The sequence below is a fragment of the Eupeodes corollae genome, chromosome 1, assembly GCF_945859685.1.
Source record: "Eupeodes corollae chromosome 1, idEupCoro1.1, whole genome shotgun sequence".
Taxonomy (NCBI): domain Eukaryota; kingdom Metazoa; phylum Arthropoda; class Insecta; order Diptera; family Syrphidae; genus Eupeodes; species Eupeodes corollae.
The window spans coordinates 122,701,097-122,773,185 of record NC_079147.1 but is presented as its reverse complement, the minus strand read 5'-3'; the positions used below and the strand labels follow the sequence as shown (position 1 = coordinate 122,773,185).

General features: G+C 34.2%; 1 long non-coding RNA gene and 1 pseudogene across 1 annotated transcript; one reads left to right on the top strand and one right to left on the bottom strand.

Moving 5' to 3' along the window:
* Positions 1–26,892: 26,892 nt before the first annotated feature.
* Positions 26,893–27,891, top strand: LOC129943154 (viral IAP-associated factor homolog; annotated as a pseudogene).
* A 5,684-nt stretch (positions 27,892–33,575) lies between these two features.
* On the bottom strand, positions 33,576–40,164 carry LOC129954009 (uncharacterized). Its single transcript, XR_008782625.1, has 3 exons — positions 34,395–40,164; positions 33,813–34,329; positions 33,576–33,749 (listed from the first exon to the last, which is right to left on the bottom strand). It is a non-coding gene; the product is annotated as an uncharacterized LOC129954009 (long non-coding RNA).
* Positions 40,165–72,089: the final 31,925 nt, after the last annotated feature.

Here is a 72,089-nt window from a genome sequence, read left to right as displayed (position 1 = left end):
AAAATGACTGCATATTCGTTGCCATTCTTTGATCGAGGTAAAGGACCAATTGTATCAACTATTACCTTGTCAAAAGCATATGCGGGTGTATCTGTTTTTATCAGGGGTGTTTTCGTATGTTTCGTTGTTTTCGACGTCAGGCATTTGTGGCATCTTTTATGTGTTCTTTAATATGACGTGTCATATTTTTCAAATAAAAGTGTCTTTTTATTTTTGCTAGCGCTTTAGTTATGCCTGTATGACCTCCTGTAATTGGATCGTCATGGTACGTAAACAATATTGCTTCTTGATCTTTTTTATTTGGGTTACCGGCTTGAGTAGTGCTTCTCGTAATGATTTTAATATTTTGTTGCCCATGTTTTTGAGAGATTCAATTAAAATTATTTTAAATATCTTTTCGCACGGTGCCACTTTTATCTTTTTGATTTTTAATATACCGGCTTCTGTTTCGAGCCTTTGGAAGAACTGACCTGAATCGAGTGTTCCATTTGTATATAGATCTCTAACTACAATTCTTGCTTTAATTTTGTTCCCACGTTTAAATAAACATAAGGAATCCGTTATTCGTAAGGTCACTACTTTTTGTACTAAGTCATTAAAAATTACTTCAAATACTTTGGGCTTAGAAGCAATGTCAAGCGATTGCTTATGCAGATCTACTTGTTTTTTTCCTGCGCAGGATTTTTTCTGTTTACTTTGGTGCCTGGTAGTGACTTTCAGGAATTTAGCTTGTAAGTCTTTGAGCTCAGATATTTATATCCTAGACAGGGCACATACATATATATATGGTCGAAAATGTGATATTGCCTCTATCCGTGCCTTTATGACCCAGAAAAGTCACTTCATGCATAAAAAATGATAAATTTTGTGTATGCAATTTCAAATTGTATTTTATACATATGTTGAAAACATTGGTTAGATTTTAAGCATATGTTTTTCGGAACAGCCTATAACCATAAGGTCGTCCATGTTGAGAAATTCTTGTGAAGGTTCAAGTCCAGAGAATGCTATGGTCATCATTCTTTGGAATGAATTTGGCGCTATTTTCAAACCAAAAGGTAGTCACGTGAAACGATATGAGCCATTGCTCGTTGAAACAGACGGTTAATTTCTGGAACTTTCTTCTAGTATGATTTGGTGAAAACCTGACATTAGATCGAGGCATGAAAAATATGTTGCTCGACCCAATTGATCAAATAAAATTTTTGTATTCAATAGTCGATTACTAATCGCCATTTTTCTCTTCGGAACCCGGCAGGGCTTTCTTTGGAACTAGTAAAAGCGGTGTATTATATTCACATACAGACGGTTCGATTATTTTGTCAATTATTAATTTTTTAACTTGTTTTTGAATTTCTTCAACATGACTGTGAGGACTTCGGTAGTTCTTAATATATACTGGTTCGCTATCTTTCAATCTCAAGTTTTGATTATAAAAACTATTTGTAGTTATGGATTCGTTTTCCAATCCAAATCCATCACTGTATTCGGTGCATACTTCTGTTATTTGATTTTGAATTGAGCGGAAAATTTTTCTTTAGTTGATTTAGGGCTGATTATGTTCTACTATTTTGATTAGTGTGGACCACATCATATTTTGAGAGTGGTTCATATTTTAAGTTACTTTAACTGGCCAGTTGGTCAGTATCGGACGAACTAATGCAAATTGTGATGTTGCTATTGCATTTGCATCATAAATGCCATGGTTTATTTCTCGGTTGGGAATAAAAATGAAGTCTTCTGTTGTTTTTATTTCAATTTTTCTTATTACTTGTAATCTTGCTGGTAGTAGTTAATTATTACCAAAACTATAAGTTATTGCAACATAAATCGGAAAATTTAAATTGTTGGGTCTGATTATAAACCAATCTTAAGTTGGTTAGAAGTCTAATTTGCAGTTAAAATCTATACTTATGATTCCATCACATGGTATTGTAAAATTTGAATCAACTATATGGACATTTTGTGGAATGATGTATTTATCTGTTTTAAGCTCTATTGGGACTAGACCTTGGGATTTTATTCCTTGGATACTTATAATCTTGTCGTTTTAGATGTATTGATAAACATCATAATCTTCTTTTAGGAGTGAAATATCTGCACCTTTGTCTATAAAGAATGTGAGGTTATGTTTGATAAATACATACATAAATGACACGAAAATATTGAGATTAAAATTGATAGCATGGACCTTTGTATTTATGCATTGTTTCCTACAGGGTCTTGGAAGACAACATTATTGCGGTTGTTATTATTATTATGGCCATGGTACGAGTTACCACGGCCTCTACAGTTACCTCTAGATCGGCTATTTCCCTAGTAATTGTTTTGGTTATTGCGGTAGCGATTATTGTGATGATTACTCTTCCGTGGTAATTTCCACGATAGCCTCTATTATTGGTTTGACTGTGAAACAAAACAGTATTAGAATATCCGGTTGCATCTGTGCAACTATTTACGAATTTGGACATGGCCTCATTCATATCGCTGAATGTGCCAGCCTGCATTACAAGTTTTACCTTATCAATTGAACAATTTAGTGTCATAGCCTTGATAGCGAGCGTTGTACTGTACTTAGCAGCTAAATCAGGAGCTAACCATCGTTGATATAGGTTCCTTCTAAACACTTCGTCAATTTTTCTATTTCTTGGACAAATTAATTTGCTGTCCTATTTTATTGTTGTAGATTTAGTAATTTCGCAGAAATTACATCTACTGAAACTCCTTTTACTTTTGCATTTAGCTTTTCAACTATCTAAACTATTGTTTGTTCATTACTTATTAGATTTCTAGCATGTCAATTTAGTTTGGTCTTTATGAGACTAATTGCTGATACTTCGTGTGCTCCTTTTAAGGAAACAATAAGGAGAAGGGCGTCTTTGAAGCTTTGTAAATTTTCTGCCTTTCCATCAAACTCAGGTAAGAGTGATGAGGCCAATTTAAGAAATTCTACTAAAGTTTGGCCATGTTTTCTTTGATTTTTATAATTGGTTGTGGAAATTCATCCAGTGTTTCAATTTCACTGTCAGATTCTGTATTTACTACTGGTTTTGATACGTATACTTTCTATTTGATTTCGTTAAACTCAGCGTGAAGTTCTAATTCATCTGGGACATGTATTTTAATTTCCCATTTAATGCTGATATTTTTTAACTTAGTGTTAAGTGTTTTTAAAAGATTCCTACAATCTTTTTCGTGATCAGCTGTCAATTCATTTTTAAATAGGATGAGTAACTTTTAAAATCTTTTTTTTTTTTTATTTAATACAAACAATTAAGTTTATAAAGTAGGTAGTTACAACTTCCGGTAAAAAAATTGTTTCAACGATAAATTTTGAGATATAGTTTTACTAAAGTTTTTATGATATTATGCCATATGTAAGTTTTTATTATAATCTATCTACTATCTACAGTAGTAAGTTTTCAAGAATGTAAGGAAATGCTTTCTTTTATTTTAGTAAACCCATCCTGCCCCATTCTTAAAATTACATAAACATTGTTTGGATCTTTATTTTTAGAGAAATATTACACTTTGTAATTGTATAGGTACTTACCTAAATAAATTTAATGACTTTGTCTCAGTCTTAAGATATCTAAATTTTAGCAAATGCAATCTTTCTCTGTCAGAACAAAAGGTTTTAAATTTTGGGTGATTTTGCTATAAATGTGGAATAATCATAAAGTTTTACTACTGTTTTATAAAAATTTAACAGTAGATACTAATAACAAAATTAAATTCCAAGAAGAATTTATGAAAAAAAAAAAACAAACTTATAATGATGCTGGAAATATTGAAAAAGCTGTTTTAAGCTTTAAGGGTCAAAGACTATAACAGAATGTACCCATTAGCTTGGATCGCTTGGCCGCCACGATTTGCGTGCACTTTTGAGATTTTTTAGCCGAAACCCAATTGTTACCAATTTTAATAGGATTTCTTAAAAGTTTTTATTTCTTATAAAGGGTGTCCCAAAATTAACGCAAGATTTGAATTTGCCGCCATTTGTGCAGTGAAGTGTTGGCAACCCTGAAAAAAGTAATTTGACAGCTAACATTATATGGTTATTAAAATGGAGCGTTACACGATAGAACAACGTGTCTTCATTATTAAAGAATATTTCAAAAATAGTGAAAGCTTGGCGGCTGCAGTTCCAAAATTTCATACAAAATATGGTCGGAATAGTGTTTTAACTTCGTCAACTGTGAAGAGATTAATTGAAAAATTCATGGAGACTGGATCCGTTGGAGACGCCAAACACACTGGTCGTCCAAAAACAAGCCGTTAAAATGTGAATGTCGAAGCAGTGCGTGAGAGTGTTGCTGACAATCCAGGAACCTCAATTCACCAAAGATCTGTGTCTTCATGCTTACAAAATTCAATTAACACAACAATTGAAGCCTAATGACCATGGACAGAGAAGAGAGTTCGTTAAATGGATTATTGAACATCAACAAATGGACCCTGATTTTTCGAGCAAAATCATCCTAAGCGATGAAGCACATTTTCATCTTGATGGCTTCGTCAATCGCCAAAATTGCCGCATTTGGGCTTCGGAGAACCCACATGTGATTATCGAAAATCAAATGCATCCACAACGCGTGACTGTATGGTGTGGATTTTGGGCTGAAGGCATAATTGGGCCATATTTTTTTGAAAATGATGCTGATCAAGCAGTGACTGTTACTGGTGCTCGATATCGCGACATGATTACACAGTTCTTTCTACCAAAATTGGATGATATTGATGTGTCCAATATGTGGTTTCAACAAGACGGTGCCACATGTCATACAGCCCGTGAAACAATTCAATTACTGCATGAGACATTTCCAGGTCGTGTACTCTCTCGTTTCGATGATCAAAATTGGCCTCCTAGATCGTGTGATTTAACACCATTGGACTTCTTTTATGGGGGTATTTGAAATCACAAGTCTATGTCAACAAGCCCACAACCACCCGTGCATTAAAGGAGGAGATTCAACGCTGCATCAACGATATTCAGCCACATTTATGCAGAATGATCATGGAAAATTTCAACAAAAGAGTGCGCATGTGCATGCAAAGCCGTGGAGGCCATTTGTCCGATGTGTTATTCCATACATCTATCCTATGTACTTACGAGTCAATAAAAATATAACTATGAAAAGACTAAAAACGGCGTTTTCTATTTAATTTAAATCTTGCGTTAATTTTGGGACACCCTTTATGAACTAATACAAATTGGATGAATGAAATTACTTTTAAGTCAATATCTTCTACTGCTCACGAGATATCGAGAACCGAACATCAATTTTGACCAAATGTGCGTAGCGTACTATTTTTTGTAGATTTTATTTTGTTATGAAAAAACGCATTGTTGGATTTTTATGAAAAATTAACTATATCAATCAATCGAAAATCAATTCTTACCAGCTTTTAATAATATTTTTTCTTACGTTTTATAAAAAACCTTTAATTGGATTTTTTTCCAAATATATTCTTTTTTGGTATCACGTTACATTATATTATTTAAATTTGAATCAAATATGTTATTGATTCGTGAGACATTTTGGGTTAACCAAAATTTTAAACAACATTTTTAAATTGCTACGTTAAGAAAACCACCCACTCAATTTTTTTAAGAGTCTTTTCTCCATCTTTTTGCTTCATTATCTGTATAACAAAATTTATTAAAAGTCGATATCTCTACTGGTTCTTCAGCTATGCACTACGAAAAAAACTTCGCGAGAGTACCGACGTACCATTATGCCATTATTTTGAAAATTAAACTTGAATGCAACCTGTGCATTAACATTGTTGGTATATATCGACTGCAATTTGTTCACAAAGATATATTTCTGAGAGATATAGATGGTTTCCCGTCTAGCTGTGATGATTATTTGCTGATTTTATCGTCTTTGGGGTTCGAATCATTTGTAAATGTGCAAACGAGAGTTACAGATTACAGTAAGACCTGTATAGACCATATTTTTGTTCGTGCCAAATGCTCTGAAAATATGCGCTCGTTTTTACTCGAATCGGATGTTAGCGATCATTTTCCAAGGGGATGTCTTTCCTGAGCTTATTAAAAAAAAGTACACAAAAAAAAAATTAAAGTTCGAGTACTCAATTACTTCAAGAAATAAACTACACGTTGCTCGCCGCTGAAAGTTGGAATTCTGTCTATAGCTGTAACTGTCCTTCAGACGTTTTCGGAATTTTATTGACATTTTATCTGGTCATGTTTCTTCTAGTAAATCCATAAAACAAAAGCGCAAGTACAAAAAAATTATACCATGGATGACTGACCACTTGTGCCAAAAAATTAATGCTAAAAATGAATACTATATTAAGAACAAAGGCAAATTACATCTACCAAATATAAAGATCGCCTACAAAAGTATACAGAAAGATATCCTCGATTTAATTAATAAACAAAAGGAAGCATTCTTCAAGAAAAAATTTTGCGATAGTAGGTCTAATCCAAAACAGCAATGGAATATCATAAACAATCGTTTAGGAAAACAATGAACTTAAAGGCATAGAGTTTTCAGAAAATTCGGTTTCAGAAAGCGATGCGGATATTGCAAATAATTTTAATCTGTTTTTCAAAGATGTAGTTAAAAATAATACACCAAACATCCAAAATGTTTGTCTAAAACATCCAAATGATGCTTTAGTTTTGTCTTCCTTCTTTTTTAGTGCGGTTACCGAAAATGAAATATCTCATGTGATTGCTAACTTGAAATCAAAAACTTCCTTTGGAATAGATGGCTTACGCAGCATAGTTTAAAAAAAAATAAATGTTTTTATAACAAGGCCCTTATCATATATTGTCAACTAAAGCTTTGAAAGTGGGGTATTCCCAGTATGCCTTAAAACTGCAATTATTATCCCGATACAAAAAAAGGTGACACAACAGACCCTAATAACTACAGACCAATTTCGTTGCTATCTGTTTTCTCAAAAAATTTTGAAAAATTAATAACTAAAAGAATGCTTAAGTTTCTTTTTAAATATAGAATTCTCAGCTCTTTGCAATTTGGATTCAGGAAGGGTAAGTCTACCGAAGATGCAGTAGTGACTCTCTTGGAAAGCATCAATAATGAACTCGATAAATCAAATGAATCTGGTGCTCTGTTTCTTGATCTGACGAAAGCATTTGACTTAGTCGACCACAAACTTGTTTTAAATAAACTTTACAGATATGCATTCAGAAGAAATATTTTAAATTGGTTTTCATCCTATCTTCAAAACAGGTCCCAGCATGTGCGAATCGGTACAACTAAGAGTGATTCGATCACTAGTAAATGTGTAGGCGTCCGCCAAGGGTCAGTGCTCGGGCCTTTACTTTTTATTATTTATATAAATTCAATTTTTCAGTTGCCTTTGAAAGGAAATATGGTTGCTTTCGCTGATGACTTTGCCCTTTCATATTTTGCACCTTCTGTTGATAGAATAAAAGTCTCTATCTATTTTGGCAAACTAGTTTAAGTATCATCAGATGGTGCTGAGTAGCAAATCCAAGATTATGTACTTTTCCTTGTCAAATGAGATTTCTATTGAAAATGTCGGTCTTCATAACGCAAGCTGTGATCATTCTAGTTGAAACGTTTCTTGCATGCCACTTGAATGTGTAACAGAATTTAAATACCTTGGCATAATACTAGACTCAAAACTGAGCTGGAAGTCACACATTATGAGTGTTAAAAAATATATATATATTGTTTTGAACAAAATCTTTCTCTTGCGAAAAATAGTATACCAGAAAATCTATTTATTATGCATTAGCTAACTCTCGCTTAGAATATGATATTTCCTGATGGGGTAGTGCATTTGTCAGCAACCTAAAGCCTTTAATCATAGCCCAGAAGAAGATCATTAGAGTAATGCTTCACAAATCTAGATGGGAACCATCATTTCCGTTGTTTAAATCACTCAATATATTACCACTTCGGCATCTTTATGTTTATAAGCTATTGAGAATCTTCTATCTGCGGGGTGGTTACAATACAGTTAGAAGAAATGAAATAAATCGTTCGTTGAGATCATCAGCGTCTACTGTGACTATCCAAAGAACTAGAACAGAACATCTTAGAAGCTTCTGTACTGTCATAGATCCATTTATATATAATAAACTTCTAGCAGATATATGCAACAGCAATAGCCAATGCCACAGGTTCTTAAAAAATCTTAGAATTTGGCTCTTTTCTAAATCAGATGTGGAAGACTTAGCTTGACCTCTTATACATACCACTACAACTTAAACCATAAAAAAGATAGTTTTACTTGTTTTATTTAAATTAATTGCCATCCATAATTTTAAATTCATATCTCGTTATAAATTCATATTCTCTCTCACAAATTCCTTGCCCAATCCTTAAATCTTCATCTGACGCAAAAATATATCTCTTTTTTTTTAGTGTTCTCTCACTCTCTTACAGCAATAACTTCGACGCGGTTTTTCATCTAAATTAAAAAAAAAAGTATAATATAAACGCACTCTACACTGGTATCCGTTCCACAAACTGCATGATACCCTTTCATTTTATAATTCATGGTCAAACACTCTTTTGTCTTTTATAGTTTTCATAATTTTAATTTAATGGATAATGATTTGTTTAATACATTATGTATAATTAAATATTGTTAACCTTTAAATAACGCATTTGTTAATACTTTATGTAGAAGATATATTAAATGCTTATTGTTAACTTAACGCTATTAATCATTATAATTAAACATTATTTTGCTAAGACAATAATTGTAAACATGAAATTGAAATAAATCTTAAATCTTAAACGTACGAACGAACGTATACACACGCGCACAGACATCTCCCTTAAAACCTTTTATTTCGACTCTAGGGACCTTGAAACTTCGAGAAATGTCAACATTTTTAATTCGACAAATCGGACCGATTACAATCACTTGCTATGGAAAGTTAAAAATATCTACTTCTACACTAAATTTACGAAACTATAGTTAATAAGTAAAAAAGAACTATTAATTGAATTTTTCTTAAAGTCACACATTATAAAATAGACGAGCTGACGAAATTGTATTAAATGTACTTACAACAGCAAACAACATATACCTACGTACCTAAATATAAACTACATTTTTATGTTGTTTATGAACTCTAACGTGTATTGTTATTAATTACAAATTAGACCTACAGCAAAAGTAGGATTGGAATATAAATAAAAGACATACATTTCAACTATCAAATTATTCAAATTATCTGGGCCAACATAAAGAATTAATTTTTATTTTAAACTACAAATTTATAAATACTCTAACCTACCTTTCTAATAATCTCAAACAAAGTGCTTAGTGTACGGATAAGGGAGAGTACGATAACTTTGGCGACAAAGTTTGATGACGGATTTGTATAGAACAGTTAAAAACAAGAATTTTTTACTATGAGAGGGGGGGTCTATCTCCCCCCGTTTAGGCGTTAGGGGTAATTTAAAAAAGTATGTACATTAAATGGAAAAAAATAACGGTAATACTTACAATTAAGTATTATACCTTTTTTTAAAGCAAACATTTTTGTCTATTAGCTTGTTTTTAAATCAAGTCAAAACTATGCATAGTTTTTGAAAAAAATAGTTTTAAAGTCAAAATTGTGCAAAAAAAAGGAAAAAAAAGGTTAAACTATAATTTTTCAATACTTCAAGATTAATTACCACTGTTTTTATTTCAGAATTTATTGCTCTTATTTGTTTTTGATCAAAAAGAAAATTGAGAAAATTGAAAATTATCAAAACTAAAGATTTCAATTAAATTACTTTTTCCTTTCTTAAGTATTAACGTAGGCTTATTCTGATAGTAATAATCGAATGAGAATTAAGATATATTAATCTTGCACGCACTCCAACTTGCACCCACCCCAAATAATATAGTGTAGCCTAGCAGGGGGGTAGGCATCTCACTGTTTGCATCGTAAAGTCAAGTAAAGCAATTCATTTAGCATAACCCAGAATGCACCACGAGGAGGTAGAATTGCATTGCATTCCGCGTCCCAGTCAGTTAGTCTTTAAGTAAGTCAGGAGTGAGTAAAAAAATAGTCACGTCAATTTTCAATGAAGGTAGGTAAGTCTCGTCAGTGAATTCATCGTCCGTACTAATGTCACTGTGGAGTTCGTTAAGTTCGTCATTGATGGTCAAGAGCCAAGGATGTTTTGGCGGTAACACATCTTCTATTTGTTCACTGCGAACGTTGGGGGGGTCGCAGTGCTTTTGTTACAGACCCACACTTTCTTTTCCATCAATCAATCATCTTGCACCCACCGAACCTTTCTCCCTCCTTACCTTGCACGCACTTCAACTTGCACCCACCCCAAATCTTATAGTGTAGCCAAGCAGGGGGGTTGCAGATCCTTACAGATCCCACTGTTGCATACCACCAAACTCGCACCTACCATTGTTACTATCAAAATAAGACCAATGTCATATTCATTGACCGTGTACCGTGTTTTCGAACATAGAGGAAATATCAAAAATACTCCATTACCAAGATCGGAATCTCAGACTGACATTTCGGTTTGCCTACAAGCTAAGTACACACTAAATGTAAGAAAGTATGCGTGAAATGATGCAAAAACCAAACCTATTCTCACATTTAGTGTTCCGGCGCATCAAAATGCTTCATTATAGTCTGCAGGCACATCTAAGTGCTTTATTTTGAATGTTTTATGGTCTCGTTCAAAAACTAAACAATCCGAACCAACAGAATCTGAAGTGCTGACATGGTTATAAATTGGAAGATTTGTATAGCTTTTTAATTTCAATCCAAATAAATGTTGTTAATGTATATAAAATAAGATTGACCAAATACATATTTAATGATTTATTAGTGCTGGTTTTTATTTACTTAAATTATTTGCGAACGCAATATGAGCTGCAACTGGTTAAGTATAATTGGAAATGGATAAAAGGGTAACACAATACTTTGTAAAACAACAAAACAGACAATTTTTTCAGGTGTAGTTGGCTTAGAGCATTTTTTTGGCGACGTTAGAAGTTCAGGTGGAAACAATAGGCGGATGCCTCCGTATTTCTTTGTACAGACAATGCTACGAGAAGCATAAATGTGAAGTTCCATTGATAACTTTAGCTATTTTAGATTCCTCAATTAAATTAGAATTTTCATCATTTAAGCAGTTCGATAATTGCAAGACCAAATTTTAGTTTTGTTTATTGCAGGAATATTCCTGAAAATTTATTTTTGGGGGACTATGTAAGAGTTAGAATTTCGTTTGTAGTTAGATTTTGAAATACAAATTTGAGGTAACCATGTTTTAATAATAAGTTGCTTTGTGTAAAGCATTTTTAATATATACGTATCTCATTAATTTTTATTAGCAGCACTTTTATTAAACATACCCTTTAAACAATAATAAGTTAACTTGAACTTTGGTAACTAAACATTTTTACGGAATGAATGAAAATTATATTTTGGGTTAAAGTGTGGGAATTCACTAAAAAAACTTCTTTACGTCAACAATAATGTCGATTATTTGATCTATTGAATGAGTTGTACACGAATTTAGAACGATTTTTTCACGTTTTTATTTTGTGATATATGTCAAATTTTTCATTTTATTTGTTCTGCATTTATTCAACAGGTTCTCTAGAATCGTTCGGTTTAGTTTTTAAAACATTGGTGTTTGTTTGATGCAAAGTTTATTTATATCGCAAGAACATGTATGCATCCATCAATCAAGAATGTTATGGATAAGATATTTTTCGATTATAACTCTTTTTTTAAACTTATATCAAAATGGAATTGAAGAATAGTTGCAAGATTAAATCATTAAAAACAAACTATTAATATACTTGGATTAGTTAAATTAATACAGATTTTAATTACTTGCAAAAAAAAATATTTGTGTCGTTCATTAACGAAAATTTATTAGAATTCAATACAAAAAAATTGCACTCGCACCCTTAACTTGATTATTCTTCTAACGCATCTTTGATACAGTAATCCGAGGTTAATTATGAAATTTAAAGAATTTTGTAGTGATTACTCTAAATTAGTGAAATTATTAAAATAAGCTTATGTTGAACTTGCTTTTTTCAAAATAAAAATGTACATTGGTTCGCTATCAACAAAATTACTGGCAAATTAAAGCTTAAAACTGACTTTTTCATCGAAAAAAGTAAAAAGAAAAACCTGAAAAAAAAACATATTAACTTCCCCATTTTGTTTTTGCTTTGCAAAGTGCCGTTAGCGCACGGCATCTTTTTTTTTTTTGTTTTCACATCTATTCATGGACTAATTGTCAAAATTACAAATACAACAATGTAAACAAACGGATTTGGGAGAGTGAAACGTACGAAAGATTCCAATCTTGGTAAATGGAGTATTTTTGGAAAATATTTTATCTAGACTAGAGTCCCGACTTAACGGGTTTGCTCTCTTTCGGCCTACAATCTAAATTGAGAGTATTTTGCCCGTTAGCATAAGCATGTGTTAGTTCTCCCGTGCATTTCTTATGGGAAAATCCATATTCTAAGCAGATGGTATGGGCTTTTGGTGAAGTTTGCACAATTTGGGGGAAAACAATGTGAAGTGAACTCAGCCGTTAAAAAGAGATACGTTTAATTCAAAAATTGAAAAATGAATGCAATCTTTTTAGTGAAAACTGTGCTAAAAACAATATTTGACATACAAATATTTTGGCATAGAAATTCTATGGTTTATATGAAAAAATTTGGTAAAAACCAAAAAAATCGTGCTGAAAGTATAGGCGCACCATAGAACTGCAACGCGAACGTGGCCCAGTCTGAGGGGTATGTCTCCCGCAGAAACGAACTCAGAACTCATGTAAATGTATTTGAATGTATTAGTGAAAGATCGTTACTCTCTTCATTATCAAATTCAAAATTTGAATTTCCAATTACTCTATATTTGCCTCTTGATCTTTTTTGTCTCTCAGAGCGAGGGATATATTTCCGCACAAGCAGCCAATCAAAGAAATAAGAAATAGAACAACGTTGCATGCAAAAACACTCTAGTAAAGATATAAATCCTTCGTACGTATCACCCTCCAAAACCCATTTGTTTACATTGTTGTATTTGTAATGTGAACGAATTCAACGAGAAAAAATTGACGTGTTTTCACGCATACATACCAAATTTGCGTACTATTTTTTGTAGAGTTTATTTTTTATGTAAAAACGGACTGTTGGATTTTTATATAAAAATTACTGAATATCGAAAACAATATTTTCTGTAAAATAAAATAAGTGTGAAGCCAATATTTTTAGTTTTTGAAAAGCTATTTGAGTCGAAAGTAAATGTTTACCAAGTTTTAGTATTGTTTTTTTTAGAGTTTTATTTTTTGTAAAAAAACTGTCAATGAGATTTTCTTCAAATTTCTATCAAATGTTGAAAACAATATTCCTTATAAGATAAAATTAGTTTGAAGCCAACACCAAAAATTTTTGAAAAGATATTTGAGTCGAAAATCAATTTTTAACAACTTTTTTTAGCATGTTGAAAACAATATTTCTTATAAGATAAAATAAGTTTGAAGCCTAAATTTCAACTTTTTGAATAGATATATAAATCGATATTCAACTTTTACCAACTTTGAGTAAAGTTTTTTTTAGATTTTTATTTTTTATAAAAAAAACTGTCAATTCGATTTTTCTCAAAATTTTATCAGATGTCAAAAACATTATTCGTCGTTGCACAAAATTGTTTTGGAGATAAAATCATATTTTAGTCGTAAAATTTGGTATTTTTTTCAGTTTTTTAGATTTATAAAAAAACCGTTAAATGGATTTTTTTCAAAAAATATACTTGGTTGATATCACGTTACAATATATTATATAAAATTTAATTCAAGTCTCTAGCGTTTTTGGTTCGTAAGATATTTAGGGTTAACCAAAATTTTCACCTTTTTTTCAAACTGCTATGGGAAAAAAAACACCTACGCAATTTTCTTGAGAGCGCTTTCTGCATCTTTCTGCCAAATTATCTGTATAACAAAATCTATTTGAAGTCGATATCTCTTCTGGTTCTTGAGCTATGGACGACGAAAAAAACGTCGCGAAAGTACGGACGTACGAACGTACGTACTGTTGAAGTTATGTACTTGTAGATAATGAGTGATTTGCGAAGGCCCAGACAAAAAAAACCCAGGACACAATTTATTTTAACAAGTGTTTATTTAATATTTAGGTTGGTAGGTAAAACATATACAGTCTCTGTACTTTTGATTAATTAAATTTACTTTATGGATTTTGTTTTATAATTGTAAAACATTTGCAGATGCAGAAAAAGACTACTCAGACTAGAGACGAGACAAGACGGTTGTAAAAAAATTTTTAAAAAAATGTAAGAGACAGAACATAAAAGAGACAAACATAGAATTTTGACTTTACAAAAGAAAGGATGAACAATGTTACCAAATAAAAATAATTAATCTCAACACTCCTCCTTAATTATTTTATTTCTTAATTCTTGAAATATTTTCCAAGTCAAAGGCTTGGTCAAAACATCAGCTAGTTGTTCAGAAGATTTGACATGTTTCAAATTAACCGTCTTTCCAATATGTTCTTGGACAAATTTTCTTGAAATTTCGATGTGTTTCTTACCCTTGGTGATTTTACCCTTATGTGTATTTTTAAGCATGTGTATAGCTGACTGGTTGTCCACATACAATGTTGTTGGCTCATTTGAATTTATAAAGCCAATTTCTCTGCCAATACGTCGAATCCAGCAAATGTCATCAATTGAAGAAACTGCAGCACGATATTCTGCTTCAGCAGATGATGTTGCAACAAGACGTTGTTTTTGAGCATACCAGACAATCGGACCTCCTCTGATAATAAGAACACCACTTGTTGAGTGACGTGTAGCAGTGTCTCCTCCATAATCAGAATCAGTGTAAGCGACCAAGTTTTCATCTCGATTATACAAAATACCACAGTTTACTGTCCCTTGCAAGTATTGAAATATACGTTTAACCATCTTCCAGTGACTGTTCATTGGGTTGTTAGAGTATCGACTCAGGTAACTAACAGCAAAGCTTATATCAGGGCGAGATACTGTAGATAGATATAACAAACTTCCTATGGCTTCGCGATAAGGTGTTGATTTTTCCAGTGGCCTGTCGTTCACGAGATTTTCTTCATCAGTTATCATACCACGTTCCATTGGAGTAGAAGCAGCATTAGCAAAATTGAATTTGAATCGTTGTAAAATTTTCTCAGTGTATTTTGGTTGATTAACGAAAATACCATTTGCACTGTCTTGTATTTGCATACTCAAATATGATAATCGACCTTCACGAGCAGCATCAAATGTCAATTCAAATTCGCGATTCAATCTTTTGAGAACTTTTGTCATGTCTTCATTATTTTTACCAGCAATCAATCCATCGTCCACAAATAACGCGAGAATCATACTTCTATCTTGATTGTAGTAAACACACGGATCATCATCGGTATTTTCAAGTCCAAGTGTTTTTAAAAACTTCATTATTTTGTCATTCCAGTTTTTAGGAGCTTGCTTCAAGCCATACAGGCTTTTGTTTAACTTGCATACGTCACTGGTACCATTCTGAAAGCCTTCGGGTTGATACATAAATATTTCCTCTTGCAGATCACCATACAAAAAAGCCGTCTTAACGTCAAAAGTCATCAATTTCATGTTGCTGGATGCAGCGAAACTGAGAATTAGTCGAATGGAAACATAGCGAACAACTGGACTAAATGTGTCATTATAGTCTATTCCTTCCTTTTGTTCAAAGCCTCTAGCCACAAGTCTAGCTTTGTATCGACCATCATTTTTCTGGCGTAATATCCAACGACATGTTAAAGGCTTGATGTAATCTGGTGCTTTTACCAAATCCCAAGTTTTCATTTTGGTAAGAGATTTAAATTCTTCAGTCATAGCTTTTCTCCACTTTTCATTTTTCAATGCTTCAGACACAGGAATATCTTCTACTTCTCCAATCATAGCAACATTTGATTCGTTTTCAAAATAATTATCAAAAACATAATCATTTAATCTTTCAGGCTTCTTCAAAGTGTGACGATCACGTAGGTTTCGACGAGTTGAATTATTTTCGTTTAATGGCTGGCTAGTACTTGCATCAGGCAGGAGTGGAACGTCATCTGAAGTTTGATTTTCACGGCCTTCTTCTTCAGGAGTTTCATAATTTGAACTTTCCAATTCAGATTCATCAAATTCTCCACCTGAATTTTCATTTCTTGTGTCCAGATTCATTTCAATATTTGTTGAATTGCTGTCAGTCTTCTCGTCAAAGATCACATTCACGGAGCTCGTTACAACTCGTTCATCAGGCAAGTACACTCTATAACACGGAGAGTCCAAGTCATACCCAACAAATATTCCTTTCTTAGATTTCTTTCCAGTCTTCAATCGCTTGTGGTCATGTATCAAAACATAGCAGTCTGATCCAAACGTCTTTAGTTTAATGATGTCCATTTTTCTTCCAAACCAAAGCTCGGCAGGACTCTTGCCTTCACATGAACTTGTTCCAGTCTGATTAATGGTGAACACAGCATAATTCACTGCTTCAGCCCATAGATTTTCGTTTAAATCACGTGCGTGTATAGCTGATCTGGCTGATTCTACAACGGTCCGCATCTCTCTTTCTATCCTCCCATTTTGTTGCGGGGTGTAAACATTTGATTTTGTATGAAATACACGAAGCTCGTTCAGCAGTCGTCTCGTGTCAGCATTTTTAATTTCTGTCCCATGGTCAGACCTTAAACACTTTACTTTTCTGTCGAATTGATTTTCTACCATTTTCATGAAAGCATTTAATTTTTCAGTTGCCTCATCTTTAGTTCTCAAGAAATAAACTGTTCGATAGTGAGAAAAATCATCCTTTAGCAAAAGAAAATATTTGGCTCCTCCCAATGAGTGCATATTCATTTCACATAAGTCAACATGGATCATGTCCAAAATATTTTCAGCAACCTTTGGATTTATTGGATGTGAAATTCGATGTTGCTTTCCATACACGCAACCTGTACAAACATTGTCATTCCAATCATCAACATATTTTATTTTATGCTTTTTCAAAATATTTCGGACGTACTTAATGTTTTGATGGGCAAGTCTTTCATGCCAAGTCTTAATTGAAACTATCACCATGCACTTTTCATCTAGTTCCTGACGAAACATCATCTTAAACAAATTTCCATCACGCTCTGAAACAGCTACAATTGATGTTTGATCTGACGTTTTAAATAAAGATCCATTTGAATCAGCAGCCTGCGTATAACCTTTGTCCAGCATTTGAGTAACCGAAAAAAGGTTGAAGGTCATCCTTGGAACATAGAGAACGTTTTTGAGAATAATTTTGTACCACTCACTTCCATCAAAGGCTTCCAGCTTAACATCACCACTGCCGATGCCTTCTAATTTTGTTGCATCACCGATTATAACAACAGCAGGATCTTCAAATGCAACAAAGTCTATCAGCCAATCTCTTCGTGAAGTCATGTGTTGGGTTGCAGCACAGTCTTGATACCATAGTTCACTTCTGTCATGATTTGAATTAATTTTATCTACATTTGCAGTCGTAAGTCCAAGAGTTATGAATGCACGTCGGTTCAAATTTGTAGATACATCTTTGCTGTTACTCAGATTTTCTCTTGGACAGTCTTTGGCAAAGTGTCCTTTAGCATTACACTTGTTGCAAGAAAAATTCTTTTTACAGTAATCCAAATATTTTGAACATGGTCTGTTTCTGCAATATTTCTTGACATGCCCCTTCATACCGCACTTAAAGCATTCAACTGACGACGATGAGCAACCAGACGATTGTGTTCTCGATGATTTGGAACTTTGCTTCGACATAAGAGCATTTTGGGCAAACGACTCATCGCATACTTTGGACTCAGTTAATCTGTCTTCTTCGAGTCTCAGGCGTTCGAACATTGTTGTCAGACTTTTGTCAACACCACTGACATTATCCCAAGCAGTACGAAAATGATGGAGTTTGGGTGGCAAAATACCCAAGATTCTGGTCATAATCCAGCTCTCTTTTATTTCTTCACCTTCGGCAGCTAGATCCTCGGCATATTGTTGGATTTGAATACAGTTTTCAATCGCTGATTTATTGCTATCGTATTTAAAATTAAAAAATTGTCTTTGCAGACCCTCAATAGTAAGATCTGACTTTTTACCATTCAGTAATTCCAATTTACATAACATTTGATATGCTGTCTGACAATTAGAAATTTTAATAGCAATATTACTACTTACATTCAGTCCAATGAGAGTTTGTGCTTCAAGATCTTGTTTGACCCATGCTTGAACTGTAGCATTTGTGTCTATTCCTTCGGGTTTAACTTTCACTCCGGTTGCAACTGGAAACAGATCCTTCGATTTCAATGTTAAATACAACTTGAACTTCCATGAAACATAATTAACATTGCCTTGCGAGTTTTCAGACAGGGTTTCCAGATGAGACTTGACGGTGTCCATGACGATTTTGAGACTGGTGGCTGACGGGTACGAAATACTAATTTCTGGCAGGAAGAGTTCGGACTTCACAATCTCTCAATAATCTCTTACATTCAATACAGCGCTTCTGGGCCCATAACCTGTTGAAGTTATGTACTTGTAGATAATGAGTGATTTGCGAAGGCCCAGAAAAAAAAAACACAGGACACAATTTATTTTAACAAGTGTTTATTTAATATTTAGGTTGGTAGGTAAAACATATACAGTCTCTGTACTTTTGATTAATTAAATTTACTTTATGGATTTTGTTTTATAATTGTAAAACATTTGCAGATGCAGAAAAAGACTACTCAGACTAGAGACGAGACAAGACGGTTGTAAAAAAATTTTTAAAAAAATGTAAGAGACAGAACATAAAAGAGACAAACATAGAATTTTGACTTTACAAAAGAAAGGATGAACAATGTTACCAAATAAAAATAATTAATCTCAACACGTACACACGCACGCACAGACATCTTTCTAAAAATCTTTTATTTCGACTCTAGGGACCTGAAACGTCGAGAAATGTCAAAATTTTCAATTTGACAAATCGGACCCATTATAATAACTTCCTATGGGAAGTTATAGTACGCAAAAAAAATCAAGAAAACAAAATATATGACAGCGAATTCACGATACCTACAATACCTCTTTACCCTTTTCTATACCTACACTACAATGTGCAACCACAAAACTTGCCGAAAGTTGAACCAAAAATCAAATTCTGCGTATACGATTGACTACGTAACACCCAAATCACGAGTCCATGACCTTACATCATACCACATACTAGAAATAAAAAAATATTTCTAAGAAAAGTCTTTTTTTTTGTTGTATTTTCTGTTATTGCATACCGCAAGCAAAACAAAGAATACAAAAACTAAATGAGCCATGAGGCCAACAACAAAAAAAAAAATCTGAGAGAGGATGGGCGGGCGAAATTCTTTTGCAAAGAATTCTCTTCATGAGCGCTGAGATGCAGTGGCATTCTTGGGAACTGGAAACTTTATTGTGTGCGTTTACAAAGAAAATTGTTGTTAAAAAATGCAAAATAGACCTCTTTTATAAAAATTAAATTAAATAAACAGTAGACGCAAGAACTTTTTACTTTTTTAAATAGAATAAACAAAATGCCAAAAAAAAATATTTTGCAATTATATAAGCTCCCAATACCTCACAATTGCACCACAAATGTTGTTATATTGAAATGCATTTTTAATTATGTTGCGACAAATATTTTTTTTTTCAAAATCGATAGTAAGAGTAATATATATGGTCCTTTTTTTTTTAAAAAAAAAATTAAAACTAAAAAAAAAAAATCAGCTCGCCCCATGAATTTGCAAAAAATATTGGAAAAAAAAGAATGCATTTTGGATTTTTCGTCTAAAAACGTTACTATAACTATTTAAAAAAAAAAATTAAAAGCAAATATCTTAACATATATTTAGAATTTGAAAAAAAGTTAAATTGACTTAGCTAGCTGTTATACTTTGGAAGTCTTATCAAATTTTGCACCTATGCCACAATGCAAATTTGCCCTATTTTTCATAGTTTTCTACAATTTTTCTTGGAATAAATAAATAAATTAAAAAAAAAAAGAAATCGATGCTATTTATAAAAATGTATTGTTTTTTGGAAAAAAATATAAAAAAAATAAAAAATTATATTTTACACACTGCCCCATTGATTTTCGCAAGTAACTACCTGAATTTAATGATTTTTTAGTGATTCTAGTGCTCTTAAGGAACAAACAATTTTTTTTTATTTTTTATTCCTTTATACATATTTAGTCCAATATATTTTCAATCAAAATCCGTTTATTTCGTTTAAATATTTAAAAAAATGTGAACGCTACAAAGCTAAGCGCAAAGCACGAATCAATTTTTTTGCATGCGACATGCCCTTAAGCCCAGTCTTGACGGATTAACAGCGAGGTGAGTATTTTGACAATTCTGCGAAAATGTAAACAAAACAAAAATCAGTATCAATAATGCAAATGAAAATAAAACAAAAATATTAATTTATTGAAATAAAAATATATAATGAATTTAATTTAATCCTCAGATAAAGAAGAAACCAAGGATAATCTTGCAATAAGAAAAGTGGAATCTCCCGAGTAGGAAGCCAGCAAGTCCGACATATTTATTCTGGAGTGAAGAGGTACAAATTGAAGATAAACACTTCTCAACAAGACTTTGTTCCTGGCAAATAAATCGCTCTATTCTGATGACTTATATCCTCATATTTAACCCTGTAGGAATGAGAAGGGCCGATTACAACGAAGGGATCGATGTCGCAGAAGACTGAATAGCTTCGCTATGCAACCTATCTGACATGCTTTATTTGTCGGGATGGATATATTTACAAGTCGAGAGTTGCTTTGTTGATGATGAAAATTCTCTCGACAAATAAAACCATGCCTAGTTGTCTTTAAAACTCAGACCGTACATTTACTAACTTTTCCAAAAAGGACACCCACTGTCCGGATAGCTCCAAATTCGTTAATACAACAAAAAAGCTTACATGGGTTCTGAAAAGTTTCAAACCTTATAAATCTCCAGGTCCAGATCAAATCGTACCAGCTGAGCCACAACTTAACATTGATATAACTTTGCCCATCATTGAGTTGATCTTCAAAAGTTGTATAAAGACCTAAGACCTATTAGCCTATCATCATTCATTTTCAAAACTCTGTAACGATTGATTGATATCCATGTACGTAATAGCTGATAAGAGACTATCAATGTCTCATCATGCTTACTGCAAAAGAAAATCGGTAAAAACAACCTTGCACACTCTTGTAAGAACTATCGAATACTTCCTAGAACAAAGGAATATACTATGGTGGCCTTCCTTCATATTGAGGGCGCTTTCAACAACGTTGACACATCCACTATCACTTCTGCTATGACGAAACTAAGCGTCGAATACTCAATCTGTAAGTTGATTAATCTAATGCTAAAAAGCAGGATCATCAACTCTTAGTTGGGGGAATTTTGCACAAAAAGGTCTGTCAGTAGAGGCACTCCGCAAGGTAGTGTTCCATCCCCTCTCCAGTGGAACATAGTGGTTAACGAACTACTAATACCCCTTGAGAGGGAGGGCTACAGAGTGGTTGCATATGCCGATGATGTTGCTATCGCCGTCACAGGTTAACATCCTAATACACTGAGAGACCTCCTCCAAAACGCACTCAATATGCTCACTGGATGGGTTGATCACTGCGGACTTAGTTTTAATCCTCAAAACACAGACCTCGTCCTTTTCACACGAAAATACAAGATCCCAGTAATTGTACCTCCTTCAATAAAAGATGTACCACTAATTTTAACCAATGAAGCCAAATATCTTGGTCTGATATTGGACGAAAAATTAAGTTGGAAATCTAATATTCAGAAAAGAGTTAAGAAAGCTACAGCAGCTCTTTTCCTTTGCAAGAAAGCCATAGAAAGCAAATTAGGTTTTCAACCTAGCATAACCAACTGGCTATATACATCTGTCATCCGACCAATACTGTAATGTACGGGGTTGCAGTATGGTGGACTGCAATGGAAAAAGACACATCCTATGACAAACTCAGCAGAGTCCAAAAAATGGATAGCAAAAGTATTCTTTTTTATACGGATGGATCCAAGACAAATGAGGGAGTTGGTATTGATGTGTACTCAGAAAAGCTTAATCTAAGCATCTTATTCCACCTTCCTAATCATTGTAGCGTCTTCCAAGCGGAAACTTTAGCGATCAAAGAGGTTCTCTCCCGGCTAAGAGAAAACGTGATATCAACTTCTGATATCCGCATCTTCTCTGACAGTAAGGCTCCTATTAAATATCTTGACGGTGTCTCAACCAAATCTCAAAAGGTCCTCAAGTGTTGATCGTCTCTTATAGAGATGGGGCAGTAATTTAAAATTCACCTATGTTGCGTGGCGGGCCACAGAGACATCACGGGAAATTGTAGAGCCGATGAACTCGCCAAAAATGGAACCGTCATGCCTATTCCACCTGAAAGGGAGAAGATAGGTATACCGATAGTAATGCTAAAAAAATAAGCTTAGTACCTCCCTAATAGGTTTCCTTACGGGACACTGACTTTTAGGCAGACACACAATACTGGGCTGGATTCAACAGTGGTGGAGGTTGATCTACCTATTTGTAGCCAAAATGCTAATTGTCGGCTGTGATTCCAATGCGCACCATACTATTTATGAGTTAGTACCGATATAAATAACAGAGGTGAGTCTCTTTTTGAATATATTCTAACAAGTAAACTGGTACTAAGTAATGTAGGTAGTGAACCAACCTTCGTCACTAAAATCGACAAAAAGTTTTAGATTTGACTCTTGTCTCGTTAAATCTCTCAAATAAAGTATTGAATTGTAGAGTATCAAAGGAGTCTCGTTTCGATCATAGATGCATCCAATTCACACTTATGGAAGAGTCCCCAAAACCGATCCAATTCCGGAATTATAGGAAAACAGAATGGCCAAAATATAGGGCGACTCTGAAAAATGTGATTAAACTCTTGAATTCGATCAAAAAGTCGATGAACTTACAGCAGCCCTCAATAAAGCCATTGAAACTGCCTGCACCCTCACTATAGTGCGGGGAAAGAAGAAACCATATTGATGGGCTGCTGAACTAGAAATACTCAGGAAAGGTTGTAGAAGGCTTTTCAATCGAGTAAAAAGACTAGACAACCCCAAGATTAGGACAATTATAAAGAATCCCTCAAAAAGTATAAACAAGAATTGAGAATAGCCAAAAGATCCTCATGGAGATCCTTCTGTATTTAATAGAAGAATCCTCGGAGGCATCAAGGATAAGGAAGATTATCTTGAAAAATCCATTTTTGTCCGTCTTTTGCGTCCTGTACATCTGTTTGCCGAAAATACAATTAGATTAGCCTTAGACAAAAATGGATTGTACTCTCCGCAGTCCTATTGATATGGAGTCTAATCTTTAGGTCACCAGCGGAAAATCAGAAAAATCATATAAGAAAAAAACCACATAAGCAGAAGTAACAGTGTTACTTTCTTTCAAACTACAAATAAAAAAAGCTAAATTTATTATTTTTGTCCTATGACTCTTGTCTTTTTATTTTGCATTATATGCATTTTTACTTGCATAACGAAACCTCGGGTTCTTATTATCTTAAAAAAATAAGCTGTAAACATCAAGATAGTTATGATCATACGTAGATCTAAGTCCACCAGCTGATAGTTGTTGCGATCCAGCCATAGTTCGTTGACACATAGTGGTTCAACTTCTAAAGGTTTTTGCTTCTATATCAACTCTCACCGCACCTCTCATCTTCGTCATCACCACCGAACGATCGTCGATTGCTAACCACTGGGCTTGAATACTACAAATTAATTACTTAGGTTGCTGGGAGAAGTTTTTAAAAAGAAAAAAACAATTATTTTATTTTAATCTGATACGGCCTTCTTTAGGAACTGATGTGTTCCTGATGGGTAACGGCTAAGAACTAACTTACAAAATATTCATCTTAAAATAATTACATTATTCAATCATATAAATAGTATAATTGAGTGCATGCATGAAATTGCATGAAGTGCATGAAACTGATCTGCTTACGGTGGATGAATGGTGACTCGACGGATCGTTATCTGTACGCTGGATGCATGGTAAGATACTTTCTTGTGAAAGATATGATATATGATTAATCTTTACTTTTGGATGGCATTTTAAATGGAATGCGAGTACGTTAACTCCCCTCTGTCTTAAATGATGCGTTCCGCATCTTTTTTTTCTTCGGTGAGATCATAGATAAAATATATTATCTAGAGTTTCGACTTAATGGGTTTGTTCTCTTTTGGCCTACAAACTAAATTGAGAGAATTTTGCTCTGCTTTTGGCACACAAATTCTATGGTTTTTCTGAAAAATTCCGCTTAAAACAGAAAAAATCGTGAAAGTATAGGCGCATCCTAGACCTGCAATGCGAACGCGGTCAAATTTAAGGTAAGTCCAGTTTTGACGGATTACCAGCGAGGTGAGTATTTTGACAATTCTGCGAAAATGTAAACAAAACGAAATTCAGTATCAATAAAAAATATAGGTAAAACAAAAATATTAATTTATTGAAATAAAAATATGTTATGAATTTAAGTTAATCCTCAGATAAAGAAGAAACCAAGGAAAATGTTGCAACAAGAAAAGTGGAATCCCCCGAGTAGGAAGCCAGCAACGCCGTAATATTTATTCTGGACTGAAGAGGTACAAATTGAAGGTAAATGTGTTGACATTAATTTTATACTCAAATTATATGAATATTGTTTTTTTTGCCTTTTAGTTGAAATTACACTTCTCAACAAGACTTTGTTCCTGGCAATCAAATCGCTCTATTCTGATGGCTTATATCCTCATTTTTAACGCTGTAGGAACGAGAAGGGCCGTGTTCAGCGAAGGGATCGATGTCACAGAAGACTGAAAAGCTTCGCTATGAAATCTGTCTGACATGCTTCATTTGTCGAGATGGATATACAAGTTAAGAGTTGCTATGAAGTTAAGGAATCTCTTTACTTGGTGGTCATTCATAGCCAAGCCAACTTGAACAAGTACAAGTTGAATCAACTGCAGCGTTTTATGGCAGTAGCACATTCACGTCATGTGTCACCATCTGTGCAATGCAAAGCACTTCTTTCAGCCAGCTAAGGATAAGCGAAAGATTGCAGTTTATGCAAGTCCTTCCTCATGATGTGAACAATAGTTAATTTAATCAACAGTCAGTTTTTCAAGACAGTACCTACCACAGTGGCCAATTGATCTATTTCACTATGTTATTTTTTACAGAAATTCACATTTGAATATCTTCCTTTTACATTTTTTGGCAAACTCTCTGATGTAGTTGGTGAGGATGTGTTTATAAATAATAAAATAAGAACCATCTTAATTTTTGCTTTTTCTAAGTTAAATTGTAGGTCTCTGGAATTCAATTGAAATACCTTAATTGATTCATCTTAAATTCAATTCAAACCCGAATCTAGAATTACTCATCAAATAAGGCTCTTAAGATATTATTTTGTTTATAATTCGAAAGCAATTATATACATAAATACAAGCCTTTTCGAAGCTATCAATTTCATGAAATAGTTTTTAAAAAATGTTTGATTATTATAAAAATCTATAATATCTTCCTTCAATATTTTCTTCCTTTACAATTTTGTACTATTTTCTATAACGAATTTGTAGTCTTAAGATTATAACATCAAGTTCTTGTAATATATATTGAAAAAAATACAAAAATAAATAATATAATATAAAATAAGGTGTTCGGATTCGTAATCAGCATCAAAAATTAAACGAAGTATTTATTATTTATAACCACAAAAGAATTACAATCTAGTTTTTTTCAAAACTTCAGGTAAAGTCAAATGAAGACTTATGAGTCTTTGATAACTTATAAGAAATAACGAAAACTAAGTGAAATAGCAAAATGATTTGAACTGGTGCTAGAAGCCAAGATATGTACTTTGCAAAATCATCTTGCAATTTAAAGTTAAGAGATACGTCATGCTTTACCGGTTTTAAGAACCTGATGTAATAGAAAATTTTGAAGTAGAGGTTTGAAGTCAGAATATCTTAATCCTCTCAAAAAAGAACGAGTTTCTGACCAATGCTATTGACCACATGAAATCACAAAGAAATACATACGAACGTGATGAACCAAAACATAGGAATAGGATTAAAAATACTAAGTTTTTAATTTTGTTGAATTAAACATATATATACTACATATGTAGTACCCGTGGTATGATGGTTAGTGCGGTGCACTGTCAGTCGTTCCTTAACTTTCAAAGATAGAACAATCATAAGTGATTGCTAGTGTTAATTTCAAATTAAACAATATATAAGAAAAGTGCATTTGTAGGGTTGTGCAGTTAAGAAAGCAGTAATAAACAGTTTTCAATAAGAAATCGGTAGCCTAGTGGAGGTGGCATCCGAAGAATAGAGAAGTTTCGGGTGTTCGAGTGGCAGTGTTTACGACGCTGTACCGGCTTATATCGAACAGCCGAATCTTCTTATGTGCATTACTATTCCAACGAGGTCCTATACAACGGGGCTCTAATCAACAGAATTGACAATTGCGTGATAAAACTCGTTCGAGGTCACCTTGCAAGAGCTATGTCTTCGACCAACAATTTAATTTTCGGGGCGTTCTATCCGAACGACGAATATTTTGAAAGTGCACTCTTGAGCGGCTTCATTCCAACAGAAGCATTCCTCCTTTTAGACAGATGCAGTCAGATACAGGATAGACTGGCAGTTCCGTTAATCTACCACGTCAGACGACGACGTACCGTGGATAGGCGACTCCTGTACAATTGGGACGTCATGGCACAAGGCGGAGCAGAGCTCCTTCGGTTCAGTAGGGCTGTGTCCGAACGGGACCGAACTTCAATCGGCACTTGATAGTGGGTAGTCGGGATACTTGTGTTATAGTTTTAGGCATTGACACACCATATAAAGACCGGAATCTTTCGTACGTTTTACCTTCCAATACCCATTTGTTTACATTGTTTTATTTGTGATTTTGACATTACGTCCATTTTGAAATGTGAAATCCAACAACAATTCAATGCGGTGCATTACCTTATTTTTACAGTTTTTTTTTTTTTTTTAAATTGCTGTGGTAAGAGTTTTAGATTTGATTTTAGCTGTCAAATGAAGCATTTGTTGTTTTGTTAATTTGTTGAAAAATGCAGGACCCAAATTAAGATTCCGAATGGAATGATGTCTTCCGTGCAAAAGGTATCCTTCCACCCATGCCCAAGAATGCCATTGAGAAGTGAACTGGTGGTGAGAAGCAGAAAAATATCGAAGAAATGAACATGGACGAATCTGAAGAGTCCCAAGACGAAAGTGTTCGCGAGGAATATCGTCACAAACGATTGGCATAGATGCGAGCATTCGCAGACAAGGCTCTTTTCGGTTCAGTGTGGGAAATTTTCGGACAAGATTTCGTCAACGAAGTGACCAAAGCTGGAGAAGGTATCTGGGTTGTGTTGCATTTGTACACAAACGGTGTGCCGCTCTGTTCGGTCATACACCACCATATGCAACAGTTCCTGTGGTCGATAGCCACCACCTGCATCCCAAATTTAACAGAGAAGCATCTGCCAACAGTGTTTATTTATTTTGAAGCCCAAATGAGAAAGCAATTCATTGGTGCCTTGGAGCTTCGTGGTTAAAAATTGACGACCGATGAATTGGAGTTCATGTTCGGTCAGTGTGGTTCAATTCCAACTGAAATCAAGGAAGATTCCAAGCAACAAACTCGTGACAAAATGCTCAGCGACCTGGAATCCGTTGATTTCTATTGATTTCGCAATTAGGAAGAAATATTGTTAGATTTTTAATATTTAATTTTGTGTTCGAATGGATTTTTATATATTCAAATAATAATAATAAAAAAAAAGGAATCATAGGTTCCACGAAAAATTAAAAGCTAAATGCAAATTTTAATATTGTTTTATTAACTCCGAGTCAGCCGAAAAAAAAATTAATGAAAAAATGCTTAAACATTTTTAATAGAAAACAAAAAACATTGGAACTCACTTGGACGTGTTCTTTTAATTTGTTTTGTTTTTTACTAAAAAGTGTAAATGCAAAGTTCTTACTCACACTTTGAGGATTCCAAGAAGGTATAAACCATTCCTGTAGGTACACTATTGTTTCAAGGACACGACCAAATGAATTCCAATGTTCGTATTTTCGTATCGAAAATGTTTAAAAATGCGAACATTGGAATTCATTTGGTCGTCATCAAACTTTGTCGCTGAGTTATCGTACTCTTCCCAAAAAATGCAATAGGTAATGTCGTTGTAGCCACTAGGTGCCACCCCTTAAGAATTTCTCATCACTATTCCTTATTTTCGTGGTAAATTGACTTTAGAGGGTGGTGAATTGATGTTAGCAGTGGTGAATTGATGTTAGACCTAAGGGCGCGTGTAAGTTGACGTTTCAGCTTGTAGGCAAACCAGTTTTAATTAGAAAAGGTATGGTGGCACAAAAAGAAATAGAAAACAAATACAAAACGAAAACAGTAAAAAAGCATTAAAAAAACATGGAATAAAAAAAAATTAAACAAGACAACAAAATATGAAAAACAAATATGTTAGTTAGTTAGATTTGCTGCTGTGGTTGTTCTAGTTTTAAGTAGTTTATAGGTAGAATAGGTAGTTTAAGTTAGCTTTAAGTTTTATATTAAGGACCTTATTTTAAGTAGTTTTTAAGTAAAAATAAAAAAGGATCTTGATATAAGTTAAGTTAAGAATAAGTAAAATAGATCTTACGGCCGAAAGGCATTAGTAGTTAGTGTTATGGTTTAACTTAGAGCGTCCGTATGGTACCATTAAGTTAGTTGTAAGTTATGGATAATTAGTCTAGTTAATTTTTGTCTAGTTTTAAAATAGGTTTAAGAATGAACTAATAAAAATTAATTTAAAAAAAAAGTGGTGTCCGAAGACAAATCCAGGGGTCGTGGGTTCGAGTCCCGTGCGGAGTGCACGAAAATTATTCAAGCCTTTTTTCACAATCGAGAAATTGTGGGTATCGAAAGATAATTCTGCCAATACATCAGGCGATGTTGCGGTGGTGCCAGTAACGGAACCGCAAGCAAACGCAACCTTATTACCTTTCGAATCGTTCAATACAAGTTGTATTGGATGGATTCAAGTCTGAAAACCACAAAATAAATGCTGGTGTGCCCCAGGGCTCTGTTCTATCTCCAACACTCTTTCTCATTTTTATTAATGATCTCCTGTCTACAACATCTAATCCAATACATTGTTTCGCTGACGATAGTACTCTTAGCTTTTCATATTCGTTTTCAGATTCACACCCCTCTTCTTTGGATGTGGAACTGCAACGAAAAAATATGATAAGCTCATTAAATTCCGACCTAAACAGCATTGTACAATGGGGAATAAGAAACCGCGTGGAATTTAATGCTTCGAAAACGCAATGCTGTCTTGTATCGTTAAAGCGAAATATACCCCCCTGCCATAATTCATAAATGGCACTTGCATCGAGGAAACTGAACATCTGGATATTCTTGGTATGTGTATCACCAACCACCTTTTGTGGAACGATCACATACGCGATGTCGCCAAAAATGCCGCAAGATGTTTGGGTTTTCTAAGGCGATGCAAGAAGTTTTTCTCCCCCTCTGATCCGGCTGTTATTTACAAGACTTATATACGTCCAAAGCTTGAGTATAACTCCCATATCTGGGCCGGTGCTCCTACAACTTACTTAAGCCTCTTGGATAGTATTGAACGTAGAGCATTTAGATTGATTGGTGATATTACCATCATAAGATCATTTACGTCACTTGATCATCGTCGAAATGTCTCTTGTCTCACCCTGTTTTACCGTTATTTTAATGGTTTATGCTCTAGAGAAATAGCCAGTTGCATTCCTCCCCTTAAACAGTTCAACCGTAATACTCGCGCTTCTAGAAATGCTCATCAATATACCCTCGAGCCCATCTTCGGTCGTACTGTCAAGTACAGAGATTTGTTCTTTAGCCGTACTATGCGAATGTGGAATGCCTTGCCACACTCTATCTTTCCCAGATATTGCAATATTCAGGAATTCAAAACCAATGTGCACCGACATCTCCTTTCAACCCCTCTCTCCCTTTCCTAGTGCTCACACTGTGTCTACATAATAAGGGTAATATATCCCCTTGAGTGTGCGCTTATTATAAAAAAAAAAAACAACATTAGAAGATGAAGAAGCATAGCCCAAATAAAGTGGAGAGGGCCAACTCCGCTAAGCTGCGGGATATGAGGAAAGAAATGGAGAGTGGTAAAGGAGGAATTACCACCGAGAGTGAGTATGAACATAGTATTTATCCGGAGATGGAGAGGGGCTCTTTAGGTCTCCGAATATGGATTTAATCATATCGGAACCAGAGCCAGTCCCGCCAACAAGGAAGGCTTTGGAGGTAAGTGTTGAAAGACTATAGTCCCGATATATTTATGGCTAGCGAAATCAAGCTAAACCACAAACACAAATTGACTCATAAAAATTACAATATCGTAAGAAGAGACCGGCCCGACTCCATTCAAGGGGTGTCGCTCTCTTTATACGAAAAGGCATTAATTATAAAGTCATATAAAATAATGAATTGCGAAAGCTCAAGACGCTAGAAGTTTGCATTGTATGTATCTCTCTCAATCAAGGGAAGTGGATGTATGTATATGATTGTGGCTTATGTGGCTGGAGCTCCGCAGGTTACTTACTTTGATTCAGAACTCGAGATTCTTTTTAGGGAACTTAAACTGAGCTTGGAAGAAAACTATTTCATCTTGACCAGTCATTTGAACGCATGAACATGATGATTGGGGAAATCAACATAGTAATCCCAGAGGTAACCATCTTTTTAATTTGATGAATCATTGCAGCGTTGAATCGACCTGCAGCCTACCGACAAGCCATCGTATCCAAGAAGGGGCTCCTTTCTGGATCTTTTGCTGTACGACACTAGACTGACAGTTACAGACAAAGTGGGTAATCACCCTCGAAACTGCTTACAGACAGTCGAGTACGACAGTGATCACTGTGGACTGGCTGCTGTAATGCGGATTCCGAACGAACGCGTGGAGTTGGAGCAATACGTTGCAACGCACTCTTACAATTATAGTAAGATGCGTTGGCCTCGTTTCACCAACGCCTTAATGAGAGAACTTTGTTCTAGTGACATAGCCTTACCAAATAATAGAAATCTGACAAATACAGAAATTGACCAACATTTACAACAGATGGACGAAACAATAAAACAAACGATGGAACGGACAATTCCAAAGTTCAAAGAACGGGACCAAATGGACGCTTACAGAAACGCAACAGTTGACGCACTACGGAAGCACAAGAGTGGCTTACTGACAAGACTCAAAACCTTGTACAGACGACTTACCCACCCACACGACTTGGAAGTTAGGACACGGAAGTCATCAATAAAAAATGTCAATCAGTTGATTAAGGAGAACTACAGGCTATCAATTAACAAGTAATGGGACCGTAAGATCCGTTAAGTTAATTATAATGACCCTAGTATGTTTCCCAAAATCAACAATATATTCAGGAAAAAGAACGACATTGACCTTCTGAGTCTGAAACTCCCAAGAACCGAAGAGAACAAAAACGTACTCAGGACAGCGCAAATAGATCCAGAAGAAGCCATCTTTGACGATGACTTTTACATAATTGAAGATCCGCAGGAATAAGTGGAGGCAGTGGGAGCTGCTTTCCAGCAAGTGTACAAGGTGAATGTTAGCATTCGCCCCAACCACGACCTGGAAGACAGAGCCCTACTTAATCACTTTTACCTCCGTAATGATATCACACATTGGCGATCTGAGAACCGCGGTTTCATGCGGTTCAATGAGAATTCCTTGGCAAATGCCATAATCGCCGAGCAAACAGGAGCAAGTCCTTTGTAAGTGACGAAAGTTGAGCTTCAGCTCATCTTCAACTCAATAAAAAAGCAAAAAGTCAAAGGTGTCGATAGTATATCCAAGGTTGTACTAAGACATTTATCATTGGAGGCAATCGACATTTACACCACAGTCTTCAACAATGCACTGAATAATGCATATTATCCAGTGCATTGTCAGACCGCTGTGGATCATCCTCTCCCGAAAAAGGGAAAGGACAACTCCAACCCGTCAAATCTTCGATCGATAAGTCTTCTTCCGAGCAACAGCAAAGTTTTCGAAAAAATCATTAATAGGGCTCTGACTAAGTGGGCTGCGGACAACAAAATAATTCCGGTTAAACAGTTCGGGTTCAAGGCGGGTCATGACACAATTCATGCTGCGTCTAAACTCGTTTCTGATATCCAATGGAATAAATTAAAGCAACAATGCACAGGTGCAGTTCTGGTTGATTTGGAAAAGGCCTTTGACACCGTATGGTTAGAGGCTCTTTACCTAAAACTGAGCAGGCTTGGCATAAGCAAGCCATTGCTGTGTATACTTTATGATATGCTTAACGGTAGAAAGTTTGTTGACAAAAGTGGCAACGTAACTTCTACCACAACATTCTCAATTAAAAAAGGTCTTCAACAGGGAGCGGTGAATTCGCCGATTCTCTTCAGCATTTACACAAAAAAAAAGAAAAAAACAAAGTAATAAAAAAAAACATTTAAAAAATTAATAAAACAAAATAATAAAACAAAAAACAACAAAATATGAAAAACAAATATGGTAGATAGTTAGATTGCTGCTGGGGTTGTTCTAGTGTAGAGTAGTTTATAGATTGAATAGTTAGTTTAAGTTAGCTTTAAGTTTTATATAAAGGACATTATTTTAAGTAGTTTTTAAGTAAACATAAAAAGGATCTTGATATTAGTTTTTGTTTTCAAAATTTTCTAATAAATACAAAAATAATTAATTGAAGTAAAATAGATCTTAGGGCCGAAAGGTATTAGTAGTTAGTGTTCTAGTTTCACTTAGAGTGTCCGTATGGGATCATTTAGTTAGTTGTAAGTTATGGATAATAAGGCTATTTTTATAAATTTTTGTCTAACTTTAAGAGAGGTTTAAGAAGGAATTAATAAAAATGAATTTAAAAAAAATGTGCGTTGAACTCTTAAGCCAGAGGTCTTGGTTTCGATCCCTGCCTACGCCATGGCACGCCATCTGGAGTCTTTTTACGATACTGCCTCTTACGAGGAATCGACAAATTCTCCAAGAGTAACTCTTCTCATGTAGGTTCCCTCCATTCCTGACAACATTACTCGCACACAGGAATGGTTAAGAGTTGTAAGTCACTAGGCCCTAGTCCCAACGGACTGTCGCGCCATCCAATTTATTTTAATTAAACATATGTCTTAATAAAAAAAATAAGATCTACTTAAAACAGCTTATTTGTTTTTTTATTATTAATTGCTAAAAACGAAACAAAAAATAAAAAAGGTATAATCCACTATAATAATTAACCTGAGCAGAATAAATTTGGGAAAAGCAGAAAGAATTAATTTTCTTTGAAAAAAGTACATTTAATATTTGTTTTATTTACTCGAAAACTAAGAAGTTACATTTTAACATCCAGATATTGTTTTTTAAGTGAATATACATTATTAACGTTGAATTTAGAACAAAATTAAATTATATACATAGAATTTTGAAAAATATTACAAATGTATTTAAAAATTATTAACGGATGACATTTAAGCTTGTCGTCGACTATAATCATCTTCATTTCAGGAGTTGTTGCAATACCGTTTTGATTTGTTGCTGAAAAAAAAAACACATCGATTAGGTAGTGCTTTCAAAGTTTGTGGCTTATGTGAAGCTTACTTTGAAGTAGTCCTGCCATCATAAGCCTTCTGGTCAATGGACGCACAATTAAATTTTAGTTGATTGGTTTATAATCAAAAAACTCTGGTAATTCGATCCGTTGATTAAAAAATTGTTGCAAGTCGTTTGTGACATTCTTTTGCGAGGCAAATTCCAAAATACCAATCGGACCATGTCATAAATGCACAATTTCCGATTGTATTATTTTTGGAAATTTTCGGTAGTTGAAGGTTGCGGGTTCTCATTTCTGTGAAGTTCTTCTATGTGATTCCAGATAGCTGTGTTCAGAATGCATTTTGCTTTGGTAATTCGATAGGCATTATGCATTTATGGAATTCAGTTTCTATTTTTCAACATATCTGGAAATTCTTAAATATTATATACGAAAATAATGAGGTTTTCCATATTAAGAAGGCTTACCAATGATTTCCAAATGCCGCCGATTCCGATTCGTTTTTTGGTCGGTTGGCATCATATTTCTTGGCGGCTGATGAATAGGTGGAGGACGTTGAAAATCCTAAAGAACCATAGAATTTAAAATATTCATGTTAAGATTGCTCGCAAGTAAATTAATTAATTTACCTGATTTGCCGGCATACTCTGCCGTTGCTGTTCTGCTGTTGAGTCGTTCCAAAACTGGGTGGTCGCATATTAATGTTGATTAACCAGTTTGGTGCTAGTCAAGTATATTATTTGAATAATCCATAGCTAAAAAAAGTACCTAAAATGTACCCGTGATGGTAAGGTTCTCTACCTGATGGTTTCCAGTCAAAAGAATTGATCTCTTAATACCTCTAGATACAAGTCCTTTTGTTTAATTGCACAAAGCTCGTTCATTGTGTAGCAGATCTATTAAACATGTGTTGTTATATTTTTGTGTTTTACAATAATTATATCTAAACTCAAATTTACAATTTTGAATATTTTGGTAGACATTACCACATTTTGCTATTTCTTTATTTATTATGAATTTGCCGTCATGCTGGCTTGAGCGCTCTTGTTTCATATGAGTAACATTTTTTTTATATAAAATTGGAGTTTCTCTTTGTTTTGAGTTTTCTACATTGTTTTAGTTTGCTGCAAAAATGCTGCAGAATTAAAACAACATCAAGCAACATTTTTCTCATGAGTTACTTTATTTAAGTCTTATTTATTCATGAACAAATTAAATACAACAAGAGCTACGAAAAGTTAAAGCAAAAAAAAAAGCAGCAACTGACATCACTTAAAGAGAGAATCAAAGAGAAACACGGTTTGAAGCCAAAAAAGAAATGGTTTGTGAACAAGACAAGTACTATTCGCTTTACAGCTAATACACTCTTCAAAAGCATCGCAGACGGTGAAGACTGCATTCAAACACTCAAAAATACAGACAAAAGGGGAAAAATCCGTGGCAAATTCGAAGACATACTTAGCAATTACATCAGATAGAAATCCCACACAGAATTCGACAAATATATCAAGTATATTCTCGAGAAAACAAAACAATTTCTTCGCAAAAACAAAGAATTGACAATTGTTTCAGCGGACAAAGGTAACGTTACTTTAGCGAAGTAAAAAAAAAACTACTAAATTGAAATGCAGAACTTGATGAAAGATAGGAATGTTTATTGGCCAATAAGCAGAGATCCAACAGAAAAACTGCAAGATAAAACAAACAAATCTTCAAATATCCGTCTGAAAAAGAAATAATTTCCAACGCCAAAAACATGCAATGACTACATACAACTCAGTTGCCCCTCGAATTTATGGGCTCCCAAAAATTCATAAGGAAGGTCTTCCTCTTCGACCAATATGTTCATCGACGAAGGTACCTTGGTAAAAATTGGCGAAATATTTGATAAACATTTTAAATAACATCACCTTGAATTCGAAATATAATGTCAAGGATTCTCTCCTAATTAAATAGAAGCCAAGCGGGTTGAGTATTGACAACGATGAAATTTTAGTATCTTTTGACGTTGTATCCCTCTTCACTAACATTCCCTTGAAATGGCACTTGACCTTATAAATAAAAAGTGGGACACAATTAAAGAACACACTACAATCAAAAAATCTATATTTCTGGAGCTAGTACATTTCTGTATAATCGACAACAACTATACTTAGTTAATGGTAATGAAATATATCAACAAAGGGATAGAATTCCGATGAGAAACCCTGCATCTCCGATTATAGCAGATATGGTGTTTGAAGAACTCCTTGACAACACTCTGGAAAAACTAAACCTAAAATTCTCACAAAATATTTAAACTACATTTTTCCGATTGAGAAAGAAGAATACGTAGAAAATACCTTAGTCACCCTAAATAGTTTTCATAAAAAGCTTCAATTCACTGTTGAAAGGGAAAAATAACTGACTAGCGTATCTTCATACAATTATTATCAGAAAAGAAGACAAATTAAAAATGGATTGGTTTAAAACAACAACTTCATCAGGAAGGATCGTTAACTTTAACTAAAAACACCCAAAACAAACTATCATAAATACTGCTAACAATCTTAGAAGAAGAGTTCTCTATATAAGCCACATTGACTCAATGGCGGATACAGAAGGGGTCGTAGGGGTTATGACCCCCCCTGGGAGATAATTTGTTGTTTTTTTTTTATAGGAATTAGCTTCAATTTAAAACTAATCGGCAACGGCCTAGTCACTGATAAAGCTTCGGTTCCCATCGATCACCGAAATCAAGCATCAGTGAGCGTGGTTAGTAGAAAGATGGGGGACCGTCTCGAAACCTACTGCGTGCTGTTGTCATGTGTTCTTTCTTTCTGTTGTTCTTTCTCTTCTGTCCTTCTGTCTTGTATTAATGTCTTGTGTTGTTATCACCTTACATAGCCTTAGTTGCTCAAGGTGCTGTGTTCTCTACTCTGCACATTTATGTGCAGAGTAGTGTGAAATGTAATATAATGTTAAAACTAATCGTATTAAGTCAATGGATATGGGGATATGGACCCTATTATATTTTGAATTATTTATTTTTTGCATATGAAAACAAAATTTGTATTTTATTTTCTAAACTTTGTTGCAAAAAGTACCACTTTTAACTGAGGGCTGGACCAAGAACATAATATGATTCTGACATTCAGCCCTATTCCAAAAACTTAGCACAAATTCATCAAATGTTGTCTAATGAACGAATCAGGGGGGGAGGTCATATGAGCCATAAGGCTTATGCAGTAAGTTGTGTAAGTAAAGATTTGTTAGTAATTTAACGACATTCACCAAAAAGTGGTTGTCAAAAACATTTTAAATCTTTGTAACTTGAGTAATTATTGAAATTATTTTCATAACATTTGTTTCCAAGAAAAAGAGCAAAGATTCAGTTTTTTTTTAAGAAGAAACTTTGAATAAGAGATCTTCAATTTTATATTAAGTTTCCTTTAAATTCCTGAAACTAGTCTTCAATTCCATCTTGTTTTTTTTTATGCACAAGTGATTTTTACTTGCGACACATAGGAACTATGTGTACATTCGTACAAAATTTCGAATCAAACATGACATTACGATGTTAGAAGAGCTAAAAAAAGTGGGTCCCCCATTCCATCCGTCTGTCGGTCTGTCCTGGCCCTTAAAGCATAAACCACTGTGCCGATTGAAACTAAGCCGATTAGAATAAGGCGTTTTTTTTCATGTTTTAATACTAAAAATAACAGCTGTCCCCATACAAATTTTTTGGTGTAAATTCGAAAATTCTATTTTTTTCAGAAATGAACCAATATATTTTTTAAAACTTTTTCTAATTTTTTTCATAATTCGGCCTCTTTTTACAAGAAAAACATATTTTGGTATTTCTCCAAAAGAGTATCCCTCATATAACCTTTGTTTTTTTTTTTATTTTCTCAAGAACTTAATCAGATTCCAATAATCTGATCTTTTAATGCAAGCTCTTGTCGATGGCCAAATTTCCAAACTGATGATTATTTTTGATGAATGAAAATGTCATTATTTTTGTTTAATGGCATTTAAATTTTTGAGAAATTTTTTGTTTGCAGGTATTGCAGGCGGGCAATATGTTAATTTTAAAATTGAATTTCTGTTGAATACAATTTTTAAGGTCTTAGTAAATTAAAGGAATCTACATGTTGAAGGGAATTTGCTTTGAGTCGGAAAATCAACGTAAAAAAAACAACGAAAATTCTTGATAACAAAATCTTTCTCATTTTCTGGGTTTTGAAATGGCAACAAAAAAGAATAATTTTTTTGAAAGATAGCAAAGTTCAAAATAATTTCATACATTTCTCAATGAAAGCAATGAAAACCCTCTAAAGTATTGTTTTTTTTTGTTTTGCTCTTAAATATGACATATTTAGAAAACTGTTAGAATCTTGAAATGCTTTCATATGAAGAAAGTCTACTAAATTATATAGACTATAACCGTTGGACAATAGTTGTCACTTTAGCCCTTGAAATGTGTACATTTAAGGTAAAGATGCACACTATGTGATTTAAATTTTGTTAGAACAACAAAAACCTAAGATAAGTAAAACAGATGACGAAAAACCCATATACAAATCATTCACCTGCATAGAGACATAGCAGATCGCTTTAAAAATGCTTGACTCTTTAAAACAGACAGATCTATATCTATACTATTATATAAAAGCGAAACCATTTTAAAGTTTGTTACACACGATCTTAGAAAGTAGTCAACCGATTTATTTGAAATATATTTTATTATTTTGTATATTGTTATGAGAGTGTTTATGGCTTTAATTTTTTTTTTCATTAATTATTTGTCAAACTTAAATATTATTAATTTTACATTTGTTGTCCATTTTTTTCATTAGTTGACTTATACATCCACTCATATATTAAAACCTATACAATAATCGACAAAGATTAACATTGCTTCATAAAGTCAATATTGTTGCGCAAATTTTAAGTCTAAAACCACTTCTAAGTTAAACATACAACCTGAGAAATAAATAAAAACAAATTATAAAATTATAACCTTTTTTAATTTATTTTATCCAGGAAATTAGATTCCATCACAATCGCGAGGTCGCTGCTTTGTTTCATTTCATTATCATTCCAACATTTTTAATTTTCTTTTCTTCCCATGCTCTTTACCTACCTACCTACCTACCTACATATTCAATTTTTCTGTATTGAATAGTTCATCAACTAACCTTCACACACACATTATTTTTTTGTTTCTCTAATTCTACTGTCACATCGCTGAGCAGTGTGGGCTCTTTTTTTAAGTTACTACGGAAGTTAACACGACACCTTGCACCTTATCGCCTACCTATTCCCAATCCAATCCCAAGAATTGTTTGAAAACAAAATATTGTTTCTATTTTTGTTAATTAAGCAATTATTTCTATTTTGTTAACTTAAAATATTACTAATCAATTATTGTATTCTAATTTTGTTAATTTAGCAAATATAAAAGAAGTAAGTAAAATACTTTGCATTTCTTGGAAACCAAGAAACTATTTGTGTTTTGTTAATCAAGCAATCATTTCTCTTTTGTTAATCAAGCAATTATTAAAAATATTGTATTATTATAAATATAGAAGAGAAATAAATAAAGCTTCACTCTTTAGTCAACCACGAAGAATTGTGTTTTTTTTTTAAATCGTGTGGCAGTACCTCTTTGGATTGTTCCAAAAAAAAAACAAATGCAGCATGTGAAAAACAATACAGGCTACTAATCAACTTTAAAGGATTGAACGCAATAACCATCCCAGACGCCTATCCCATTCCTGACATAACCAACGTTTCTCAAAATAACAATATAGCTAACAACAGCAATAAGCAGTACCACTTAAATCAATATTTAAGTGAAGTAACTGATACTCTTATTGATAAATATAATAAAATAATTGACAAAATTTATGTGAATGATACCGAGAAATACGAACAAATTGTCTATAACAAACTTAGCCTTTTAAAAGATAAATTAGGAGAAATAGTTTTGGCAGCGCAATTTGCAAAAAAAGGAATTGTAAATTCGAATTTATTCAACAAAGTCGATATTGCACATATTCTTTCAAAAATAGAGACACTTCCATTTAAAAATGAGCTTCAGGCTATGCTGAACCTATGATGCTTGTTAAAAATTCTATTCTACTCTACGTTATTTGCTTGCCTCAAACTGAAGATACAATTTTTAATAACATTATTGTTAGACCAACAGTAAAAAATAATAAAAAGGTACATCTAAGCTTTTTAAATCTATTCATTTCACAACACCTTAAATATGGTATAACAGGAAAGTGCAAAGAAATCGAAGAAACCACGCTTTGCAGTAGATCTCAACTTCAAAAATTAGCTTCAGATGATTGTGCACTAAAACTCTTAAATGGTGAACAAGCAAAATGCGATGTTAACTTTAAAAATAGACCAATTAATTAATTAATGAAAGGACATTGCTTCTTACTAATTTTATTGGCAACATTACATACAGTCGACATTTTCGAAACCTCAACGGTACTTATATAATTAATTTCTTTAACGAATCTATAGAAGTAAATAATGTTAAATATATAAATAGGAAAAATAAAGTGTACTACATAATTCCTCCATTGCTTCAAGATAACCCTACGTAAGGTCAAATAAGACTCGACCTTCAATATTTGCATAATCTACAGTTAGAAAATGTAGAGAAACTTTCGTATATATCTTCAAACACTGGATTATTCTTAGGTTGGGATTTAACTATTCTTTTTATCAGTGTAGTAATTAACTTAGTTTTGTTTATTTTCATAAGACGACAATCAAAACATAAGAAAAAACTCATTATTCCTCAATTTAATCCAGTAAAACTCAATTTTGACTCACTCAATTCAATTTCCACCCAAATTCCAACGCTAGAACCAGTAACAAATTAAAACCTAAAGGCGCAGATACTTAAGAAAAGGGGGAGTTAACACGACACCTTGCACCTTATCGCCCACCTATTCTCAATCCAATTCCAAGAATTGTTTAAAAGCAAAATATTATTTCTATTTTTGTTAAATAAGCAATTATTTCTATTTTGTTAACTTAAAATATTACTAATTAATTATTGTATTCTAATTTTGTTAATTAAGCAAATATAAAAGAAGTAAGTAAAATACTTTGCATTTCTTGGAAACCAAGAAATTATTTGTGTTTTGTTAATCAAGCAATTATTAAAAATATTGTATTATTATAAATATAGGAGAGAAAAAAAATAAAGCTTCACTCTTTAGTCAACCACGAAACAAATTGTGTTTTTTTAAATCGTGTGGCAGAACACGCGATAACTTGGATATTTAATTAACTACAGTGCCGTGCACATGAAATGCAGATTTATCTAAAGAAAAATTAGATCTTTTTTATTTTTCTGGTTCGAGGAAGTGAATAGATTAAAATTCTTCCAATTTAAAAATAAAAAAGTTATGTTATAATAGCTTGAATTACCAAGTTTGTATCTCTTCCTCGAACAATAAAACTGAAATTCAGTTAAAATTTTCTTTACAAATAACTCGAAGAAGGAACTTACAATGACGTCGATAAAAATAGCACACAAATGTGGGTAGGTTAAGTCAGTTGCACTGCACCGAACATGAGCAGACGAATAAAAAATGTGTCTTTTTATATTTACACACGCATACTATATACATATAAATGAGAACATTAAAAAAACAATTTTTTTTTTTTTTTTTTACCGCAAACTATATTTTTCGGTTGCAAGAAACGTTTCTAGGTATGAATAAAAGAAAGAAAATAGACAAAAATTTTGTTCTGTTTTCAACTAAAAAATTGAAATGGGTTTGTTTTTTTTTTCCGTGCGGCTTGGCCTTTAGTACGTAATATTTAACTTAAGTTTTTTTCTAAAATGTTAATTCCGGTAGTGTAGTGTAGTGGAAGTGTTTTTTATTTTTTTTTTAATTCTCATGGTCAGCTTTATGTCGCTCTTTCCAGGGTAGGCTCAAAAAGCAACCAAAAGATACTTCTTCCTCGCAGTAATATAACGGCAAATATTGTTAATCCGGAAGCTTTAAAATAAAAAAAATATTTATAATATGCACAAACATGAACAAACTATTTTTTTTCAAGTGTGAAATCTAATTAAATACGGTACGTATATACATATAAAATAAAATTAATATTATTGTAGAAAATATGCTCAGTCCCATTGAGAAATTTGTTCATATGCTAATACCAATATTCAAAAAATGTTCGTGGTTACAATTTGCGAAGCAACGTGACCACGGGTCGGCTAGTATATAATAACCATGAAAGCAAGTAATACAACTTCACAACTTTTCACCAACCATAAGACGAAAATAGACAAATTGGAGCATTCAGATTTAATTTAAGGCAACGGCCAATTCAACACTGCCAGTGAGTGTTATGACTCCGCCTGTACGTGATCGAGTTAATGATTCTATGGGGCAAATCTTTTTTCGCACTCGCGTAGCGAGAGTCCTAAAAGATCTTAACATACATAAATCTGCTGGTCCGGATGGTATCCTAGCTATTGTTCAAATGAGGTTCTGTGTAAGCTTTTTCATCTGTCCTACTCGTCAGGTCTCGTTCCGAGCGGATGGAAAACCGCATTTGTCCAGCCTATTCCCAAAAAAGGCGAATCTTCCTCACCGTCTAATTACCGACCGATTGCACTTACGTCCCTTTTTTAAAAAGTCATGGAAACGCTCGTAAATTATCAGGTCAAGAAATATCTTGAAGAACGGAAGCTTCTTAATGACCGACAGATAAATTGTAAAGGCAACTCGGACGAAGAATGCAACCAAATTTATATTGGAACCACCAAACAAAAATTAAAAAACAGACTTTCAGACTGTATTACTCTAAACCACTATCCTGTCCTGACTTTGAAAACGTAAAAGTACTGCAAAGAGAAGATAACTACTCGTATAATAAGAGAATGATAATCGAAACGCTGCATATCATCAACACCAACAACACCATGAACCGAAAAACTGTACGAGTAGTACGAGAATAAAAACTTCTAATAATATGATCTTTTGAGACTAAATTTCCAATGCCTGTAAAAATTGTTGGAATCAAATTATTTTATTCTTAAGTGCAAAATTCATGTAACAGGTGTAAGTTTTCATGTTCATGAACATGAACGAAACGTCGTGACAATAAGAATAATTGTTTTATTCTTCATTGACCTTGAGTCCGTCATCAATATTCTCATCAGTTTTTTTTTCAGCCCAATCTCCCATTTTGCTTTTTTTTCACCAATCACATGTATTCACCGGTAGCAACTTTGAGAGAGTTCACCTCCAATGGAATTTGAGGGTGTTTCAGGTAAGACAAGTACCGGTAGGGACTCTAGATAATATATTTCCTCTATGTTACTTGGAACCATTGATTTTTTTTTCGATACCTCTAGATTTGTTGCTTCTTTGGGCTGTCAATAAAATATTTTACATCCTCAAACATATGTAGTTCTTAAAAGTTTCAACTAATGAATCATTCCACTCTTTGGTACGAAAAACTTTGATTTAAACAATTCAACTAATGAATCATTCCGCTCTTTGGTACAAAAAGCTTTGATTTAAACAATTAATGTTTGAATACTAAAAGTACTAGCGCAGCTACAGATCTTGAAAAACCTGGACTTAGTGATCTTCAATTTTTTCTTTTTGACTTTTTCGGATGATCTTAGTCGTGAATTTGTGCCATTTTTCATTCACAGTGGATATAAACTTTAAAAGATAAATGGAAATGTTGAACTTGTAATTGAATTCCTTTCTGTAAATATGTATGTTCCTGTACGAGATTTTCCGAAATTTCCTTATACAATTGATGAATGTTCAGATCCCCATCAATGTATTTCTGGTAAAAGAAGCTCTACAACAATGGGAATCAATGGTTGAAAACATGAAATGTGATCGTGGAACCCTTTAATATTTTTTGGATAAGTTACCTTCTTAACATTTTTTCCTGTTTGGAGGGCAACCATTTTCGTTCAGATGATCAAAGAAATAGTAAATTCTTCATTCACTCAGTATTATTCGTAAGAGAAAGAAAATTGAATACACGTACGACAAAACAAAGTTTCGCAAAAAATAACGGAAAAATGTATTTTAATTTTGTCGTACATATATACAGAATATTGGCGTATTTGAAAACCTATATCTGCATCATTATTACAAAATCTGTGTTCTATTTTTGAATTCGGCATAGAACTAAAAGCTCACAGTCTTTACATATATTTGGTCTCAGCAATTCATCAACAAGCTTGCGAATGTTGTGTCACACGTTTCACGGTTTTGTTTGTGTGACCAGCGACGAAAGATTGTATCATTAACAGCCATTCGCAGTTTATTTGCAAGTTGTAAATATAATTTTCATTAGCTGTGAATAAGTAGCAATTCGTGATTTTTGGCTCATCTCTAAGAACAATATCTAAGTTTGTTTTTAAATATGCATAACTAAATTACATACTTCATGTATGTAACAATGAGTGGGCTTAAAACTTTTAATTGTCAAGAAAATGTTCATGCCTAAATTAAGTGTGTGCTTAAAAAAAACAAATTGTTGTTTCCTTTTTTTATTATATTTTTTTTTTTATTCTTTGCTTATTAATTTTGTATATAATTCTAATTTGAAGCCACTGTCCAAAGAGCTTGATGAACATACTCTTACTCCAATGATTGATTTTGGGATAGATACTCGCATTTAATACATACTCGTATGCATCCTATTTAATTATAATTTATTTTCATTATGTCCTTATTTCAATTCCGTACGTCGGAAGCCGTAGGTACTAACAACAAACTTGCCTATTTTTCTTTGTCGAAAATATATAAATGCAAACTTAAAATGTATTTGCTTTAAAGGAAAATTTTAAGAGAAGTTTGAATATTTGCCATTTCAAGAGGAACATTTTTGAAAATGTATAGTTCATGTTTATAAGTAGATAGTTTATATAAGCTGCAACACTAGTTCAAATAGTTGCTATGTTCGTTGACACGAAATTTTTAAATTTCCGTATTATTGTTTATAAATATAATTAATACTTCTTTGGGCAAAAGTAGGTACGATAACTCATGCCACAAGATACTATAACGGATTTGTATAGAACAGTTAAAAACAACCATTTTTCACTATGGGAGGGGGCCCCGGGGGGCTATCATCCCCAGTTTAGGCGGGAGGGGCAATTTGAAAAAAAAAAAATATTTAAAATGAAATAAGAAATAGTTAACAAAATAACAGTAACAATTAAGTATGATACATTTTTTAAAACGAACATTCTGTTCTACTAGCCAGTCAAGATAATCTTAAAGATTTGAAAAATTACACTTTAAACCTTTTTTTTAAACTTTTTTCTACACAAATTTTGAGTTTAAAATAATTTTTTTTTTAAAACTATGCATAGTTTTGACTTGATTTTAAAACAAGCTAATAGACAAAAGTTTTGGCTTTTAAAATAATGTATAAAACTTAGTCGTAAGTAGGTACTAACAATTTTATTTAATAGTAGTTTTCCATTTAACGTAGATATTTTTTTAAATCGCCCCTACCGCCTAAACGGGGGAGATATACCCTCCTCAGGAAGTAAAAATGCTTGTTTTTAACTGTTCTATACAAATCCGTCATTAAACTTTGTCGCCCGAGTCATCGTACTTTCAACCTTGTTTGTTACTGAAAATTATTTGTACATAGCATACATTTTTTCAAAATTAATTAAATTTATTTTTGGGTTTATTTTTCTTAAGGGGGTATTCTGGTCTAGAAATAAAAAAAAATCGATTTTTTTTTCATATTTTCATAGTTTTACTATTTAAGAATATGTCTACTAGAGGACTTTCCCAAATTCTAATTATTTTCGGAGAAATAAGTATTTTGCTGAGCAGCCATCCAAATCGTTTGAAACGTGTTTTTCTCAGAACTGTCTTTTTGAATCTGATACCCACGATTTCTCAGGTTTTGCCGAACCGATTTACTTGAAATTTTAAGAGAGTCTTCTTTAAGGATATGTCTACGTCCGGAACTACGGGCATCCCCAAATTTTCATTTATACTATTCTTAACAAATCGAAGAATGTTCAAAAAAGTGGTAAAATTTTTTTTCTTTAGGCCATTTTGTAAAAAAAAAATGTTTGTAACTTTTCCGTAGTTCCAGACATTGCGACATTATTGTAGATTAATAATCTTTTTTAGTTTTTGATTTCAGATTTCTAGGAGAGTTAAAATCGTGGGTATGGTCACGCACCAAATTTTTGAGACGCACCACTCCATCACCTGATAACTAACGGAATTTTGATTTTTTTTACTTTTTTATTTTTTTTGTATGCTTCTAATGTAAATAAATAATGTATAAAAAAATTGATGGTAAAATTGTTGCTTGCTTTTTTCTACAGCACTTCAAAAATTACCTAAAATTCATGTGTCTAGACCAGAATACCCCCTTAATTCAAATAATTTTGTTTGCATTTTTTTGTAATGCACATAATTTGTACTTCATTTAAATGTACTACAAAACAAATAATTCAGCAATGCAATCCTTTCTTCTAAAATAATTTATATTTGTTCAGTAGGTGATGCTCTACTATATTTTATTTATTACATACATACATATGTATTTATGACGAGTATCAAACAAAGTCTACAATTCTATTCAATATAATTTATTCAACATTTTGTATGCGAAATGTCTGTTATTCTCAATAAATGCTTATATTAACAATTGGTTTCGATTGTTCCAGAGTAAACTTGCTGCTGCAGAAAGGAAACCAAAGCTCGATATTATGCTAGTTCCACTGTTTCCACCTATTGCAGTTCCTTCAAGACCTATTAATATTCCTTATTTTAAACGTGCTTAAGTGAAAAATAAAAAATGAATTACCTGTTATGTAATTTATGCTGTCATCAATTGAAGATGGTAACTCTGAATGTAGTTTTATTTCTGTTAAAAGTTTAATGCATGTTATATTTATACAAGTTTGTGAATAACTATTTTAGGTAGTTTACTTACCATAAAGTCTTAAAGTTCCTTCAGCCCGCCCTAGTGAATTTGTGCTGACACAGTGGTATGTACCAACATCAGCTAATGAAAAGGATCGAACTATTAAAAGCATTGTTCCTTTATAACCATCTCGTTTTTCAGTAATTCCATATTTTGGCCTAAAAAAAACCGATCGAGTCATGTAAATAAATATAATATCATTTTCTACCCATCTAAAAGCATTTCCGGTGAGGTCTGGCTTGTGTCTGTTGGATTAAAGGAAGGTAGACCCAATGCATTTGTAGCTGTTACACGGCTACCTTTCAACCAATATGACACCGGAGAGGGTGATGCTTCTACATGGCATTCTAGCTCCACATCAGATCCTAAGGGCGTTCCCAATAGTTGACTAGGTGCACGAACCATTGGTGCAACTGTAAAGAAGTATTAAATAAGGACTATAAGCAAATGCGTTTTTATTATTAATTAATTAATTGAAAAGAAATAAACCACAGTTTATGACGTGCTCACGAAATAAAATCTAAACGCCCCTTCTTCATCTATGCTAAAAAATAGAGTAATGTTTCCTTAAAGGATCTATAAGTGTTTAGATGTTTTTTTTCACGTATCCACCATAAAATTAGTATAAAATTCTTTATTGGATAACAATTTGCCATCTCGAGTTAGTTGCGACAGTTTCATATTTGTCGTGAATTGTTTTACATTGTTGTGTTTGTCTTTCTACTCCATGGATGTCAACTGAGCAAAGAAACTGACACAAAACAAGTTTAGGATATAAAGCTGTTAGTTATTCGGTAATTGCTTTTGTCGATTATAGATTAGTTCTTATTTGGTTGTTTCGATTACAAATTTGTCTATATTTTTAAGACAATTTTCGCTTGAATTGGCAACCATCTATCAAAAAACATACATTAATCTTGAAATCCTTAAAAAACCATATAACGGAAGTTCTTTGCCAAAGTTACATCCATGTAGCGAAAGTATTTAAAAACTAAAACGAAATTGAAATTATGTTTTATGCTATGCAGATCCACTTAAAATATGGAAAACATTGCTAAAAATTTTAATTCTCACTAAAACATATCCTGGAGGTGTTTTATTAAGTTGACATGAAGTTAGGTAAGTAACAAAAGACATAGAAATAATTGCATTATGAAGTAGAAATTGTCACAAATAATTCACGATATATATACAGGGTGTCCCAAAAGTAATGGTCCAAACTGTAAATGATGAATGGTCAAGTCACGACTTACCAGAATTTGGTAGCTTGTCTATACCACATCCCAACGGTTTTCGAGTAACGGTTGTTTAACTGAAATTTTCAAAAACACCTACTTATAGTCAGTTTTTTAATCACCCTGTCCACAAATAGTTTTTGTTTTTACTATACGTTAATATTTTACAATTCTAAATAAATATTCAATATTTGTGCATTTGAAAATTTAAATTTTTGGCACTATTTTGTAAAATATAAATAGCTGAAATCATATTTTTATCAAACTTAATTTTTTACATCGAACTTTAAAATAGTTTTATTAAAAAAATTATGTTACACAATAGGTACTGATTATTGTTTTCAAAAACTTGCTTGATTTTTAAGCTTTTCAAAAAAATATATAACATTACAAAGTAGACTGCCGTCATCATTCTCCTTCTTGGTATTATTCATCTTGCAATCAGTCTGGGTTGGGTCTTGGTTAGCGTGGGATTCTTATCTTTCTGTAGTGTCAGGGATGTTCGTTGTTCGTTGTTGATCGCTGTGTGGTCTCCATGGTGTGGGATGTTTGCTCCTATTATGCAAGTGTTGCAGTTTATGGGTTCGCGTTATGATAATGATTATTTTATTATGTGGTGGAGTCAGATATGTTAACTTACTATATCAAAGAAATTTTGTTTATGATTGGAATTAGGTGGAAAATAGTAGATAGTGATTCTCGATGTCGGAGTTATAGTTAAAAAGTGATTTGCAAATTAAATAGGGCTTACCATTTTCTTATCTTTCTCAAATTTATTAATATAGTTAAAACATAAGATGGTCAGATAAATTTGCTCTTTTTTTTAAATTTTGTTTGGTTTTCGAAAAATTGAATTTTCTTGTGCAAGGTAAAATATTTTTTTTATTTTTTTTTTCGTTTAACAAAGTTATTTTGTTATACTAGTTTTTTTTTTTAAGATGGAGATAACCAAATTGTTGAAAGATGAACTCGCATGCAAAATAGAGTGAGGTCTAGCAGTTGTCCAGTAGAAGAAATGCCCATAGCGCTCTTGATTGTAAGTTTAGTTTTGAACAATGAACAACTAGCGGTAGAATAGAATTTAGTAGAGTTAGAGAAATTTTTGAAAAGCACTACGAAGACAGATGCTGTTCAAATTTAAGATTGATTCAAGAGGACACAAGAGTCCACAGGTTTTTCTCAAACCCACTTCTGTCTATCAACTCCTACTCTCACGTTCCCGTGGTGAACGTCGGGTGCCTAGTACCTCAACTGGAAATTGGGTTCCAACCCAAGTGGAAAGTTGTTAATGTTAAAAAAACATACATGTCCTTTCATTCAGACGGCAGTGGAGGAATTCCCAACATGGAATCAACGCTGACATCTACAGTCGCTGTTAGGTTAAAATTCTTAGTGAACACCTTATGGCCGTACACAAACACACTTTAGCTTCGGTTTCGCCTGTCGTTTACGAGTTCAGCCATATGAATTCAATGCATGCTATCACAATGAAGCTTCGACCCCACGTTTAATTTGACAGTCGTAAGGAAAAGAATGTTATGTTACGTAATGTGACTCCAATCGGAAGCTCTAGTTCAAATTTGTTGAACATTTGCTTTGTCTGATAGCTCAACAGCTTTAAAAAAGTCAACAAACAAAATACATTTGTATTTGGAGGGAGATCCTTTGGTTGTTATAAGCTTTCAAGACTCATATTTTTTTTGTATTTTAAGAAAAAATTGCAAGTGCTATTTTAGAAATGTCTTATTGGAAGTGTCATTTAACGCAAAATCGAAGCTGGAGAAGCTGAAGCGTTTTTGTGTTTCAGCCATTATAGGGCTACTACAACAAATTCGAAGCCCAGGCATGTAAGAAGTGGTTATGCTGGCTCTTGCCTTTGGAATTAAATCCAGGACCTAGTCGTTCAGGTTGAGGGTCGTGCGTAAGGGCGACTTCCTCACCACATAAAGAAAACCGAGTTGCGAAGTATTGGATACAAACGGATTTACTGTTGACAACGCACGCAGTTGACTTAAGAAGAACGAACTTCAGATATGCGCATGGAATGTTAGGTTCTTTAATACACCACGAGCAGCTTACGAATTAGTCGAGGCCCTAGACTGCTATAAAGCAGACATCAGCGCCATTCAATAAAAATGATGGGATGGACCGGGCAAAAGCAAGATGAAAAACTGCGATATTTACTATGGTTACTGCTACCGAGAAAACCAGAATCACTTATTTGGATGCGGCTCTTTCATTGGATCAAAGAGCGCCTGATGAACCTCCAATCAAGGCTAAATAAATTAGCCTAATATGCACACACTCCCCCACTGTAGAGAAGAATGACAGTACCAAGGATATATTCTTACTTACCTCTCTAGGGACCAAAGTGTAGCTATATAAGACCCTCATCATCCCCGTGCTATACCATGCATAAGCATGGACTATGACAAAAGCGGAAGAAAGCACCCTGGGTCGTTTCGAAAGAAAAGTTCTTCGTGTGATCTACGGTCCCGGATGCATAGAAGGTCAGTGGAGGAGCAGAGCTGGGGTGCTAGATTTGTATGTCAGATACTTCCTTAGCAGGTACAGGATAAGAGCAAGTTGGCTCTTAAAAATAAATTTATATTAGTAATGTTAATTAAAATGTGAGAAAAGTATTTGCAAGGGAATGTTTAGTTGCAGCACCAATTCTTACGTGTGCGGATTTTACGAAGCCATTTGTAGCTCAAATACTTACTTACTTACTTACTTACTTAAGGTGGCGGTACAGTCCGGGGTGGACCTGGGCCTCAACTAACAAGCGTCTCCAGCCAGCTCGGTCCCTAGCTAGCTGTCTCCAGTTTCCCACGCCAAGTTGGTTGAGGTCCTCTCCCACCTGGGTGCGGTCTTCCTCTACTGCGCCGTCCCTCGGGATTGGATTCGAAGACCTTCCGGGCTGGAGCGTTGATGTCCATCCGCTCTACATGACCTAGCCATCTAAGCCGTTGGACTTTGATTCTGCTAACTAGGTCAGTGTCGCTGTACAACCCGTACAGCTCGTCGTTATATCTTCTCCTCCATTCTCCATCTATGCGTACGTGACCAAAAATCGCCCGAAGAATTTTTCTCTCGAAGCATCCTAAGACGCTCTCATCTTTCTTTGACAGGGTCCAGGCCTCAGCGCCATAAATGAGAACCGGGATGATGAGTGTCTTATAGATGGTGATTTTACATGCTCGAGAGAGGACTTTACTTCTCAATTGCCTTCTAAGTCCAAAGAAGCAGCGATTTGCAAGAGTTATTCTTCGTTTGATTTCAGCGCTGGGGTCGTTGTCTGCATTAATAGCGGTGCCTAGGTAGACAAAGTCCTTAACTACCTCAAAGTTAAAGCTGTCCATGGTGACGTTTTGTCCAAGACGTCGTCGTTCAGTGTCCTTTTTTGATGACAGCATATACTTGGTCTTGCCCTCATTGACCACTAAACCCATCTTCTTCGCTTCCGTCGCAATGCTCAAAAACGCTCCACTGACATCACGCTTTGATCTTCCAATTATGTCAATATCATCTGCGTATCCGAGTAATTGGATGGATCTTTGGAAGATTGTGCCTCTAGTGTTGACGGTTGAGTTTTGCACAATTCTTTCCATAACGATGTTGAAGAAGTCACATGACAGTGCATCGCCTTGTCTAAAACCTTTTTTGACATCAAATGCATCGGTAAGATCTTTTCCGACCTTGATAGAGCAGCGTGCATTCTCCATCGTCAATCTGCACAAACGGATAAGTTTGACAGGGATGCCAAAACTAGACATTGCTCGGTAGAGCTCTTCCCTGTAGATGTTGTCATAAGCGGCTTTAAAATCGATAAAGAGATGGTGGGTATCGATTTGAAGCTCCTGGGTTTTTTCCAAGATCTGCCGTAGTGTGAATATTTGGTCGATAGTGGACTTTCCTGGTCTGAAGCCACACTGATAAGGACCAATCAGGTTGTTGACGAATGGCTTCAGACGTTCACATAATATGGCACATAATATACGCAATATTAAGGAGACTGATGCCTCTGTAGTTGGCGCAGTTTAGAGGGTCTCCTTTCTTATGTATCGGGCATACTAGGCTGAGATTCCACTCATCGGGCTTGCTTTCTTCCGACCACATTTTGCAGATGAGTTGGTGCATGCTCCGTACCAAGTCATCGCCTGCTGCTTTGAATAGTTCGGCAGCGATGCCGTCAGCTCAATCAGCTTTGTTTGACTTAAGTTTAGATATAGCTATCTTCACTTCGTCAAGGTCGGGTAGGTGGAATTGTTGATCTGCGTCGCCGAGGTTGAGTGGTTCTATCTCCCTTACAGCAAAATTCGGTTCGTCATCGCCGTTATATAATTTGGAGAAGTGATCTTTCCATATTCTCAGCATCGACTGCGGTTCTACTACGATGTTTCCCTGATCTTCTTTACAGGCTTCGGTTCGTAGCTGGTACCCTTGGGAGGTTTTTTTTAAATATACGAACCTCATTCCTGTTGTGACATCCCTCCTCGATCGCGCACTTCTCATACTCTCTTTTTTTCCGTCTAAGAAGCCGGCGTTCCTCTTCTGCTCGTAGAGCTCGCGAGCAGCTCTGGTGCTTTTGTGCAGCCCCGTTTTATATGCGGCATCTCTGATGGCTGCAAGGTAATGTTGCCACTGGTTTTCAATGCAAGCAGCATAGAATTCCTTAAGAGGTTATTATAGACTCGATCGGGAAAGCACATGGCAGTCTCTTGCAATTGTAGCCGTCTAACGTCGAATCTTCTCACAGTACTTCCTGGTTTTGGCTTGGATCGGGATATCCGTAGCCGTAGCTTGGCTACAACGTGGTAGTGGTGCGAGTCAATGTTGGTCCCTCGGAATGTTCGGATATCCTGTATACTGGAGAAGTGTCGTGCATCGATCGCAATGTGGTCAATCTGGTTGACGGTTGATTGATCAGGAGATTTCCATGTACCCTTGTGGATATTGAGATGTGTGAACTGTGTACTAGCTACCAGAACGTCTCGTCCCGCAGCGAAATCAATCAGCCTGAAACCGTTGTCTTAGGTGGTGTCGTGCAGGCTGTATCTCCCGATTATGCCACCAAAGATGTCTTCTCTTCCTAGCTTGGCATTAAAATCTCCTAAGACAATTTTAATGTCATAGCCAGAGCACTGCTTATATGTCTTGTCCAAGAGCTCGAAGAATATGTCTTTGATGTCTTCATCTTTCTCCTCTGTTGGGGCATGCGCGCATATTAGGCCTATGTTGGCGAATTTAGCCTTGATGCGGATTGTCGTGATGCGCTCGCTCACACTGTTGAAACTCAAGACTTTTTGCCTGAGCCTAGTTCCAACAATAAATCCACACCCAAATAGACGCTGTCTTTGTTCGCGGTAGCAGTCGCCGTAGTAGATATCACAGTCTTTTAGTTTGCGGCTGCCCGGTCCATCCCATCGCACTTCTTGGATGGCTGTAATATCTGCCTTGCAGCAGTTTAGGGCTTCCGCTAATTGTTCGGCTGCACGTGGTCTGTTAAGGGACCTAACATTCCACGTACATATCCGAAGTTCGTTGTCCTTATTTCGTTTGCGTGGGTTGTCAACAGTATGCCAGATCCTTAGTATAACTCCAAGGAAGGGGAGCCGGATGAACCGCTCCTTATAGGCCTGGGCTCCGAATATGTCGAAGAAGCCCTATAAGGTGTTCACTAAGTAGTTCGACCTTACTGGAACTGTAGACGCCACCGTTGATTCTATCTCGAGAATTCGTCCGCTGCCGCCTGGATAAGGAGAGGTGCCTTAGTGGAAACACCTCTCCCCCCCTCTCTCGTTTGCTGCCACCAACAACTTTCCACTGGGGTTGGAACCCAATCTCCAGTTGAGGTACTAGGCACCCGATGTTCACCGCGGGGAGGTGAGAGTAGGAGTTGAAAGACAGAGGTGGGTTTTGAGAAAAAACCTGTGGACGCTTGTGTCCTCTTGAATGCACATGTCTACCATTTGATCATCTATTTGTAGCTCAAATAGATGTTTTTAATATTGTTATTGGGTAGACTTTACTTAGAATTTGGAGGACGGAGAAAAGGTAGTTAGCTATTTGAGTAGATCACTTATATGAATGAGAGTAACTATTCGACTATAAAAGTGCTTAACTTTTCTGTTGGCAATAGAAAATTGCGGCCATATCTGGAAGGGGTGAGATTTGCGGTCGTAACGACCATCATTCCTTAATTTTTCTGAACTCCACTAACTTTTTTAGGACTCTACATTTCTATGCCTTTGTCAAAAAAATCTAATAGCCTAGGGCAGTTTTTCAAAGAAAAAATTATTAGGAAAAACAACTTAGTTTGGAACATATAAATATTTTTATAACGTTGGATTCATAACTTCAGTTAAATCTTTTATTTTACTATTGTTTGATTTTTCATACTGACCTTTCTTAAGTTAGGCTAAATCACTGTATTATGAAAAAATATAAATAATATAAATTATAAGAAATGTTTGCTACATAGGCGCTTATTCATAATTATAGAGAAAATATTTAATTTTCTTAACTTGAGCTAGACTTTTATTCCAAACCGCACTTTTTGCTTTGAATAAGCTTTTCCCCACTAAAGTTTTTTTCTTCAAACCAAGCTATAATTTTTCTTAAATCATATATCTAGTCAAGCGTTATGCCATATTTGAAATTAAATATTTGGAATCCTAAGTTTAGTTCCTTTTCCAAAAATATGAATTTCAAATTTCAGGAAAAAGTGAAAAAGTAAGAATTGAAATTTTAAAGTAATACTAATTAAATAATCAAAGTTGTGCATTTAAAACGTCTTCTAGAGGACTGAATATGGTAAAATTAGCTATGATTATGATTTAGGGCACAATATACTTTTGTGCAACCCTTTGTCAAGTGTATTACAAAAATATTTACTTAACAATGTTTCTAAATCAAAAGATTTTTCGATTGTGGAAAATTTCATTAACAGTGCGTTGTACTAGGTGACATTGCTTCAGAAGTTCTAACATAATGGTCGAATGTTGAGTTGATTAGTAATTCAATAACCGAATTGTATTCATATTACAAAATAAGATATATTCTAAATTTCCGCCGCTAAACCTGCTGACTATGAGGAATCGCCCCTGTTCTAAATGTGAGTTTAGAGAGTAGTGTTTTTGTGTACTTGTTTAAAATGTTGACACTCGATCCTAGAATACTGTTGACTGATTTTAATAAGGTATACAACATTTTAATGTGATTTACCATTGTCGCTTCTTCATGAATGTAAAATGATGAAAACTCGAACGTTTTTCATCAAAACGTAAAGAAAATTCAAACATACTTTTAATAAAGGTATACATCCAAGAATTAGATTAGGACACTCTACTTTCGTTTCCTTGAAAGTTATCTTATTGACCACAATAGAGCTATAGTGAGTCCCTCGAAAACAACAGAACTCAGAAACATGCACGTATAGAGAGATGTTGTAGATGCTGTATGTATGGCAGAAACTGACTGTGTCGATAGGAAAGTTCAGAAATGATAAAGTAGTCTTAGGATCGTCAATTAAGTTCTTTAGGCGAATTTTTAAATTAAGTTTTACAACGAATGCAAAATATTCGTCGGCGTAGAATTCTTAGAATTCTGTATTTAACATAAAAACGATTAATCCGTTTTATATATAATTGACTAACCAATACATTATGTTTTGAATTTTATAATCTTTAATCGCATTTATTGGTTATCTGGATACATAACAAAAACATTAAATTAAATCATAAAACAAACTCATAACAACATTGATAAGAAAACTAGCAAAGTGTGTTAGCGCCACACATGCTTATCATTTGCTTCCTTATTTTATATTTGTTGCATGTTTACATACGACGCAGTCATTTTATCAAAGAAAACAATATGTATGTCGTATATCAGTTTTGACTAGGATGGCCAGCCATAACTCTGATAAGCTACAAACGTATTCATGCGATGTCAAATATAGAAAATATAAAATAATAAAAAGGAGGGGGGATCAATCCGTTACACGATTATTGTCAAACGACATGGCTTTCAAGATAATCTCACTTCACGTTAGGTCGATGATTGTAAAGGTGATATCGTCAAAACCATTGCGTTTGCACTATAGCATATTTAGCTATTTTTAATATAAAATTATTATAGTCGGCAGCAAAAAATAAAAACCAGTAACAATAACAATAAACACCACACAAAATAGTTGGAACGTTTGGTGAAAAGCAATTTGTTGCAAACTTTCACAATTTCCCATAGATAATAACTTTTTTAAGTTATCGAATAAGCATTGTCTTTCGTTGAGTTAATTTTGACATTTCAGTTATATTATACTAAAAACGATAGACTGCCGACGACGAAATTACGTGAAGAAAATTACTGACGATATCGTTAACGATAATCGATTTGACGAATATCGATTTGAAAATTAAGGAATTACTTCCCAGGAGACAAATTCTAAAATCGAAAAATTTTTGAAGTGCTAGTTTGCATGCAAATAAGGAGATCCTTTGAATTGTTTTTCATTTTCCTTAAAATTCAGTGGTAGAAATCATATTTTTAATAATATGAATGAAACTCATTTTTATGCAAAATAATATCAATTATCATTGATTAGGCAAAATATTATTTCTTCTTTTATTAACCAAGCAAATAAATATTATTGAAAACTGAGTTTCAAATTCGTTATATTTTTTGGAAACCAAAACATAATTTTAGTCTTATAGGAGCTTTTGTTAGAGTAAGACACCTTGTTAGTAATATCTATCTCTTATGGTGATTTTTTTCCTCTCATAGTATTGTCCTCCGATAGAAAATTTCGAAAAACAGAAAACATGAACATTAACAACAAAGGTTCTAGGGGCAACTACTGAACTACTAACAATGAAGACTGCGATCTTGAAAATAGAGTCGGCTTCGAAAATCAATCATATCAAAAAAACTAAAATTCCCCCAATAAAACTGTTACAGAAAACTTGTGAATATGTTCAAAAGTTGTCAGTGATAGCTCGAGTGGGGAGGTTCATGTCCACTCGTCGTGTTCTGCGTTTTTTTCCATTAATTGCTGTCTTGCCTCCCGTCCCCGTCCCCGTGCGTCGCAGTCTCGTTATTTTAACTTATTTAAAACAAAACAAAACAAAAAAAACTGAAATAGAACCAAAACAAAACAAATAAAAACAACAGCATTACATATAAAAAAAGCAACACAAAGGGAAAAAGAAATCAAAAATACAAAAATCTACCAGAACACAGTAAGTGCATTCCGTTCACTCTTTCTTTCATTTTTTTGTACAGTTGAGTGGCTCAGCAGGTGCATGCATTATGCTAAGCTTTTTGAAAGCTTGCTCAATGGTGTGTATGTGTTGGTTCATTCAATAACAAATGGATTGTAGATTACTGTTTTGATTGTCAGGGTCCGGACCAATTCAACGTCACTACTAAAGGCATAACACTAGTAGTGAGGTTGTATTGTAAAGATCTTTAAATAATTTTATGCAGTTATATACTTAGAAGTTCGTTTGTTTTGATTTTGAGATTTTTTTTTATATTGCAATGACTGGTTATTTTAGAGTAGATTATAGTAATGTTCGTGGGCTAAGATCGAATATTCTGTCTGTGTACATCCACATTAATTATAACCGACCAGTTGTTTTGGCATTGAGTGAAACCCAAGTAGGTGAAGATTGCAATCCAGCTGAATTTTTTATTCATGGGTATTGCTTAGTGCTATTATTCTTCTCACATCATGGTCTCGCCATACATATTAGGAATGATGTTGCATATCAACTTTTACCACAATACGGTCATTGTACCAACTCCCTTTTTAATTTCCTGTGGTTAAAACTTTCCGTGAATAAGCACATCATTCACTATTGTTTTCTTAATCGGAGCCCAAACCTGGACAGAGTTTCAACTTCTCAGGAATTTGATGCTCTGTCTGACTCCATACAAAGAATTGTCTCCCTATATCCTCACACTGAAATCGTTATTACGGGCCATTTGAATGTTCACAATTCTTCGAGGCTTTGCCATTCGGGCCAGACAACTCCCGAAGGAATGTGTGCTGAGATTTTTGCTGAGTTTAACCATCTTACTCAACTTGTCAATGAGCCTACTCGTATATCAGACGTTAATGGCCGAGCAGAAAATACCCTTGACTTGTTTCTCACTTCTGATCCTGATAAGTACACAACCAGTGTATTGATGCCTCTAGGCCTATCGGACCACAGTGTCATATCTGCTAATTTCTCGTGCCAAACAAATCCAGTTAAAGAAAGAGCTCCAAAGAGAACCGTTTGGCAGTACGAGAAAGCCAACTGGGACTGGGTCTCAATAATTTCTTCAGGATCTTTAACTGGTCGCTATGCTTCCTCCGTAGCGGCGTAGACTCCAGTGCAGATACGATTTCTAGTATGATTCATTTGGGAATGGAAAAGTTTATCGGGAATAGGGTTAAAAGTATTAAACCCAAGGTTAAATCATGGTTCGATTCGAGCTGCAAAGAGGTTATCAAGGAGAAAGAGGTTAGCTTCCGGTGTTTTAAAGCCAACCCAACTGAGGAAAACCGGAAAAAGTTCAAGCTAGCCAGGAAGGCCTGCAACATGACCAAAAATTACGGCGAAAAATACTGCAATGTCCCAAAGGCAGTAAGAATTTTTGGTCATTTGTAAAAAACATGAGGAATTCTTCCTCTTCCTCGGTTCCTACGCTTGTTGTCAATGACACTAATTCAGTTAGCTCTGTTGATAAAGCCAACATATTTGAAAGGCAGTTCGCCGAAAATTCCACCTTACCAGATAGTGTCATGATGGGACCAATCTCTTTTCGTACTCGAGCTATGGCGAGAGTTCCTAAAGATCTCAACATTCATAAATCCGCTGGCCCAGATGGTATCCCCGCTATTATTCTGAAGAGGTGTTCTTCCACGCTAGCAAAACCACGGCGTAAGCTTTTCCATCTATCCTATTCTTTTTGGCTCGTTCCGAGTAGTTGGAAAACTACATTTGTTCAGCTAATCCCAAAAAAGGCTAATCTTCTTCTCCCACTAACGTCCCTTCTTTCTTAGGTCATGGAAACGCTGAATAATTATTAGCTTAAGAAATATCTTGAGGAATGGAAGCTTCTTAATGACCAGCAATACGGCTTTCGTAGCAATAGGTCCACTGGTGATCTCATGGTTCATCTCACCGAACAGTGGAACAGATCTTTACATCGTTTTGGAGAAAGTAAGATTATTGCACTTGATATTTCAAAGGCATTTGATAAAGTCTGGCATCTTGCTCTATTATCGATATTATACCGTGCTTTCGGTATCGACGAATCTCTTCTTCGTTAGATTAGAAATTTTCTTTCGAACCATTCAATACAAGTTGTTTTGGACGGATTCAATTCTGAAAATCATAAAATAAATGCTGGTGTACCCCAGGGCTCCGTTTTGTCTCCGACCCTCTTCCTCATTTTTATAAATGATCTCCTGTCTGCTACTTCCAATCCAATACATTGTTTCGCTGGCGATAGCACTCTTACCTTTTCATATTCGTTTCCAGTCTCACAACCCTCCTCTTCGGATGTGGAACGGCAAAACATGATTAGCTCATTAAATTCCGACCTACACAGCATTGTACAATGGGGAATAAAAAATCGTGTGGAATTTAATGCTTCGAAAACGCAATGCTGTCTTGCATCGTTAAAGCGAGATAAACCTTCTTTGCCACTATCCATGAGGAGCACTTGCATCAACGAAACAGAAAATCTTGAAATCCTCTTAATGTGCATCAGCAACCACCTTTTTTGGAGCGATCACATACGCGATGTTGCCAAAAATGCCGCAAGATGTCTAGGTTTTTTGAGACGTTGCAAGAAATTTTTCTCTCCGTCTGATCTGGCTACAATCTACAAAACCTATATACGTCCGAAATTGAATATTACTCTCATCTCTGGGCTGGTGCTCCAGTAACTTATTTAAGCGTCTTGGATAGTATTCAAAAAAGAGCTTTTAAAATGATTGGTGACATTAACATCATCAACTCGTTTACATCACTCGAACATCGACGCAAGGTTTCTTGCCTCACACTTTTTTACCGTTATTTTAACGGACTATGCTTTAGTGCATTGTTTTTCAAACTGTGGGTCGCGACCCCCTGGGGGGACGCGAAGAGATTCTTGGGGGGTCGCGGTCGCAAGCCGGTAAGATGAATAAACAAAAGTCCTATGCTAAAAAAAATTAAATAAAACAAAAAAAAATTTAGTGCGACATGTGTGCCTGTTTATTTTTTAATAAACGTTGAAATCTTGGATTAATTTTTGACACATTTAAGATTAAATCATTTCCCAAATTCAGTCTGTTTCTTTTTTTAGTTTTAATGTCAAACATCGAAGAGAATGTGACTTCACACAGGTATGAAGTGGCGAATGGCAGCAATAACTTCAAAGCCTCGTTTGCAAGCTCAGGATACTCTCCTCCCCTCATTATCCAGAAATTGTCAATCGTTTTCAAATTGAATTCCATTTTCAGCATGCCATCTGCAGCTAAATCAATAAGATTTTCTTTCATCTTTACCGATGGTAGATCCGCGAGTTTGACTGACATATTCAAAAAAGGATTTAATACCCATCTTTGTCCATCTCCACTTTCAGAATCCAGTTCCGGAAAGTAACTTAATAGTTTCTTCTCTAAATTATGTAAACTCTCTTCCATAAGATGAATATGAGAGTCTAATGATAACGATTCATCTGATGAAATTTCTTCGAGCGTCTTTTGAAAGCAGGGAAAATAATCAAAACTGTTTGTTTGTAAAGACTCTGACCACAAACGAAGTTTTGCGAGGAATCCTCTGATTTTATCTTTTGCAGTTATAATGCTTTCTTCTCTCCCTTGGAGGCTCTTATTCAATATGTTTAAGTGGTTGAAAAGATCAGCAAGAAATGATAATTTTAAAAGCCAGGTGGGATCAGAAAAATGATCCGAATTTCCAGATTTTGAAACTTGTAAGAACATCAATAATTCGGCTTTCAATTCCAAAACTCGTGTCAATACCTTACCTTTTGATAGCCATCTGACCTCTGTGTGAAAAAGGAGATTTTGATGGAGTGAACCCATTTCATCACATATGATCCTAAACAGCCGACTTTGCAATGCCTTGCCTTTAATAGAGTTCACAACTCTAATCACATCTTTGAGCACATCATTTAATCCAGAAGGTAACACCTTGGATGCCAAAACTTGTCGATGAAGAAAACAGTGTGTCCATGAAACGTTTGGCATTATCAATTTTAATTTGGCAATGAGCCCACTTTTGTTGCCCGTCAAAGCTTTAGCACCATCGCTACAAATAGCAAAACATTTTGTCCAATCAATCTCGTAGTCGCGAGAGCTTTCTAAAAACATATCGTACAAACACTGGCCAGTAGTATTAGCAGGAAGAGCTTTGCAAAATAAAATTTCTTCTTCAATGTTTTCCTCTGCTTCAAAGCGAACAAATACCACAAACTGTGCACAGTCTGAAACATCAGTAGATTCATCCAGTTGCAAGGCAAAATGTGGACTCTTCTTTAATTTTTCAATTAATTGTTCTTGAATGTCAACGGCCATGTCATTTATTCTCCGCTCAATTGTATTGTCAGAAAGTGGTATATTTTTAAGTTTATCTGCCTCCTGTTTGCCCAAAATAGTTTCAACCATATCAAGGGCCGCGGGCAAAATAAGATTCTCAGCAATTGTGTGAGGTTTCCCTGCTTTGGCGACTCGGTATGCTACTTGATAGCTAGCTAACAACGCTTTCTCATTGGCACTCGATAGCTAAAACAAATTTTAAAACAAAAAGAATATATCAAAAGGGCATTAAAAAAAGACTTATTTTTCTTACCTGGACCACAGTACTTTGTTGCTGGTTAAGCGATTTCAATTTGCGTTCGAAAAATTCTAACGGCTTATCTGCTTCTTTGGAATGTTTCGTTGAGAGATGTCGCATAAGCTTTGATGGTTTCATGCTTTCGGCAGATAAAACTTCACAACAAAGAACACATTGAGGCTTATTATTTAAAACTGTGAAACCATATTTAAGATATTTTACGTCATAAAGTCTATTTTTTTTTTCGTTGCTTCCTCCGCTTCCACTCGCACCGGATGTGCAAGGCTGCAACGGTCTTTTGAAAAACTTGTCCATAATCACTCGTAAAAAACACAACAAAACACTTAATCTTTAAATAAGTACACTTACTCTCAAGCGAAAAATATTAAATGACAATTCTGATGCGCACTTAGGAATTCAAAAAAATGAAAATTACTGCAAGGCCTGCTACAATTTAAAAATTTTTTTGGCAACACGGGAGAAAATTTCATCGCGAATAAGTAAAATCTTGTGTAATAAGGCCGGGCTTGGAAGGGGTTCAGTGTGTGTAACTTTTTAAATAACTGACACATTATAATGGGGGGTCGCCAAAATTTTTTTACTAGCAAAAGGGGTCGCCTATTCAAAAAGTTTGAAAAACACTGTAGTGGAATAGCCAGTTGCATTCCTCCCCTTAAACAATTTAACCGTAATACCCGCGCTTGTAGGAATGTTCATCAGTTTACCTTACTTACTTAGAAGTGAAAAAGCATTTAAAGTTATTTTATATGAAATTAATGTGTCCCTTCGAAAAGATGAACTTAACAAACTTGGTCATTTGTGTAAAGATATTAAACTTTTCACTAAAAAGTACACTACATAGATATTAGAGCGTAATCATCTTGGAGATCCAACCACTTTTAAGCTGCAAAGGAATGTTGAAGTGTGAGTACAATCTGATTCCTTTTTGTGTTGCAAGGGAGTGCACCAGTTGTCTTCCAAAGAGCAATCAATGCAGCTCTAGGAAATCTAAAAGACTTAACAGCATTGGTCTATCTCCATCTAAGAACGAAGAAGAAGGACTTAAAAAGCTTGAAGCAGAATGTGGATTTTCGATTAATATTGAAAAATTTAAGTTTTTACAGACAAAAATTAAGTATTTAGGCCGTGAAATATCATTTGAAGGCATTAGGCCTAGCTGCATTAAAATAAATGCGCTTGTACGATCACCTGCTCCAATGAACATCAAAATGTTACGGTATTTTATGGGTTTGGCGAGCTATTTTCGCAAATTTGTTCCAGGGGTGCCAGTACGTATCTTGATACAATCGAGGATTGTCGATCGTCGATCAACTCGAATTAAATTATTGTTGACAGCACGTAATTTGAGACGAGTTCCATTGTGACTTTTACTTAAGTCATTGCGAACTATAAAATGAAATGTCAAATGAGTTTTATTTGCTATTATTACATTCCAGTTTCAATTTTAATTTGTTTGCAAATTGTTTTTCTTTGATTCGGAGAGTGAAAGTGAAAGCGAAGAAGTGTCCTATGCTAAGATCACAAGAAGATATTTGAGAAATAATAGCAACCCATTCCAATGGAGTGAAAATGAGTTAATATTAAAAAAAAAAGATTTTGTATAACATTTGTAAACAATTTTTTTTAGCTTTGTGCAGCAGTTTAGAGTTAACAAAGAATGTTTTCTCACTATACTCAGCTCGTTAGATCTTCCAGAAGACAGAAGAAGAACATCAGTTACACAAGTCTACAGCTTTGTGCAACATTAAATCTCCTAGCTAGTGGGAGTTAAAAAAACAATGTTGGAACAAATGTGTTGCTAATTATGGCACAGACAACAGTTTTGTCTGCAATGGATTAAATTTGATTGCTCTTAATTACTCTATTGCTCTTATAAGAAATATCACTGCCGACGATAACTCATTTCTGTCGAGTGAAAACTTTCGTTTCAAACGTCAATTTGAAGATTCGAAACAATCGAGGACGCTAGATTGAAACTAAATGTGTGCTGCCAATGCTCGATTGTACCGACTAAACTCAGTTGTATCAAGTAACGTGCTGGCACCCCACAGTTTACTGCAAAGACAAGCTGCATCACCTCACTTACTAAGAACAATTCAAAGTTTGTCTGGTCAGAGGAAGCGGCAAGGCTCTATATAATGAACCAACTCACGACACGTCCAGTGATGGTGATATTTAACCCGGAACTTTCAACGGAACTACACACAGATGCCAGCGCCATAGGGTATTTACACGTAGTTGCGTTCTACAGTCAGGCAACAAAAGGATACGAGAGTAAATACGAGCTGGAAACCCTGGTAGTGGTGAATGCTGTTAAACATTTTTGAACCGACTGTAATGCGTTAAAAGCAACAAAACAAAAGATAGACCTACTGCCGTGCGTCGCACGGAGGTGGATGTATCTCCCAGATTTCGATTTTGAAATCGAATACAGGAAAGGGAAAACTATGCTACATGCCGATTACTTGAGCTAAAACGTACCCACCACCACCACAAAAGATAGACCTACTGCCGTGCGTCGCACGGAGGTGGATGCATCTCCCAGATTTCGATTTTGAAATCGAATACAGGAAAGGGAAAACTATGCTACATGCCGATTAATTGAGCTAAAACGTACCCACAACCACATCTACTTGTTACCGTTTGAACAATCTTTCAGCCACATGGTTAAATATTGAGCAGCGTAATGATCCAAACACCACTGACATAATCCAAAAGATCAAAGATGGCGACACGACATCTACTTTTTACCGTTTGAACAGTCTTTCAGCCACATGGTTAAATATTGAGCAGCGTAATGATCCAAACACCACTGACATAATCCAAAAGATCAAAGATGGCGACACGAACACTAAATCCCAGTATGCAGTAAAGAGTGGGCTGCTATTTCATGACGATAATTGTCACGTAGGATGGGAAAAGACACTAAATAAAATGCGAGAAACTTTCTGGATGCCTTCAATGTCAAAAAATGTTAGAAAATTTGTGGAATCTTGCTTCATCTGTATTGTAGCCAAAAGACCTTCTGGAAGGAAGCAATGCGAACTGCACCCAATAGAAAAAAAGCCGGTTCCCTTTCACACCATACATGCGGACTATATAGGAATATAGTATATACTACTATATATAGATATATAGTGGCAAAAATAAGGAAGAGTGCCATCAATTACTTATCATTGTTAATGCGTTTATGAAATTTATTTTGATATTTCCCTGTAAATCGTTGAAAGCATCGGAAACAGTTCAACATTTCCATAATTTTGATGCCCCATGTAGGATTATTACTGATCGCGGGTCAAATTTTACGAGCGAAGAGATTTGAAAGCTTTGTGTTTCCTTTGGTATTGAACACCACTTGATAGCTCCAGGTGCTAGTAGGGCTAATGGGCAAGTTGAGAGGTACGTAGATATTGTAGCTAATTTAATGCGAACCAATCTGAATACTAATCTCGAATGGACCACATACATTAATCGCATACAACTAGCCTTAAATACAACCGTCAACAAAACAACACCTTTGAAAATATTAACCGAAGTTGGTGGACTCTAAAAGTTGGGGCTCTGTTATTGGAACTTGATATAGAACCTCAATATGATGACGTTCAAGCTATACGAAAGTTAGCCGACGAGCGTTTGCAGAAAAATGCCCAACAAATAAAAATCAGATTCGATAAAAGTAAATGCAGGCCGACCCGTTTGTCTATTGGAACATTGGTAGTTTATCGAAGTAACCAAATGACCGCTATAAGTTAAAGAAAGCGAATTCCAACACTATTTTTGTTGCTGCAAGAGAAATTAACCGTCCTTTGAACATGGGCAACTATGATAATTGAATTGGTACGTTGTCTAGGTTTAATCAATTAATGTAGTTCGCTTTGTTTTGTCAGTAGTATGACGCAGGTTTAGGATTTCGGATATGAACTTATTTGGTGTGGAGAAAAATTTTGGTCATAGACAAGCTTAAGATTGCCTCTGAGCTATGTACCTGTTATGTTATTTTTTTTTTAAAGAGCGGAATTTTGTTTATCATAGTTAAGCTTAAGATTGCCTCTGAGCTATATACATGTTTTGCTTTTTCTTTTAAAAAAGTAGTTTTGATAATCATAGTCAAGCTTAAGATTGCCTCTGAACTGCGTACCTACTTTTAATACAGTGAAATCAGTTTTATCATTTTCAAGCTTAATATTGCCTCTGAATTATGTACCTGCTATAGTGTTATTTGTATAAAATCAGATTCTTTTTCTCTTTTTTTTCACTGGCACAATAACGCGATCTTAATTTGTTTTCTTTTCTCTTGTTTTTCGTGTAATGCTTTCGCTATATTAAATTTTAAACTATGAGTATTACAGAAATGTCGGATCCAATCGTTATTTTGTTTGACATTATTGTTTTAGCTATTAAGTTTGTCAAAGTGAATTGCGAGTTTTTTTTTTGATTTGTAAAAAAAATTAAAACTTTTGTATTAAAAATAAACTTATTTCTTAAATCAAAGTAATACAAAACTACTTGTTTCATCGAGAGCGGTGAAAAGGTGCAGGATGGCCGTGTTAGTGTCTATTGCCTTAGTATTGGTATCGCCGACAATAAATAGATCTGCGAAAGATTTCAAGGCTCAGAGCTAGAGGCTAGACGTGAGCGTGCGCCGCAGACTTGTTGCCCCTCTTCCTAGATACGTTCTACATTGTTTCTCTTGAAAGTGGTTCAATTTAATTACTTCAGTTGAAGAAAACTGTAGTTCGGTATTCCATACCCAAGTAAAAGTTGGGCATATCAACGTTAACAAAAGAATCGTATTACTCAATGTAGGAACTGTCAGATGTTTGGCCATGGAGAGAATGGTTGCCATGTAAAAACATATTGTTCGGTGTGCGCTGGTTTGCATAAGACTGTGAAATTAGAGAAAAACTATCAAATAAAGCAAGTCATCGTACTCACACTCAAACTTCAAAGTCCACAATCGCCAATCTGGCGATGAACACATCTTATCTGTCAATGGATGAATTCCCAACTTTACCATGGCAGCAACGTGGGTGTCAAGAAAGAGCACAGCTGAACAGGGATGTTATACCAACAAGTTCATGGGTAAATTCAAAACCTGTGGTGAATACAAATCAACTAGCTTCGTCATCTTTATTTTCTCATGGTGAGCTATTTTCAATGGAAGAACTAAACACGCTTGTTATGGAAATGATAAGTAAGTTTATGTTAAACAAAAATCGATCAATTTCAATCTATCGCACAGTTAGGTACTAAGTTTCTTTATATAGATGGTAAGTAAAAAAAATTATGCAAAACAATATTTCAGATTATAATTTAAATTTTATAACATGGAATGCCAAATTCATTCGGAAAAAAGTATTGGAATGCTTAAGCTTCTTAAATCAAAATCTAATTGATATAACTCTGGTTACAGAAACGTGGTTAAATTCAGACATAACTTTTTCAACTCAAATCTACTTTTGTTATCGCGTTGATCGCTTAAATCAAATATGTACATAGGTGGTAGAGTTGCAGTAATTGTTAAAAAATCAATCAAACATTCCCTCTTGCCTATTGTAAGGACACGCTATGTTGAGAACATTTTAATCAAAGTAAAGGTTAAGCATCATTCTTCAGTCAAAATATTTTGTGTATACTTCCCAGGCAAAAATTCGTTCGAAGAAAAAAAAATGCATTTTAAAAGTGACCTTAGAAAACTATTAATAAGAAACGAAATTACGTTGTGCGTGGTGATTTTAACTGCCGTCACAGAAATTGGGGCTGTAATTGTGCAAATTCGTGGGGTAATGTGTAATCTGATATGTCAAATTTGTTTTCATTTTCGATTTTGTTTCCGTTTAGTCGTACTTACTCTCCGTCTGGGTATAGAGGTAGTCCTTCCGTCCTTGCCTATTCATTACAAACATTCTCTTTTCACACAACGTTTAAATTTTAATCAGGTTCCCGTCTATTTTAAAACGCTTCAAACTCTGGAAGTTAGAAAAAGTTATTTTCTCGATGTTAAAAATGAAAATTGGAAACGATATAAAAACAAATAAAATCAAAACATAGAACAATGCTTGTTGATTTGAGTAGGGTATGTTCAAAAGATGATATAGACACAAGGATCAATGCGTTTTCTAATACTATTTTAGAAACAATAGAATCATGTGCTCCCAAGAAAATAAGAAAATCCTTTGTTTTTAAGATGCCCGAATACATTCTTGAATATATCCACATTAGAAATTCTTTTAAGAGACAATGGTATCGTTATCAACTTCCTTCATATCGCATTCAAGTTAAACTTTACAGTAAAAAGATAACTGAGGAAATACGAAAGTTTCGCAATAAGGAGTGGAATAAAAATCTTAGCAAAACCTTATAAGCCACTCAAAAAGTTCTATAAACACACAAATTGTTGATACACCTGTTGATCAACTGATCACCATAGAAGATGTTAAACATATTGTTTCCAATCTAAAATCGAAGAAGTCTTGTATTTTTAGTCTTTTTGGTCTATTTTCCTAAGCTTTGGAAAACAGCTAAGGTTACACCCATTCCAAAGCCTGGGAAAAACTTTAAATGCCCACAAAGCTATCGACCAATAAGTTTTTTGAGTAGTCTTAGCAAAATTTTGGAAAAGATTTTAAGAGACAAATTATTAGAAATTGCTGATCAATTGAAAATTATTCCTAAGGAACAACTTGGGCTTAGAAAATTTCACAGTACTACTCACCAAGTGTTGCGAGTATGCCAGTATGTGAAAAAGAATCGTTTGCTTGATAAATCAACTGATTTCATTTTACTAGACAAAGAGAAAAATTTTCATACTGTGGCACGATGGAATGGTCCATTAACTAGTTTGCTTAGGCTTTCCAACTTATCAAACAAAAATTATTCTAAGTTTCCTGTCTGATAGGTGTTTTAGTGTCGTTCAAATTGTTACCAAGTTGAACAATGTGTTCCACAAGGATCTGTATTAGAGCCATTCCTTTACAATATCTATTCCAATATTCCTAAGCTTCCTGAATGTCAATTAGATATTTTTGCAGATGATACTGGGATTTTTTCATCTCATGAATTTAGTCTCAATATAGAGACAAATTTAACCAATGCAATTGATCTTATAACTCAGTATTATTCTTAATGGAAAATAAAACTAAATGCTGATAAGATACAAGCTATCTGATTTAGTAGAAAAAGAAAGTCTTGTTTTCTTCCAAGCAACCATATAAATGTTAACGGTGTTAACATGAACTGGGAAACGAGCGTGAAGTATCTAGGGGTTTACCAAAAACTTATCTACAGAGAACATATTGAAAAAACGTTAAAGAAAGTTGGTATTGCGATTAAACTTCTGTATCCCTTTATCAATAGAAAGTCCGGTCTTGGTAACGACAGTAAAATTATAGTTTATAAAGTGTTTTTTCAGGCCATTTTTTTGTATGGTTGCCAGATATGGGGAAAATTTGCAAAGTGTCATATCAAAAAACTGCAGATATCTCAAAATAAATTGCTTAAAATGATGCTTGATCTTTCTTGTTTTTATTCTACAGCCGGCTTGCATGCACGAGCCAATATTGGCAAAATTTGTGATAGAATTGAAAAGCTGAACAATTCATTTGTATTATTTAGTTAATTTTTGGATAATCTATTGATCAACCAACTTATATCCTATTATTTTTGTTTTTAATGTACTGCAATAAATTAATGTATTTATTATATATAATTATTCATTTATATGTTTGTTTATTTATTCATCAATTTCTTTGTGCAGTAATAGTTAAATAACTATTAGTTTGTTTGTTTTGTATTTATTAAATTATTTATTGAATAACTAATTTATTTATTATATATTTATTTATTTATTTTATTTACTATTTATTAATTAAATTGTTTATTTATTTATCAATACATTCAATTATAAAATCGCTAAATCATACTAAAATATGAACATAAGTATATTTATCCAATATTTATGAACTTTGTTACTAACCCAAAATACTAACCTATTTATTTCAAACAAATATGTATAATTTTAATAACTATGTTGAGACACACTGTAACTGAACATTTTTTTTATATTAAATGTTTTTTTTGTACTTCATTTCAAATATTTGTATCACCATACAATTCTTAATTTAAATATTATAAATACTGATTCAGTAGAAGGTTATAATGTATCCATCTTATATCAAATCTCTGTATATGTAAACTGTGTGATAGCTTAGCAAATGTAATTCAAATGCGAAAATAGAAATCTATCTATCAAAACATTATTTCAACTTTGTTTATAAAGCAAATATGTATATGTATATTTACATATATGCATGTATATACATACATATAAAATATTAACATAGTAATAATATATAAGCACATCTACATATTTTATATATAGAGCACTGTAAACGGTGACAAAATTTTAAAATAACAAATCACCAAACAAATTGTTTTGATTTATTTGAATTAATTCTTTAAAATTATATATAGTAAAGTTAGTTTTATTTGTTTGGAATAAAACAACAAAAGACTGTTTGCATTGCAAACGGCAATAGTGCGAGAATTTATTCTAAGCCGGGTTAGCGGGTAAGATTTTTTGGTCTCCAAAAACATTCTTTAACACAATAGTAAGATTTCTTTACAAATTATAATTACTGTAAACAAATCTTACATAATATTCAATTAAAATTTTTTTAATTACATTTGTTATAACTATGTACAAGAAAGTTGTTTCGTATTTCTTTTATTACAAAATTCTTCGATAGAAATAAAATGTTTTGTTTTCTGTTACTATTTTATTATTTATTTCATTAATTTATATTTCTTTTAAGAAATTCGTTTGCTTCTAAATATAATTTCAATAGATTCAAAATTTTTTAAAAACGATTATTGTTAGAATTGATTTTGAAGCTACCTAAAACTAACCTTAGACACATCATGAGCACAATTATAGTTTTAGAATATTGTGTAAGCAGCTTAATAGTTTGTAATAACCCTGAACGCACTCTGCATGAAATCTGATTCGAATACAATCTTCAAAAAGTGATATGTGTGTCAAAATGACACATAACAGAAAAGGAAACAAGAAATCAAAAACACTCTATATAGAGTGTTTTTGCTTTATTAAACTCAATATTTGTTGCTACTTTCCATTACCGCAGCACATTTCCTTCTGATTTTTTTGTACAGTTAGAAAGGGGTCTCAATAGAACATGTTTTAAATATAAGGGCGAGGAAACAACTTAAGTCATAGAAAAAAATATTTTCTTTTTCGAGATTAACCCTATTTTTTTTGTATTGCATTTATTGAGCCTAAAACATTTATTTTTAATTGATAGCACGGCGGCCGGCGTACTAACAGCCTGCTTGGGATCACTAAAGGATTTGGGGTGGGTGCGAGTTTGGGTGAATGCAACGTACTTTTTGCATTTGAGCACTAAAATTATAGAAATCCCCAACAAAAATAAAACAAGTATGGCAACACTGAACATAAAACATGGAGGAAATGTCAAAATCAACCATTTTTGCGTGTTTTGTATGTACAAAAGTGAAATTTGAAAATTAATTAAAAATAGAATTAAATGTTTCCTCGCTCTAGTTATTATTTATTTGTACATATCTATCGAATAAAAAAAACGGCGAGTCGAAATTTTTGCTGCGGTAATAGAAAGTTGAGCTCTATTTTCTTGTTTCTGATGTTTATATAATCGTTTTACTTGTTTTTTTATGATATTTTATGTTTCTATTTGTAGTTTTATATATATTTTTTGTACTTCGGTTTACTTTTTACCACAGTTCTGTTACGAACTTTGTGAGCATTGGTTTCCATGCGCTCTACGTGACCCAACCATCTCATACGGGACCGTAGACCACACGAAGAACTTTTCTCTCTAAGCGACCTGAGGTGCTTTCATCCGCTTTTGTCATAGTCCATGCTTCTGCACCGTATAGCAGGACGGGGATGATAAGGGTCTTATGTAGCAACACTTTGGTCCCTCGAGAGAGGACTTTAAAACTCAATTGCTTTCTTAGTCCAAAGAAACAGTGGTTAGCAAGAGTTATTCTGCGTTTGATCTCAGCGCTGGTGTTGTTTTCTACGTTTACAGCGGAGCCTAGGTAGACGAAGTCCTTGATTACCTCAAAGTTACGTCTGTCGATGGTGACGTTTTGACCAAGACGTCGGTGTTGTATATCCTTTCTTGACGACAGCATGTACTTTGTTTTGCCCTCATTAACCGTTAAACCCATTTTTGCCGCCTCTGCCTCAATACTCACA